The sequence below is a fragment of the Phocoena phocoena genome, chromosome 20 (genome assembly GCF_963924675.1).
Source record: "Phocoena phocoena chromosome 20, mPhoPho1.1, whole genome shotgun sequence".
Classification (NCBI taxonomy): Eukaryota; Metazoa; Chordata; class Mammalia; order Artiodactyla; family Phocoenidae; genus Phocoena; species Phocoena phocoena.
Genome location: NC_089238.1, coordinates 645710 through 706657, shown reverse-complemented (window position 1 = coordinate 706657; position 60948 = coordinate 645710). Strand labels below are relative to the sequence as shown.

General features: G+C 42.8%; 1 protein-coding gene across 1 annotated transcript; it reads right to left on the bottom strand.

The window, feature by feature from the left end:
- Nucleotides 1-3950: 3950 nt before the first annotated feature.
- On the bottom strand, nucleotides 3951-21171 carry ZNF606 (zinc finger protein 606). Its single transcript, XM_065899008.1, has 6 exons — nucleotides 21141-21171; nucleotides 20350-20406; nucleotides 19648-19736; nucleotides 11344-11470; nucleotides 11021-11119; nucleotides 3951-5938 (listed from the first exon to the last, which is right to left on the bottom strand). Exons 1-6 carry the CDS (start codon nucleotides 21169-21171, stop codon nucleotides 3951-3953), a joined length of 2391 nt encoding a protein of 796 aa, XP_065755080.1.
- Nucleotides 21172-60948: the final 39777 nt, after the last annotated feature.

Genomic DNA, 60948 nt, shown 5'->3' with positions numbered 1-60948 from the left:
ATACCAGTTGTGTTTACAGGGCTTCAAGACTGGATGAGATCAAGGCACTGTGAGCAGATGGGAAGTGGGCAGTCTGACAGTAAGAGGTAAAGGATGTGGAGAAGGAACAGCAAATGGGGCCTGAAATGAAGGCCAGAGAGGCGGGAGGCAAGTCCCAAAAGCCAGGTGAACATGTTTCAAGGAGGAAATGATCTATTATCTAAGAATCTAAGATGCTGCTGATAACGTCAAGGAAGAAAACAGAACTGACCACTGGATTTAGCAATGTGGAGGTCATCTGGCAGCAAGGCAGGTTTTGGAGTGGGTCCAAGAAAGAATGGAAAGGAGTCTTCCCTGGTGGTCCAGTGGTTAAGAATCCGCCTTCCGATGCAGGGGACGCAGGTTCGATCCCTGGCCGGGGAACTAAGATTCCATATGTTGCCAGGCAACTAAGCCTGTGTGCCACAACTAGAGAGAAGCCCATGTGCCACTACAAAAGATCCTGTGTGCCCCAACTAAGACCCGATGCAACCAAAAATAATAATTTTTTTTTTTAAAAAAGAAAGAAAGAATGGAAGGGAAGTGAAGACTGCAAGAACAGACAACTTTTGAGATTTTGCTTTCTGAAACAAAGCAGAGAATGATTCAGGAGCCAGAGGGTTTTTTGTTTCGTTTTAAGTATGTTTACATGTCCATGGGGATAATCCAGTATATATAGAAAACCTGAGGATACAAGAGATAAGGGAAACTTGCTGGAGCGATGTCTTGGAGTAGCGGACATGGGACAGGCTCTGGTGCCAACCCAGTCAGTTCATATACAGGCTCCAGTGGGAAGGCACGGAAATTATGGAAAGTGGGTAGAGAAGGTGGACAGATGTCATGCAAGGCCTCTGCTGGCTTCTATCACTCAGGGAAACAGGAAACAAAGTCTTCTGCTGGGAACAAGCATAAGGGAAGATTCAGTGAAGGGATTGTTGGAATCTTGGTACTAAACAGCCAACTAGCTTAAGAAAAGACACTTGAAACCGATGGTGGGGAGGTTCCAGTCACTGGTAATGGAATGGTCCTAGGGATGACAATGGGAGTGACTGTCTGTTGCAGGGTGGGTGACAAAACCGTGAGCAGACAGGTCAAAGAACTGTGAGGTCAGGACGCAGGAAGATCATCTACCTGGACAATAAAATCAGGAAGTATTACGATGGGGGTTGTTTTAGATGCAATACAGCAAGAGCTGAAATCTTTACGGATGGGAAGAGTGAACCATTCATAAGGTGACTGCAACAGAGGGAAGCAGGAGTGATATGACAGTTTGGTGTCCCAAGAGTCAGAACTCAGTTTTAGAGAGAAGGGAGGGGAAACAATCTAGAAGCAACAAATGAAGAAGAGTGGGAGACAAAGCAGCCACTCCCTGCAAGGATCGTAAGAAAAGGTACTGTGCAGAGGGGAGACCCAAGTTTCAGTCACAGCAGAAGATGGCTGAATGGAGCGTTCCAACTGGGCCCAGCAGGTTTCAGAGTTAGGGAAGAGTGGAGCGTGGGGATCAAAAGGGCAATGAACTGAGCTAGATGTGGGTTAGAATAGGGAGGTAAGAGGGGACCTGGGAGCCCTGGGCATACATAAAGTTGTGTAATGGGTGGTAGGGAGGTAGGGAATCCTTCTAGGAGGAAGCAGAAGTCTGGGACCCTTTTAGAAGGACACTTCAGAAGTCCAGGAGGCCCTTTTAGAAATATTTTTTAAAAGATACTAAGCTTGGTGGTACAGTTACAGAACTTGCCAGGATGCTTGTGGAATATTTGTGTATGACTTACAAAATCCTCTGTAGTCCCTAAATCAGAAAATCTGCGTTCAAAGTATATTACTTTGGGTATTAGAATACAATACCCGTATATTGGCAGTACACCTCTTGATGCATTAGGCTGCTGTCTCTTACAGAGGTTAACAGTGCTGCCTCTATTCTCTCCAAGGATCTCTGCACAAATCATACAAGAAATCCAATTAATTTACCCCTGCAACCTTTACTGGGCAACCCCTATACATTAAGGTAGGGTCAGTGTTACATACCTATGGAAGTGCCAGCTACGGGAGTCTGACAGTGAGCACAGAGTCCCACCATACCAGCAGGCCACTTTTTCTCAACCACTGGAGAGTCATGGACCCCTCGAGAACTAGATGAACCTCCTGTACCCTGGATTTCTAACCAATGCCCTTGAAACCCATCCAGGAAGGACTGCTGGCCCCTAATTATAGCCCTACCTTAGGGAAATACAGGAAATATTTGTGAACCGAAGAAACGCCACCCAAGTCCTATTCATCTTGCCCCCTTTCCACTCTGAGCACTCAGAGAAACTTCCTCATTTTATGACTGATTAGCTCCCTTTCCTTCTGAATCTTCCCTACTATCAAGTAATCTCTTCATCTGGAGAAGATAAAGAAAATATAAACTTTGAATTCTACGGAGACCTTGAGAAATGGTGCTCTCATGTGCAGATGTGTCTCTTGCCCTCTGCCTCATGAAGGGCATTCTAAACCTATCAAGGGGCATTTCCTCTGACTTGCCCAAACCTCCAGTGAGTCCTCCAGCCCCTGCTCTGCTGTAATCTTCAGGGTCATAGGTGGTGAAATTCTAGGGAACCCAGGGCCCAGAAAATGCACTGATTCTGAATGTCCAATCCAGACTTCATATTCCAAAGGGAGCTTTGCTCTCATGGTACCCGAAATCCCACAGGGCAGAAAGCCAGGTAACTTTACTTCTCATTGTTTAGGAATTTGATTTTTATTATCAAATATCTACTATAAGAACACTGGACAAAATTAAAAAAAAAACATTAGGGGAAAAAAAATCACTGCAGAGGCAGTGCAACACAGTGGTTAAAACAATCTCTGGAGCCAAACAATCTTTCTATTCCTAACTAGCTGTGTGTCCTTAGGTAGGTTTCTCATGATTTCTGCCTCAGTTTCTCCCTTTGTAAAACTGGGATAATAGTACCTATCTCATAGAATTAAGGAGACTGAACAAGTTAATATTTGAAAAGTATTTAAAACAAAGTTTAGCACGTGATAAGTGCTGTATGTGTTTGTAAAACTTAAAAAAAACCTTAACTGGGTTAATTTATCCATGGGTCTTTCCAGTCGTTATGCATATACACTTTTTAGATGTTATAGTAGATATGTATATACAATTTTGTGTCTTTTATTCCTTTTTTGTTATGTATATTGACTCAGTATCCATAATTATAACTTACAGTGACTGCCTAAAACAGATTACAAACTAATTGTCCAACAATGCAGTAATGAGTAAACCATGGTCACTGACACACTGGGTTATTAAGTATCACCTTTTGTTCCAACAACATCAGTCTCATACTTATGGGCAATACCTTTCCATCATTAGTAATCTCATTTACTAATCTTTTCTAAGGTTAATCTCGATCAACAGTAGATATCCCATTCAACACTTTTTTTCCCTTAAATTCAGGTTTAGTATTCCATATTCTATTCCTTAAAGGGCACCCAGACCCTCCCCTTATAATAGCACAATCTGTGTTTCCATAATGATGCACAAAATGTTATTGTAAAGCTTCCATCCAATATTCCAGCTTGATGCAAAACAGCGGATTTCTAGTTGAAACACTTTTCCTAGGATAAAGTTTTTCCCTTAACAATGCACTCTGATCCACAAATAGTTGAGATCTCTTACTAAAAGATGTCTCATTCCCTACGTTCACGTTGCTCAAGTAGGATTCCTGGTGTCCTCTTCACTGTAATTATTTGATGTTAAACAAAGGTTACACAACTGTGGAAGGCTTTTGCCTATTCTTTTCATTCATAGGTTTCTTCTACGAAGATAATTTCTACTGATTAATAAGGGGAGAAGTCTTACTGAACAAGTATTAAAAATTTCCCCTCTTGATTATACTTATAGGTTTTTTTTCAATGTGTTATCAAATGTACAATAAAAGAAAAATCTCTCATCAATTCAATTCACAGAGTTTCTCTTCACTATGATTTCTCTGGTGTTGAAGTAGGGCTGAGTGACCACTAAAGGCTTTTCCACAGTCAGTGCATATAAAGCGTTTCTCTCCACTATGCATTCTCTGATGAATAATAAGAGAAGAATTCTTACAGAAAGCTTTCTCACAATGATTACATTTGTAGGGTTTTTCTCCAGTATGGTTTCTCAGATGTACAATAAGGGAAGAACTCTCATTAAATGCTTTCCCACATTCATTACATCTATACGGTTTCTCTCCAGTGTGAGTTCTCCTGTGTGCAATAAGATGAGAGCTACAGTTAAAGGATCTTTCACATTGATTACATTTGTAGGGTTTCTCACCAGTGTGGATTCTCCGATGGGCAACAAGGTGGCAACTCTGGCTGAAGGATTTTCCACATTTATTGCACTCATAGGGCTTCTCTCCAGTATGAGTCCTTTGATGTCTAACAAGGTGAGCCATCTGGCTGCATGATTTTCCACATTTATTACATTCATAGGGCTTAATTCCAGAATGAATTATTTCATGTTTAGTGAGGGCTGAACGTTCTCTGAATGCTTTGCCACATTCCTGACAGTTATAGGGTTTCTCTCCTGTGTGAGTTCTCTGATGGGCAATAAGGTGGGAGCTCCAGCTGAAGGATTTTCCACATTCAGTACATTTATATGGTTTTGCTCCAGAGTGAGTTCTTTCATGTTTACTAAGGGCTGAGTAATCCCTAAAAGCTTTTTCACATTCATCACATTTAAAGGGCTTCTCTCCAGTATGCATTCTCATGTGGGCAATAAGATGGGAGCTCCAGCTGAAAGATTTCCCACATTCAGTACATTCAAAAGGTTTCTCTCCAGTATGAGTTCTCTGATGTCCAATAAGATGGGAGTTCCAGTTGAAAGACTTCCCACATTCATTACATACATAAGGTTTCTCTCCTGTATGAATTCTCTTGTGTACGATAAGATGAGAATTCCAGCTGAAGGCTTTTCCACATTTATTACATTCATAGGGTTTGATTCCAGTGTGAGTCCGTTCATGTTTAGTAAGGGCTGAACGATTCCTAAAAACTTTTCCACATTTATCACATTCATAGGGTTTCTCTCCAGTATGAGTTTTCTTATGTTGGATAAGGTAAGAGCTCCAGATAAAAGACGTCCCACATTCATTATATTCGTAGGGTTTCTCTGCAGTGTAAGTGCTTGTATGCTGTGTAAGGAATGAGTCATACCCAAAAACTTTCTCCCATTCATTGTATTTATATGCTTTCTCTACAGTACCAATTTTTTGATGTTCCATAAAGGATGAAAAGTAAAAGATATTCTCATATTCTTTGTAATCATACTGGTTTCCTCCAATATGAAGTCCTGGATGTTCACTAAATGATGGGCTCTGGTTAAAGATTTGATGGCATTCCTTATATTCATATAGTTTTTCTCCTGTATGCATTCCCATATGATCACCAAAATGCAGTATATGATTGAAAGATTTAACAGCATCAGTACATTTGAAAAGATTGTCTCCAGTTTGCACCCTTGCAGGGTGAACAGGTTGCATGGAGTGGTAGAAGGCTTTGTCATACTCATTATTTTCACAGGTAATCTTATCTGCATACATTATGGCTGAATTACATCTCCAACTTTCAGCATTTGTATCAGGCTTATAGAAATGTTCTATTTGAGAAACTTTCTGAGATGGAACAATGCTTAGTCTCTGGCTACACCCTGCCCCAAGTTCACAGAACTCAGCGCCTCTTTGAGACAGTACTTGCTTTTGCATGAAGACCATTTGCCTCATAGCTGTACTCTGGTTCATGTGATACATTTCTAATTGGTCTTTACATCCCAAAACTTCTAACCTGGAGAACCAAGGATCGTCCCATATGTATCTCTCCAACTTCATGCTATGGGACTGTTCCTCCTCAAGAATGCTCTGTGTTGGGATCAACGCTTTGCTTTCAAGATTTCTCACCCATTCTGAAATAAACAGAAAATATCCATGAGAGCATAGGGAAAGAACTTCTAAGAGTAGAGTGGAAAAGGTAAGATTTACTGTCCATATTATTGAAAAGGTAAGCATGAACTTGTTTCCAAATAGACTTGTAACCAGAGGAAGATCGTAATAGGAAAGAGAAGAATAGTAAAAAATGAACAGAAGTAGTTAACCAGAATACAAAGTGTGCACTGAATATGAATAAAACCCATTTAGGAGTATCTTCCCATGAAAAGGAGAACCAGTTATTATGTGTGTGCAGGAAAGAGTTAACTCTACACACTTGAGTTGGTCACACTTTGCACATTCCCAAGAAGGCCTGTTTCATGACTGGCCCTCGGCCAACTCCTAAGGACTGAGATCCTGGAATGTTCTAACTCATAAGAGTGTTCTGCATGCTTGAACCCTTGAAGTATACTGTACCAACTTCTCTAGATAGTTTGTACAATGTCATTTATGGTGAACACCTGCTTCCTTCTGGGGTTCTGGAGCTTCCATGATTACTCAGTCAGTCATGTGTGTCTAAATGACCAACCCCCAATAAACACCCTGGACTCACAGGCTTGGGCAAGCTTCCCTAGTAGATGACACTTCACACAACTCATTGCTGAAGGAATTAAGTGTGTTCTTTGCAACTCCACTGGGAAAGAACTACTGAAAGCTTGCATTTGGTTTCCTCCAGACCTCACTCCATGCACCGTTACCCTCTGCTGATGTTGCTTTGTGTCCTTGCACTGTAATAAACCATTACCCTGAATATAATGCCTTTTGAGTCCAGGGAGTCCTTCTAGTGAATCACTGAACCTGGGGGTTGTCTGGAGGATCCAGATGCATTTAATACTATTAAGGTGAAAAAATAATAACTGGCTTAACAAAAGACAGATGAACAACCAGCCCCTCAGAAACTAATGTTTAAATTATTAAAGTGTGCTAATTCATTTCTATGTTATAATGTCCTTACTGTTCCCCTACTTTGACACCTGCCAAAAAAAGAAGGGGATGGGGTTAAGAGAAAGTATCACCAACAAAGGCTTCAAGCTATCACATTATTTCCTATCTCACAGAGTTCAGTCAATAACACAAAATCATCCTCCTGAATGGCAAAAATCACATGGTTTCAGGATACTCCTAAAGTTCTTCTAACATGTGTAGAATAATGACAAAAGAGATAGACTGGAAAGACAGCACACTGCAATGAAGCAGATACAGGAGTTATAGTCTGATAATCTGTATTTAAGTACTGGCTCTGCCACTATCCTTACGTGACTTTTCTGAAGATTAAATGAGATTGTGAATCCAGCAAAATGTCTGGCAAATTCAATATGTGGAAGCTACCTATCATCACTGCTGAGGTATCAGTCCTCCAACAACAGGGGTCTGTATTAGTTTCCTATTGCTGCTGTAACAAATTACCACACATGTTGTGGCTTAAAATAACAAACTCACTGTCTCACAGTCTGAAAGTCAGAAGTTCTAAATGGCTTTCACTGGGCTAAAATCAAGATAGCTTTCCTTCAGAAGCTCTAGGGGAAAATCCACATCCTTGCCTTTTCCAGCTTTAAAAGCTGCCTGCATTCTTTGGCTTGTAGCTCCCCCCTCCATCTTCAAAGTTTATCATTCCAACCTTTGCTTCTGTCAGTCACATCTCTGTGTCTCTGACACTCCTGCCTCACTCTTAGAATGACCTCACAATAACATGGGCCCATCCAGACAATCCAAGATAATCTATCTCAAGATCCCTAGTTTAATTCACATCTGAAAAAGTCTCTTTTGCCATATAAGGCACCATATTCACAAGTTTCAGATGTGGACATTTTGCAGGGGTGGGTATCATTCATTATTCAGCATACCACAGGGTCTAATGCTGCAGGTACCCAACAGGGCATAGACCCTTGTCCTCTTTCTCCAGGTTTTTCTTCTTCTTCACTATACACCATTTTCCCTCTTTTACTACCCAAGTCCATTACAACAGGAGAGATCCTACTCTGCTCAAGAAATGGCACTTACTATCAATTTTAAGCTTAGCTTCTAGTAGTTAGGGAATGATCTTCAAACAACTTTTGAATTTTTCCAGTAGAAACTTTAAAAAATGGAAGCTGACCAAGTCACGGATTAGATAAATAATGTCCGTCCAGCTTCATACTCAGTACTTATGGCCTGAGTGTCTCTTCCACCTGTAAATTATTATCTATGTGATGAGGTGACGATCTAAACAGTTATGAATACACACATTACATCACTGAGAGTTTGTGGGGTTGTAGATGCTAAGCGGATGGGAGGTCAGAAAAGGAGACCACGACAGAAGCAATCAAGGAAGGTTTCACACAAGAGAAATAACATGAGCTCAGTCTTCGGGCATGGCTCAAATACAGACAGACTGCTGGTATGGCATGAGCAAAGGCATGCGTGATGTGACTGAAATGTAAGGAGGGCCTTAAGGATGCCAGCCGAGTAAACTGCAGGAACTAGTCAGGAAATGAGCAAAATAATAGAAAAAATTGGAAGGTCTTGAAATCCAGTCAGAGTTATTTAAAAGGCAACTCAAGTCACTGTAGGTTTACTGGCAGAGACCTCATAATGGAAGATTTCAGGGATATAAATCTAGAAACAACATCTGAGGGGGCTAATAACAAATAATAATTCACTCACCAACTTGAGCTGGAATTTTATGAGGGTGCCTACCTGAGGGTGATGTTGGTGGAAGCTGAATGACACAGCTGACATTTCAGAGGAAGAAAATCTCAGAAGTCAGACAAGAGATTACTTCTTAGAGAGGAAAGAGCAGGCAGTCAGGATGACTTCCCCATTTCCAGCTTAGCAGACTCACAGAAGGTTGGCATCAGGGATATAGATCAGGAAGACGGGGAAACAATCTAGAAGGGAGAGCTGAGATTCCTGGTTCTATCAAGATCAAGGAGACAGCTGAGATGATTTCCAAGAAGGCAGAAGTGTAAGGATGGAGGTGGTGGAACCACAGGGCTCAGGACAGTTACTTAGAATGGTCAGCACTGACCATTAAAGCTTCTGGAATTCATGACTCCTTGGTGGAAGGTTTCAGATCCAGATAGGGGGCAGCTGGTTAAGACTCCACAAAAGTTCACTTCGTTAGATGGGAAGATGTCCAACTTCAGGACTCAAGAGGGGGCCATGGTATATCGTTAAATTAAAAACAACAAGATACAGAACGATGTGTATTGTATTCTTCCTTTGGTAAGGTGAAAAGTAACTACATATGCCTATATTCTTATAATTGCATTAAAAAACTCAGGAAACAAACAATAGAAATTATTGCAAGCAATTAACCTTGGTAAGACGTCAGTGAAATTTCACCACTCCATAAAAGCAACCATAAAACTGGCAAAACCTGACAGAATAAGTTTCTTCTGAATTCTCTAAATTAACCAGACTTGCAGCAGCCCAGGGAGAGTTTATTCAAGGAAAACTGAGTTTCAATAATAACGGTGAGTTTTGTGGCATTTTAACTTACCCTAATCCCATCTGACTCCTCAACTCAGCAGTAGCCTTGGAAAATAACAGCTCACATTTCTGGTGATAGAAGGAACAGAACAAAGCTAGAGCTTTTTCAAAGCCTCATTCCCAAAGAACAGTCATTATCTGACCTGTTTGGTGGTTCCCAGGAAGACCCCACTTGAAAGGCTTGTGGGAACTTGCACAGCGCTAAAAACTTCTAGGAAGTAGGTATTTGTCAAACATTTAATGGCAATGTTTTAAAGCATTACTGTCTGAGGTGATGGAAAACAGACGGGGTACACAATACACAAACCAGAAAATGAAAGGAAAACCTGAGGAGTGAGATGTCCATAGATTTGAAAAGTCCTAACATATTCCTGGGAATCTAGAAGGCCCATGCATACACACTGTAATTAAACTTTCAAAAGCCAAAGCCAAAGAGAGAATCCTGAAAGCAACAAGAGGGAAGCAAGTCGTCATATACACGGGATCCTCAACAAGATAAACAGCTTATTTCTCATCAGAAACCACGGAGGCCAGAGAGAAAAAGAAATATGTCAACCATGAATTCTATACCTGGCAAAACTATCATTCAAAAGTGGAGAAATCAAGACATTCTCTGATAAAAAAAGGCTAAGAGTTTGCTGCTAGTAAACCTGCCCTACAAGAAATGCTAAAAGGAGTTCTTTAGGCTGAAATGAAAAGACACTAACTCGAAATACTGACTACCAGTAAAGGTAACTACATAGGTAAATACAAGAAGACTATACAAATGCATTTTTTGTTTGTTTCCTATCTGATTTAAAAGACAACTACATAAAGCAATAATTATAAATAAATTAAAAATCTGTTATGAATCTATGTTGAAACACAATTTACAGATGCAATTTGTGACAATAATAGCACAAAAGAGGGAGGACAGAGCTATACAGAAGCAAAGCTTTTGTATACTATCAAAATTAAACTGATAGTAACCCAAACTAAATTGTTATAAATTAAGATGTTAATTATAATTCCCAGGGCAACCACTAATAAAATAACCCCAAAATTTATAGTAAAAGGAAAGTGGTTACCTGTGTGTGCTTCTGTGTGTCTGTGTGTCTATCTGTGTGTCTCTCTGGAGAATAATAATAATGTGGATAAGAGAAGAGAGTATAAATGAGATTTTTTTCAGCTTACACATTTTATATAGCTTTGAGTTTTTTGAATCATGTAAATACATTATCTATATTAAAAAAACATTTTTTGTTGTTTTTTTTTGTAAGAAGAGTTTGTGACTACAGGCCACAAGTTTGGCAATAAAACATTAAAAAGCAGGTAACTGAATGAGAAGTCTTCTTAGACAAAGGGACAAAGCAAAGAACATGAGAGGTGAGGAGGGAAACTGTAGCATACAAGAACTGTTACTGTATTAATAAAGGTGGGCATCTTTGCTCTGAATCAACAGCAGAAAAAAGTCAATGTAAGGGATTAAGCTCCTTGGAAGGAACTGTGACCGTCTCTGAGGAAGTGAACTCCTCACGGCCTCAGCCCACTTCTCAAACAAGGATGGCTTGGAGGAAGGTTCCTCGCTCCCACCTGGGGTCTGCTCTCACCTGGACAAGTGCCTTGAGGAGGATATGCCTGCTCCACTGACCACGGCTCTTCTCCTTGCTCCAACAGGGAGATGACCTCGGGCTTGGCGATCTTATTCCCTACATGTGGAGGAAAAACACAGACTTGCAGAGCCATGTAACCCTCCCTTGCCTATTTCTCATGAATGACTTCACTTCATGCTTTATGAGCAATAGGGATTTCATCCTTGAACCTCAGGGCTCAAGATCATCTCAGCCCTTCTGAGGCCTCGTAAGCTTGTACAGAGTAGCACAGGGGATTGCAAGGGGGACAGCATCGTTTACTTGGGCAGTCCCCGCCTTACCCACAGAGAGCAGATGCCCATAGGTCTCCAGCATCACATCACGGTACAGGGTCCTCTGAACAGGGTCCAGCTGCCCCCATTCCTCTTGGGTGAAGTCCACAGCCACATCCTTGAAGGTCACTGGTTCCTAAAAGAGCACACATGTTCCTCCTCAGCCCGGAGCTACCCCCACTCCACTGTTTTCTGGGGCTGGAGTGAGTCTGACAGCCCTGGGGAGGAGACAGTACATAGAGGAATTGTCCTGGATGCGTTCAGTATTCTCACTGACGTGGGTCAGGTCTCACTGGGAGCCACCCAGGGCCCTGCATTTGGGATGTACTCTTAGCGAGTTAGATATCTGGGCCCACAATAACCACAATAGAGATGAGCAGGTCTCTCCTAAGATCTTGCCCAATTCTAGTTAACACTGGCTAGTATGGACAGGACTCCCAACTGGGCAATTCGTCCTGCTTCTCTGGAACTGCAGACACTTAATAAGACCGAGACCAGGACCAGGGTGGATGCAGACTCTGAGCCCTGGTCACAGACCAGAGAACCTGGGGCTCAAGTCTGCTCCACGTGTAGATCTAGGACCTGGAAGGGTGACCGCCTTCCTGGCCACAGCAGAGACACTTCCACTCCCAGACTGTCTCCGACCCAAGGACTGGAGGTAGGGGTGAGACAGGATTAAGCAGAGCAGCCCAAGCCAAAGAGAATCACTTACAGTTGCTGTCAAAGCACTTTGATTTTGAAAAAGTTCAAACTGATGTTTTTAGGAAAAAGAGAACCAGGAATACCCACTAGAAAGCTAAAGGGAAGTCTGATTTTTGCAATGAATGCATCCCTTACAGTCCTTTGAAGCCATCAACGTGAGCCTCAGGTATCTGGGCACTTGCAGGGTGTGGCAGGGGGACTGGGGAGCGAGCTGTGCTTCACGGGAGGTGAGCGAGCGACAAACCCCACAGCCCCTGCTCCTTCCTAGGGCCCCCTCTTGGGCTGTCTGTGCACTACGGTCCTCCCCTCCATGTCAGTGCAGAATCATCCCCAGGACAAACACCCACTGAATGGATACACGTGCAGTGTGCTTCCACTCCAAGCATCCTTCCACTTCCTCACAGCCTGCTAATCACTTCTCTTCCACCACATGTGGCCTTCCTTTCTGTCCTGAGAGTCATCCCTGACCAGGGTCAGCCCTCATGCTGGTCTTCAGTGTAGACTTTGCTCTGCTGGTCTGAACTGCTCCTCCTCCACCTTCACATGACTGGCTTGAAACACAGAACTGCTTCTGCTCCAGTGATTCTCTAACTCCAAAAAGCATTTACAACTGCTATTCACAACCTCCTTTAGTGAAACCCTCCTTAGCCTTGGACTCCTCCATTCCAATTTTTTGATTTTCCTCTTACAGACACGCCCAGGCCTCAGTTTCCTTACTGGCTGCTGCTTCTACATTTTTGGGGTAAACATTTTTTACTTAAATCTAACATTCGGGTAGAGAAGTGCACAAAACCGAAGTGTGCACCATACCTAAACTCAATGCACTTTCAGAGTGATCACACTTGGGATACCAGCTGGGAGGCCAGGCTTCCTGCCCAGGGCGCTCCTGGTGTGCCCGTCTCATGCTCCCTAATCTCAAGGGTGGCACCTACTTAGATGGCTTCAAAGGTCAATTGTTAACAAGGTCCAAGCCCACACCGTGGCAGCTGTCAAGCTGGTGGACTGAGCCACAAGTTCACCTCCCACCCTTCTCAAGACCCCAACAGATCCCCATACACATACTTAAAAAGGAACAAAACCACCACATCTAATTGACACAGAAGGAATGAAATCACTAGAGAGATTCTGCAACCCCTACTAAAATAGTGGACATTGGCAGTGATCATTGATGACTGCTATACCACAGGTGAAAGGCAGAAAGGGAAATGTCCGATGGAGGGGTCAGGCTGACAATACCTGCAGACACTAATCCATCACATCACCTGGAAATGGGCCAACCAGACCACCTGTGCCCACTGATGCAGGACAGTAAGAAGGACCCAGAACCACCTATCAAGTACTCTTGCCCAAAATACAAAGCCTGAATCTGCCCTATCCTCTAGCTCAACTACCAGTCTATGGGAGACAGGTGGATAGAGGAACTCATCCAAGGACATCACAAAGGCAAAATCAGGCAACCCAAGACAGGTGACCTGGTTTCTTCAGTACATGAAGAACATGCAACATGTGGTCCTTGCTTGGATCCTGATTTGAATAACAACTGCAAAAGACATTTTGGGGACAAGTGGGGAAAAGTGAATACGGGCTTGGTATTAGGTAATAGTAAGGAATTACTGTTGTTAATTTTGTTGGGTGTGTAAAGGTATTGTGTTTATCTTCTAAAAGGTATGAATGTCTCAGATACATACACAGAAGTGTGAAATGATACAGTATCTGTGCTTCGCTATAAAATACTCTAGTTTTTTTTTTAAAGGTTGTCCGAATAAATGAAAAGGCAGAAAGTTGGAAGGTGACATTTGCTAAGGCTGGTGAATGTGGGTGTCTGTCGTCAGCTGAATAATGGCACTGCCAAAGACGTCCATGTCCTAATGACTGTTACCTTAATATGACAAAAGATGTCATAGTTACAGAGATGTGATTACGTTAAGGATGTTGAGATGGGAAGACTATCTTGGATTATCCAGTGAGCTCAATGAAATCACAAGGGTCCTTACAAGTGAAAGAGGTAGGAGGGCATGCGTCAGAGAAAAGGAGACAATGCAAGCAGAGGTTGGAGTGATGCACACTGAAGATGGAGGAAGGGGCCATGAGCCAAGAAATGGCAGGTAGCCTCTAGAAGTGAGTGAAAGCAAGGAAGCAGCCTCTCCCCTGAGCCTCCAGAAGGAACACAACTCTGTAGACCCATTCTAGACTTCAGACTCCAGAACATGAGAATAAATTCATGTTGTTCTAAGCCATTAAGTTTGTGGTAATCTGTTATAGCGGCAACAGGAAACTCGTAGGGTTTTTTAATCTCCTTAAGTTTTTTTAAAGAAAGTAAACGACATAACGGACCAGCAAAGAGGCTGTCGGCATGTGGTGTTCTACACATTCCCGCAAGATGGGGAGATGAGTGTGGCTGACCAAGGAAACAGAGCAAAGGAGACCCCAGGCCTGCACGTTAGAAGGGGCTGCCAGGGGAAGCAGGACCCCAAGAGAGGCTCTGGGCTCTGAGCTTAAATGCCACTGAAGCCAGGAGAATCAGGCTGCAAGGTCCATACTCAGAACCTCTATATTCAGGACAACTTTGCCAGTTGCCCCACATCCCTGCCAGCCAGTTTGCCTTGTGGGAAAAACTCCCTGGACGCTCCTCACACTCAAGAGTGTGGGAGGTTCTCAGGCTGCCTGGATGAGTGACTACCCTGGAGTTGAGACCCCTTCAGCCCAACACAGGGAGAGGGGAGGGGTCTGTGGCCTAACAGCCAGCTGTGCACCCAGGAAACCGGAAGCAGGACCGACCTGGTGATCCTGGCCCACCGAGGCACACAGAGATTAGAGTGAGACTTGTCAGGGGAGGGAGGGAGAAAGAGGGAGACAGACAGAGACCTAGAGGCAGGTCAAGCAGGAACCAGACCTGCTCAGGTGCACAAAGCAGATCTGTCAGACACAGCCTCACAGCTCTTCTCTGGTAAACAAAGACAGACCAGAGGGCCCCTGCACACACGAGGAACATGTGCACAGCGGAAAGACCGAACTTAGCAGCTAAGAGGACAGAGAATCCAGGCAGCAGTCACATCCAACTTCCAATGACCTATACTTCTAATTCCCAGATTGGAAAGATTCAGTATAAAATAGGACAGGATAATACAAGAGGCTCAGAGAATATGAAGAAGAGATAAAAAAAACACAGCAGTCAGGGGGCCATCTAACAGACAACCTCAGAAAAATAATATAAAGGAAAACAGGAGGGAGTTTTTTAAAAACACAGGACTTCTTTAAAAAAGACACAAAACACTAGCCATAAACAAAGACAGATATATTTGACAAAAATATACCAAAAAACATTTCACTGATAAAAGACACCATAAAGACAAGCTACAGATTTGGAGAAGATAATCCACATGTGGCAAAGACTCAGGATCCAGAAAGCATGAAATGCCTACATATTAATGTGAGAATCTACAGAAATCTAGGGATGGGAGACACACAGAGAAAGAAGGAAATACAGATGGCCAATAACTCATTTAAAGATATTCAACCTCACTAGCAATCAAGAACATGCAAATTAAAATAATGCAATAAACTTTTGTGGTCTTGGGGTAAACAAAAATTAAAAGACCCGATATTAATATTGTCAAGTGGCAGCAAAGATGCAGGGAAATAGGCACCCTCTCTGAGTGGGGAGACTGAGAGGGGGCTTTGCCCTTTCAGAGCCACGTGGCAGCACTGGTCACGCGGAAAACACAAACACCCTAAAACTCAGCAAAGTGCTGCCTCCAAGGCATGCCCAGATAAACTTAAATGTGCGCACAAAGCAAAACTAAAAGAACTTCCACAGGGCTTCGTTTGGAATAGGAAAAATGGTGGAAGGAGGAAGGACTTATAAGCTTATTCTCAGAAGAGATGAGCAGAGTGCGCTTCTCTGATATGGCAAAAGGAATGTACTTGACCTTCATCTACCACATGGATATACCTCAAAATTGACCTTGAAAGGTGTAGAAAAGCTACATGTAGAAAAAGCAGTTAAAAAAACCAGATTATTACTTATAATGTCTGTATAGTTTATTACCTACATGAGTATGAAAATGGATTAACTATGTACGTATCTTAAGTGGTTGCTGTCAGGAAGGGTGCAAAAAGAATGTGATTGGGGACTAAAAAGAACGAAAAGCAAATATGGCAAAACATTAACGATGATTAATTTGGAGTTTGTTTAATCACCTGTCTGTTTAATCACTTTTTATACTTTTCTGCAGTTATGGAATTTGTCAAAATAAAAATTTAAATAAAAAGTATTTTCAGAGTTGAGAGATGTCATCAAAACTGGAAGGGCCCATGGACTGCCAATCAGGAAGAAAAAAGACCCCCAGCAGAATATGCCCCAATGTCAGGGCCCACAACTCGTGGAGGCCTTAGGGATGCAAAGAAAATGCAAAACTGAGGCTGGTGATGAAACAGAAGAGATAGCAGAAGATAGGCACCTAGTCTCACCAGCTGTGGAGACAAGAGGTGGGGCTGGGAGACGAAAGTCTCAGTTACCTAATGCTTAGGAGCAAGGAAGCAGAACAGAGGAGGGCCCCACCCCCTAGGTAGGAGTGAGCCCTTCCATTTCACAGGTAACCCTTACCTGAACTCCTACTTTCCAAATATCATCTGCCAGGATGACTTGCAAACACGTTTCACCCAAATTCTTGTAAACATTTTTGGACATGTTGCTTTGTACACAAGTATAATCGTTTATCTAGACATTCTAAGGCACTTTATGAAATCTGACACACCAGCCTCACGTTTAAACTACAGGAGGGTTTAAGGGAGGATGTAGAGGGTGCTGAGCTGGGTCTTAGCTGTTTACCTGACAGCTAAGGATCTCATCTGATTGCTCCTGCATTACCTGAATTCTCTGACAACTGGCCCCTTCATGGAACCTGGGGAAGTCCAGATATACTCTCTGGCATCTTCAGAATTTCATTGTTTATTATTTTAGGGCAAGCTCTTTGCAGAGAAGGAAAATATAACTGAACTGTGCTCAACCTTGAGACAACCAAAGACGGATGCAGAGTATTCCATTAATTGGTGTTTTATGTGAATGTTTACTGTGCAGAAATCTTTGGTGGACTGTTATAGTGGGGGTTCGAGTTTCCATATTTGGGGGGGGGCTGGCTGGGGTTTTTATATGGGCTGGGATATTATTATTATTTTCCCTATTCATCAAAATAATGGGCTCCCACTAGCTGAAACTTCACTAACCAACATGTTTGTAAGATCGGACTATTCAGATAACAAGGGATGACAGCATTTGATATTTTCACCAGGTGAATGCTTTATTTCAATAAATATTTAATTTGGAGGGAACAATAGAGGGATAAGGCGCTCTTGTTTGTGTTCCCAAGACCTCACTTAATACAAAACTCACACATTCAAGTCTTGAGTTTCCCACAGGGAAAGATCCAAAGTGGGTGTGGGAAGGGGCCAGGAGTACATGCTCACAAATCACAACTCTTCAGACATTAGAGGGTGGTGTTATTTTAATTCTCCATTTTATTTTCTCGGCATTAACTCTAATAACTCTCAGAAACCCTCATATAAATGGACAGCAGAGTGCAACACAGTGGTTATTTTCTTCACAGCACTTCACTACAGCTAACTTCTGTTCCCAAGCAACTGATCAGGGCCCATCTTTCAGCCTAGTCTAGCTTCACTATCGATTGTCTGCAAATGACCGCACATTGTAAGAGCAACGAACACCAGTCACCCAAGCTGTGATGCCCTCATTACGTGGCTCAGACCTGAGACGGCAGTGCTGTGACGTGGGGACAGCATACTCACGACGTGCTTCACCAGTCAGCCTTGAAACCGTGGGAGGTTAGTTTTTTTTTAACTTGGCAGGAGGCGTAAAGCTAAGCAAAGATGTTATTAACATTTTTATATCACAGTATCTCACATTTGCTTGATTCATTATTTTAACTTAGAAATGAAAACTCTAAATATAGTAATGAAACTATTTTTGTCTTTCACAGCAGACAATCATTAGAGTACATGTAAATGTGAAGAACTAGGATAAAAATCTCTCATTTAGAAAAAACCCTAAGAAACTGAAACGTAAGTTAAAAACGGCTACTTCCAAGTCATGAAAAGAAATAAAATACTGATAAACGATATGACATACAGGACCCTTGAAAGCCAGACACAAAGGCCATATATTATATGATTCCCTTTATGTGAAATGCCCATAATGTGCAAATACAGAGAAAGTAGATTAGTGGTTGCCAGGAGCTGAGAGTTGGGGAAACAGGGAGTAACTACTAATGGGTATAGGGTTTCTTTTTGGAATGATAAAATGTTCTAGAATTAGATACTGGTGATGGTTGTAGAGTTCTGTGAATATACTAAAACCCACTGAGCTACATACTTTAAAAAGTTGAATTTTATGGTACATTAATATTTTAATAAAGCTTTTATTAAAAAAATTTTTTTAAGTGGCTGCCTCAAGTAAGGGGGCTGAGCAAGAGGGGAGGAGGGAGATGACACCTGTCCAACATCATGAACTGTGCTGCCCTATTTCTCTCGGGAGCCACCCTTGTGCCCTTACAGTCACGAAGTCCTCCTGCTTCAACTCCCTTATACCTCTCAGATCTGGCTTCCGGGTGCTGGTCAGACTGAAGCCTGATACGCCAGCCTGCTTCCCACAGCCCCCCTTCTTTCCACTCCCCTGCCAGAGGCAACTTTCCAGCCACATTCTAGACCCTGGTTCCTCCTGCTCCCAACACTTCTGAGGCTTCTCATTACCACCAGGATGGAGACCCAGCTCGGTGGCGGGCATTCAGGATGCGGCTGGGTTTGTCCTGGCCTCTTTGGCCTAAAATCTAATTATGGTCAGCCTTCACCCAGATGCTGGTCATGCGGTGTGTCCCCATGGTGCTACAGGAGGCCAGATTCCTGCACAGCAGGCTATGCCCACCCGGCTGATGTGTTCCCTTTACCCCTTGGCTCAGGGGTGTTCTATCTCCCAGGCAGCCTCCTCTCCACAGCAAAAGGACCCCAGGTGCTCTGTGCCCCACGGCCTCTATGCAGACTCTCCCAAGGCATCAGTTGTGCTCAGCTGCTCCAGGGCTCAGGGCCTCCCTAAGCACCTCTGGCTTGTGTCCTGAACCCCATGTGCAGCACTAAGCAGATGGTGAGGTCTCAGCAGTTGACTGAACCACCCTGCAAAGTGGCATGGGAGCTCCTCAGGATGGGGGCTAGCACTTCACCTTGTTCTCCTCCCAGTAAGCACAGAGCCCAGCAGACATCATCAATCTGATCAGGCACTAAATACATGAGGGAAGGTGGGAGGGAAACAGAGGAGGGGGCTGCTAGCCAAAAGGGGGTTGCCCCTTATCCACCAAACAGCCCACAGCACAGCTGGGGCTCAGGACTCTGAACAGGCTGGTTGACAGTGAGGCTGCAAGTCGTGGAAAACAGAATTCTCCCGACCTGTGCTCAGGAATCAATAAACTTCTAGCTGATTCCTTCTCTACCCAAACCCTAGCTGTGGTAAACTGAGGAAGTACATCGACTGGGATGGCCGGGAACACCCTGAACACCTTAGGGAACAGGGCAACCCTTCACGAAAAAGCAGAAACCCCATCTCACCTGGGCCTGGGCTGTCGGAAGCCTGGGGGCCCTCCTTCTCTCCTCAGGGGTCTTCTCCACGCACCAGGTAGAGTCCTGAGGACACAGAGCTGGGGGAGGAAAGTGAAGTCACAGAGGCAGTTCTCCCTCCCAGAAGTGTGACCACATGAGGCCCACCTCCTGACCCTGTCCTTCCCCTTTGGGCAAGGGAAAAACCCTACCTCCTCATGTTACAGATGAAAGCAGTGGGGCCGAGAAATTAAAGAATGTGCCTAAACACATGAACCATCTCCCCTTGCTGAGGTACTGTCTTAGACAAAGTGTCTCTTCACAGACTTTCTAGGCCTGAGCCCTAAGTGGCCACACATTCATTCTCATGCATCCTGTCCTGGAGATATCATCACACTGTACCCCCCAGTGGAGTGTTCTGGTCCCTCTCTGTTCCAGCTCTGCCCAGAGACAGAGCTGGACCAGACCCCACGCCCCCGGCCCCCTCCTCCCCAGCTCTAATTCCCTGGCAATGGCAGGTTACTGCTGGGAGAGACCACAACATGTTAACCAATGTGGCTGATGGGGACACAAGTTGTTTTTTTGCCACACCATGAGGCATGTCGGATCATAGTTCCCCGACTAGGGATGGAACCCGCATCCCCAGCAATGGAAGTGTGGAGTCTTAACTGCTGGACCACCAGGGAAGTCCAGGGACAAAAGTTCTTGACTCACCCCAGGAGGCCCACGGGTCAACAGCCGCCATCCCCCAGGACTGGTCCGTAAAGATACCTGCATCAGAGGATCCGGTTAGGACAAGGAAAGGAAAGAACTGTGACACCAATCCTAGTGACAAAAGGCTACAAATGGAAAAGGAGAACTGTCTCACTAATGCGCAAAACAAAATTCCATAAGTAGAGACCAAGGATGTGTGAAACAAACCCAACATAAGCTAGACTTATAGCAGAAATGCACAGGTGGGTCACTTTCAGGAATTTTATTGATATGATACAGCAACAGAACAATTAAGGACAGAACTCCTTAAACAGGCTGGAGAGGTATTTGATAAAATTTAACATTACTTAATTTTTAAAAAATATTAGTTAAAAGATACTCCTTTGATATCTTTAATGACAGATACATGAAAGCTCACTTAAAGATAAAACACACCACTGACACTATTTTAACATTGTTCTTATATCATAAACCACTGCTATATAATAAGAAACAATAATAATAGTAAAAAAATACGGGAGTAGTAGAGAAATTTTGGTTGTACGTACGACTATCATAAAAATCACTAGAAAATCTCTTAAAACTAATGAGACTTCTCAGGAGATGACTATGAAATACACAAAAATTACATTGACTTTAATACAAAGAACCAACTTTTTAAAGAAATCTCACTCAGTTCTAATTCTATACCAAGACAGAGAGACACCCCCCTCCCCAATCCCAAAAGCCCTCAGCCCCTCTCCAGCAGATCATTGCTGGGGAGGCCCAGAAGAAACAAGATTTGTACTCACCCCAGGAAGCCCACGGGTTGATGGCTGCCATCCTGCAGGATTAATCCACCAGGAGCTTGCCCAGGAGCAGTGGATTTGGGTGATTACTGAAAGCAACTGCAATACCCACCTAGTGATAAAAGTGTAAAAAGACAAAAAATGGTCTCTCCTCACAGAAGATCCAGTGGGAATAAAGAGAACACATCCACAGAAACAACGAAAGACTCCTACAGAGCATTATAAGAATACAATTTACATGTCAAAAACACAACAGAATTTCTTAAGAGAAATGAAGGGTGACAAGAATTAGCTGAAAAGTGGGCACATTCCAGAATAAGAGAGCAGAAATTTGTCAGCAGTTCTCAAGAGACAGCTACTGACAAGGACAAGGTAGCTTTTCTGTTGATTTAACGAAAATTACTATAAAATCTACACACAGCCTTCACATGTAAGTGGCTGTCTAGAGCAGAAAGGAGGAACGGGGGAATGACTGCTTAATGGGTTCAGGGGTTTTTTCCTTGGGGGTTGTTATGAAAATGTTCTGGAATTATAGTGGTGATGACTGCACAACGTTCTGAAAGCACAACAAAATCACTGACTTGTACGATTAAATGGTTAATTTTACGTTACGTAAACTTTACCTTACAAAAAAAAAAATCCACCTGGAAGACCTACCAGGCCCAAGTCTGTCTGTCTCTGCTGGTGCAGAGGCCAAAAGAAAGCCGGGTTTGGAGCCCAGACCATCCCCAACTCCCTAAGTTCTAGGCTTATTTATGCAAGTCCCGCACCTCTCTGAGGGCCCGACGCCCACTGGCAGAGCTCTGCGGATTCCTGGGAGCGTGCATAAAGCACTGGGACGCCCACTGGGCACCAGGAGCACCGGGATCTGCGCCCGAACTCCAAGTCGGCACACTGAGTATTCTGCACTCTTGCCTGCAACTTGACAAAGTCCTCGGTCACTGCACGTTTAAAGGAGCCCTGGGCTGTTCCCAACCCCCTTTTGACCTGCCTCTGCGTCAGATGAGAACGGACTCGTACGAGAAACGCCCGCCAGGGAAGGAAAGGTGGACTCCCCGGAACGGCCTCGGAGGGGTCTTCGCCTCCTGCTTCCTGGCCTCCCACCCCGGATTTCCTCCGCAACCCTGCCGCGGGTGCGATGCTCTCAGCCCGTCCCGGGAACGGCCGGACTCACCTGGCTCGCAACCACCGGCCTCGCACCCCTGAGGGCCAGTGCCCGCCGCTCTTCGCGGGCGACTTAACAAGCTCGCGTTTGCTTCGCCGCGGACGTTCGGCCCGGCTCGCCCGTGCGTCTGGGGTTCCCGCCCGGAGGACAAAGGCCCGACGCGCAGGGCTCACCCAGGCCCGCCCAGTTGTTCCAGCGCGGCCGCGAGGCCGTAGGCGGGCCGAGGGACCTGCCCTGGCGTCGCGCCCGCCGCGAGTGTAGGCGTCGGCTCTCTCCACCCGTTCTCCCGACCTCCCGGCCAGCGGCAGCGGCAGCGGCAGCGGCAGCAGCAGCAGCAGCAACCCCACGGACTGGGCGACCGCCTCACCTCAGCAGCGGACAATGGCGGTCGCTCCCCCCACCCACCCCGGCCCGGCGTCGACCGGGACGCGCCGCGCAGGCTGCTGGGAGTGGTAGTTCTAGGCGGAGCGCTTCCGGTTAGACCATGGCAAGTTCCTGGAGGTGCTCGGCCTCCGAGTTCCTCCTTCTAGGGATTTACCCCGACCGCCGTGCCAGAGACCTCGGCGAGGCGGGCGGTGCTTTCCCAGCCGCGGACCGCGCTCCCCAGCCACCGCTGCCTGACGTTAGGGGGCCTCGGTAAATCGCCGGTCGGCGAGCCTCAGTTTGCCCGTCCGTAAAACGGCGGCTCGCTGTAGCCGCACTTAGCAGTGGGAACTTGGTTGAAGTCTGAGCACTTTCCTTTTCGTTCAGTAGTTAAAAGATTGTAAGGAAGTGGTTGTTAGGATACCCTTTTCGGACAAGGAACCTAATTTTGAGCTTCCCCTCACATATGAAGCCCTACTCCTTGTTACCGAGACGAATTTGAGTCCGCTGGACCGAGGCCTCCTTCCCAGCTGTGTTGGGGGTGACCCTTGCTCAGAGCTCCCTAGCCCCTTCCTCCTTGCTCCTTATTCGCCATGCCTGTTCATTTCTCCACCCTAGTTTAGACTGATTAGTTGGGGGGACAGCATGGTGGTCAGAGAGAGAGTGGCCAATTGCAGAGAGCCTTAGGGGCATCGGAATGGCTCTGGCTGTGAGCCAGGGCATGGTTCTGAGCAGAGCAGTCATGGGCTCTGGCCTCCTCAAAGGATCACTCACTCTGGCTTCCGTGTGGAGAGCAGAGTTAAAGAGGGTGAGGGAAGGACCAGAGTGACCTTTGTACCAATGCAGTAATCAACGTGGGTGGTGATCCGTGGTCAGACTGTGGAAATGTTAGCGTTCAAAAGGTAGCGCCAACAGGCAGTAGGTTAAAGGTTGTGCATCATGGGCTGCAGTCCAGTCTGTAATACCCAGAACAAGGAAGGGCATGGAGGAGGCCTCTCAACGCAGACCAGTTCACCAAGGCCCGGTGGGGAGTGGGTTACAGGTGTGTGATGATACTGCTTCCCTCATACCCAGGCCCTCTCCTACTTCAGGCACCCCAGCTTGTTGGATGCTACCTTGTTCTCTCTGTCATGAGGTGGCAAACGCTGGGGCGAACAGCCATCTTGGATGCCACATTATGGAAGTCTGGGCTACGTCTGAGCTGTTACTGAGGTTTCTGAGTGGGGAGAGACCAGAGCAGTAGGAGAATCTAGGTTGTCTGTGGACATGCCCTTCCTCTGAGAGGTGCCCAAAATGTGGTCACCCCATGCCACGTGAAGGGCTTCAGCTGGTTCCATTTCCTCATAACCAGATAAGAATAAAAGGTAAAGGGGGGGGGGGCTTCCCTGGTGGCTCAGTGGTTAAGAATCCACCTGCCAATGCAGGGGACACAGGTTCGAGCCCTGGTCTGGGAAGATCCCACATGCTGCAGAGCAACTAAGCCCGTGTGCCACAACTACTGAGCCTGCGCTCTAGAGCCCATGAGCCACAACTACTGAAGCCCGCGCACCTAGAGCCCATGCTCTGCAACAAGAGAAGCCACCGCAATGAGAAGTCTGCACGCCACAATGAAGAGTAGCCCGCACTGGCCACAACTAGAGAAAGCCGGCACGCAGCAAGGAAGACCCAATGCAGCCAAAAATAAATAAATAAAACTTAATTTTTTTCTTTTTTTTTAAGGTAAAGGGAGGAGGAGTCCAGGATACATTACTTGGAACAAGTAGGGTATTTTATGAACTGGGTTGTAGGGTCGCCAATAGTATCATAACTAGCACAAGTCAGGTAGACTTGAAGTTACCTTATGCTCTCAAATCCTAGGATTAACTCATCTTCTCCAGCTAAGAGTCCAAGAGTCACTAAGGTCAACACTATGGGATTCTGAGTCCCCGCAGAAGGACGTCAAGATGCTTCTCTACTGCTGGTGACCATGCAGAAGCTCCCCTTTCCACAGCTTTTCTTTGCCACCAGTTCACCATTCAGCATCCAAATTCTCACATCTCTGGAATTTAACGTTAGACGTCTGCTTGTTTTTCTTTTAAGAAAAACATGTAAAATACAGTAAACTCGTCAGAGATTCAATGAAACCCTGTGAACACACTCCTACGCTGAAAAAAAAAAAAAATCAACCTACAGGCTGAAACACCTGTGTTTCCCTCGCCAATAGAAACCCCCCTTCCTCCAGAGGCAGCCACTATCCTGAATGAGATGTGGATCACTCCATACATTTCCTGAAACTTTACATGCCTGTATTCGAAAGCAATACAAAGCACGTTTTGCATTCATATAAATGCATAAGATTTCATCTGCAACTTGCATTTTTTGCTCCATATATAAGGAAAGATTTATCCTTTCAGTGTTGTTTTTTTTTTTCCATGTGGCATGTGGCATCTTAGTTCCCCAACTAGGGAATCGAACCCGGCCCCCTGCAGTGGAAGCATGGAGTCCTAATGCATTATTTTAAAACTGCATTATTATTATTTTTGCATTATTTTTTTGACGTGGACCATTTTTTAAAAGTCTTTATTGAATTTGTTACAGTATTGCTTCTGTTTTATGTTTTGGTTTTTTGGCCATGAGGCATGTGGGATCTTAGCTCTGTAACCAGGGATCGAACCTGCACCCCCCTGCACTGCAATGCAAAGTCTTAACCACTTGGCAGCCAGGGGAGTCCCAACAATTGCATTTTTATATGCTTGTAATGAACAACTGGAAATTGAAAATAGTAAAAATACCATTTACCACAACATCAAAAACTATGAAATACTTAGGGATAAATGTGACAAAAGATGTGAAGAATTCATACATTGAAAACAAAATATTGCTGACATAAATTAAAGAAGACCTAAACAAATAGAGAAATATACTTGTTCATATGTTAGAGGACTCAATATTGTTAGGATGTCAATTATCTTCAAATATATAGATTCAATGCACTTCCAATCAAAATCCCAGCAGTTTTTGTAGACATGGAATCATATGAAAATGCAAAGACCTAGAATAATAAAAACAACTCAGAAATGAAGAAAATTGGAGAGTTAGCACTATCTGAGCTCAAAAATTATTATCAAGTACATAATCGAAACAGCATGGTATTGGTATAAACAGATACATCAATGAAACAGAATATATAGTTCAGAAATAAGCCCATACATCTATGGATAACTGATTTTTTACAATGGCACAGAAGGCAACACAGTGGGAAAAGGATAGCCTTTGCAACAATTTTTAAAAAAAGAACTTTGATCCTTAACTCACACCGTGTACAAAAATTAAAGTGGATCAACAATTAGAACCCAATTTTTGAAAAAAGGGTAAAATATTTTCATGAAAGAAGATGGGCAAATGACAAACAAGTACTTGAAAAGATGCTCAACATCAATAGTAATTAGAGAAATATAAATTAAAACCACAATCAGTGGCTTCCCTGGTGGCACAGTGGTTAAGAATGCAGGGGACACAGGTTCAATCCCTGGTCTGGGAAAATCCTACATGCCACAGAGCAACTAAGCCCATGCACCACAGCTACTGAGCCTGCGCTCTAGAGCCCGTGAGCCACAACTACTGAGCCTGCGTGCCACAACTACTTAAGCCCGCGCACCTAGAGCCCCTGCTCTGCAACAAGAGTAGCCACTGCAATGAGAAGCCCGCAATGAAGTACCGCAATGAAGAGTAGCCCTTGCTCACCAAAACTAGAGAAAGCCCACGCGCAGCAACAAAGACCCAACACAGCCAAAAATAAATAAATTAAATAAATAAATTTATTTAAAAAAAAACAGGGCTTCCCTGGTGGCGCAGTGGTTGAGAGTCCGCCTGCCAATGCAGGGGACATGGGTTCGTGCCCCGGTCCGGGAAGATCCCACATGCCGCGGAGCGGCTAGGCCCGTGAGCCATGGCCGCTGAGCCTGCGCGTCCAGAGCCTGTGCTCCATAAACGGGAGAGGCCACAACAGTGAGAGGCCCACGTACCGCAAAACAAAACAAAACAAAACAAAAACACAACGAGAATCCAATACACATCTACTGGAGTTGCAAAAATCAAAAAGACTGACTATACCAAATATTGATGGGGATGTGGAGGAACTGGAACTCTCATACTTTGCTGATGGGAATGTAAAATGGTATAACCACTTTGAAAAACAAAATGACAGTTTCTTCAAATGCTGAACTTATACCTACTGTATGATCCAGATGTTTTAATCCTATTTATCCAAAAGGAAATATATGTCCATACAAAGACTTGTACACTATACTAGTGTTCATAGCAGCTTTATTTGTAATAGCCCCAAACTGGAAACAACCCAAATGTCCACCAACAAATGACTGGATAAACAAATTGTGGTAGATCCATAAAATGGAATACTAGTCAGCAGTAAAATGGAATGACCTATTGATACATGCAACAACATGGATGGATATCAAAATAATTATGCTAAGTAAAAGAAGCCAGTTCCCCCTCCCAAAAAAAAAGAGTATGCAACATATCATTCCATTTATATACAAGTCTAGAAAATTCAAGCTAATCTATAGTAACCGAAAGCAGACCTGTGGTCATTTGGGAACAGAGGAATGGGGAAGGATGTGGAGAGGTAGGAGGAGGGACTTCAAGGGGCATGAAGAAACGTGCGGGGGTGATGGTCATATTCATTTTCTTGATTGTGGTGATGGTTTTACAGATTTAAACGTCAAAATTGGAACTTCCCTGGAGGTCCAGTGGTTAAGACTCAGCACTTCCATTGCAGGGGGCACGGGTTCAATCCCTGATAGGGGAACTAAGATCCCACAAGCCGCATGGCGTGGCCAAAAGAAAAATAATTTTTTAAAAAAAAGTCAAGGGGAAAAAAAAAGTCAAGTGGACTTCCCTGGTGGTCCAGTGGTAAAGAATCTGCCTTCCAATGCAGGGGACGCAGGTTCGACCCCTGGTCAGGGAACTAAGATCCCACGTGCTGCAGGGCAACTAAGCCTGTGTGCCTCAACTAGAGAGAGAAGCCCGCGCACCCCAGCGAAGGATCCTGCATGCCGCAGTGAAGATCCCGCGTGCTGCAACTAAGACACGATGCAGCCACGAATAAAATATTTTTTAAAAAGGTCAAAATTTATGAAATTGTACACTTTACGTGCAGTTTATTTTTATTTATTTATTTTTTTGGCTGCGTTGCGTCTTCGTTGCTGCGCTCGGGCTTCCTCTAGTTGCCGTGAGCAGGGGATAGTCTTCATTGCGGTGCGCGGGTTTCTCATTGTGGTGGCTTCTCTTGTTGCGGAGCACAGGCTCTAGGCACAAGGGCTTCAGTAGTTGTGGCACGCAGGCTCAGTATTTGCGGCACACACGCCCCAGAGCGCATGAGCTCAGTAGTTGTGGCTCACAGGCTCTCGAGCACAGGCTCAGTAGTTGTGGCGCATGGGCTTAGTTGCTCCACAGCATGTGGGATCTTCTAGGACCAGGGATTGAGCCCGTGTCCCCTGAATTGGCAGGTAGATTCTTAACCACTGCACCACCAGGGAAGTCCATGTGCAGTTTTATTATGTGTCAATTACATTGCAATTAAGCTGATTAGAAAGTCTTTTAGGAGAAAATACAAGATACTATTTTTAGGACCCAAACGTAGTTGGGATTTTGAACTGAAGACATAAAACACAAACAATGAAAGAAAAAAGACACTTTTTAAAATCCTTCTTTTCTTCAAAAGACACCATAAACAAAGTAAAAGATAGGACTCCATGCTTCCACTGCATGCACAGCTTGAGGAATCCCAGTTCCCCCACCAGGGATTTGAACCCAGGCCACGGCAGTGAAAGCACAAAATCCTAACCACTAGACCACAAGGGAACTCTCTGCAATTAATTTTTTTGAGTACTTAGGATTTTTGTTATTTCAACTGTCTAAAAAACAACAAAAACAAAATGGAAAAAGATCTTTCCAAAATAACTGGATATTTACCTAAGGAAATTATTCTCACATAAAATCTCTAGAAGAACATCATTAACAACAACAACAAGAAGAAGTTACTGTGGCCAATAACACTGAAAATGTTCCTCTTTTTATAGCAAAACACAGGCCATGGCAGTGACAGTGCTGAACCTTAACCACTAGACCACCAGGGAGCTCCCTGCAATTTAAAAAAAAAAAAAATTTATTTATTTACTTATTTGGCTGCACTGGGTCTTAGTTGTGGCATGCGGGATCTTCGTTGCCACGTGCCAGATCTCTAGTTGCGGCATGCGGGCTATGTTAGTTGCAGCATGCAGGATCTACTTCCCTGACCAGGGATCGAACCTGGGCCCCCTGCATTGGGGGCGCAGAGTCTTAACCACTGGACCACCAGGGATTTTTGAATATTGATCTTGTATTGTGCAATCCTGCTATACTCACTTGCTAGTCCTAATAGTTTTTCTTTTTTGATTCCATCAGATTTTTTACATTGAAGATCATTTAATCTGTAAATAACAGATTTTACTTCTTCCATTCCAATACGGATTCCTTTTATTCCATTTTCTTGCCAATTGCCTTAGCTAGAACCTCCATTACAATGTTGAATAGAAGTGGTGAGATCAGACATCCTTGTCTTGTTCTCATCTTAGGGGTAAAGCATTCCGTTTTTTACTATTGAGTGTGATATTACCTATAGGTTTTTGTAGATGCCTTTTATCAGGTTGAGGCAAGGGACATGAAAGAACTTGCTAGCGTAATGGAAATGTTGTGTCTTGATATGCATTTGTCAAAAATGATTCAATGGTGCATCTAAGATATGAGCACTTCACTGTTCTGGGTACACAGCAAAATTCTAGGCTAAGGGGATTCTCAGGATGAGAAAATTACTTTTGCACTTGGAGTTCTTCCTGCCCCAAGTTTGGGGCTCTGTTCCACCCGCTCACAGTTGTCCAGGGCTCTGCTGCTCTCTCCTTCTTTGTTCAGAGTTGCTCTAGCCAATTTTGAGGCCTACCTGCACCCAGACCAGGTGCTTGTCCCCAGCGTGCTCACCTGTGAAGGGGCCACCTCCTTGAAATGCATCAAGGCTTCCTTGCTCCCAGCCCCTCTTTGGTAGTGTACCGTAGGAGAGTATAATTTTTAAACTTTGTTTTACTCATTGTTACATTGGGAGCTAAGATTGTTCATGCACTCCTACATCTTCACTGGAAACAAGTTTGGTGTTGTCATTTTCTTTAAAGCTACCTCTGTGATTAAAATGTCGTCAGGGGGAGAATCACAGGTGAGGGCCCCAGTAAGCTGTTAAGGATCTGCGTCTTAAATTCTGGATAAAATGGGAACTTTCTCCACAGAGGCTGGCATGACAGGAGTTAACGTTTCAGCAGGAATTCTACCTGCTGTTTGAAGAATAAACGGGTAAACAAATCTTCGCAAACTCTGATAAATGGTGTGACGAAGGGTCAGCTAGGTCTGGTTGGTCATGAATGTCCTTTCTAAAGTGATGTTTAAGCCCAGACCAAGAAGGATGGGTCTCAGCTTCCCAAAGGTTATGCTGGGTGGACTGTGGTTCCAGATGGAGGGAAAAACATTTGCAGGCACCTTGCCAAGATTCCAGGAACCAGAACAGGGCCAGTGCAAGCCAAGCAGGGTGAACACCTGGGACAGTGCTACGGTGGGAGCATTCAGAGGCGGGCAGAAACCAGACACAGGCTGAGAAGTTACTTATTCTGGGAACTGTGCTGAATAAGTAAGCCGCATGTGTATCAAATGGTACACATTCACTGTAAACAAAATCGCTTAGGAAAAGGTAGAGCAAACATTGCTTAGAAGTCCCATTACCCATAGATAATCAGTGTCAGCATGTGGGTGACGTTCTCCCACAGAGTTCCCCTGAGATTTGTGGTTTCATAGAGTTGGGATCATCCAGGTTGTTATGAACCTAATTTTGTCTCCCAACAATATGCCATTTAATTTCTGCACGATAGTTACTTAAACATTCTCCTATTGGTGAGCATTTCTTATTTTGCTGTTACAAACGGTGCTATAACAAAGGTCCCAGGCCCGTGTGCGTTCGTAACTGGGCAGTTATTTCCACGGGTGAGACTGCTGAATCAACTTTACATATGAACACTTCTAACCTGACCACCCTATAAAGAGGGTGCACCCATATAACCATCCATGGGTGCTGAATAATAGGGTCCATTTCCCTACTAGTTTTGCCTACGTCCAACACAGTCTTTTAAAATCCTTGCCAGTCTTTACCTGTCAGTTAGCCTCCTGGGACTGAATTTTCTGCAGTCTAAACAGAACTTCCTTACTAGGATTTTTGAATTAAATGAGGTTACTTAGACTGAATGCTTGGGATACTGCCTCCCTCATAACAGGTCCCCAAGTATATACTTTTATCACTTTTATTTATCTCTCTTTGATGATTGATGAGCGCATACACTTTTCCATGTATTTATTGTCCATATGTACTCCTTTTGCGAACTGCCTGCTCATACATAAGGACTGGTGAGCAACCTTGCCTTGGTCCTTCCTGAATGGAACAGGAACGGCTCTAGATCAGGGATTGGCAAAGCTTTTCTGGCGTTTTGGCTTTTCAGGCCACGCGACCTCTTTCACAGCTACTCTACCTCATAAAGCAGCTACCGACAACATGGAAATGAGTGGGTACATGCTATGTTCCAACAAAACTTTACTTACAAAAACACATGGGCCAGATTTGGCCTGTGGGCCCTAGTTTGCCAACCTCAGCTCTAGTGCCACCATTAAGCCTGATATCATCATATTATAAAAATACTTTTTCCGGGCTTCCCTGGTGGCGCAGTGGTTGGGAGTCCGTCTGCCGATGCAGGGGACGCGGGTTCGTGCCCCGGTCCGGGAAGATCCCACATGCCGCGGAGCAGCTGGGCCCGTGAGCCATGGCCGCTGAGCCTGCGTGTCCGGAGCCTGTGCTCCGCAACAGGGAGAGGCCACAACAGTGAGAGGTCCGCGTACCGTAAAAACAAACAAACAAACAAAAAATACTTTTTCCTTTACCAGGGTTTTTTTCTCCCCTGAAATAATAAATATTAAATTTTATCAGCTTCTTTTTCATTAATCATTGAGATGACTTGTTTTTCTCCACTGCTTGATTCAAATGGAGCATGGTAGTTGTATATTTCCTAATACAAAGTACCCGTTTACTGGAGTGATTGTTCCTAAATCCAGGTGTACTCGCTGTAATGTCTGATCTGGAACTTTTGCGTTAATATTCCTGAGAGATATTGGCCTTTTTCTTTCTTTGAGCTTTGACAGACTGGTATCACAAAAGAGGTAGCATTCAACTCTCTATATGTTCTGGAATAGTTGTATATCAAAGAGTTTTCTATTTCTTGAAGGTGGAAATAATTCAGTGGTAAAATAGCTTGGGCTTGAAATTTTGTGGAGTCATTCCCTGAGAACTTTTTCAATTTATTCTGAAATGTTTAGTCTATTAGGTTTTCCGTGTCTTCTTCAGTCAGTATTATGTTTTCCTAGAAAACTGTCTTTTTCACCTAAGTTTTTCAGGTGTGTTAACACAAAAATGTACAAATCTTATGATATAATTTTCTCTATGTTTATTTCCCTTTTCATTCCCAATGGTGCAAATCTGTGTGTTATTTTTCTTGATCGTGTTAGTTTGGAATTTATAGTTTGTTTTTCTCAGAATCATCTTTTACCATGTATTTTCTCCTTTTATCACTATTACATCCTTGTTTCTGCCTTGATTAGAAATATTTTTTTTCTAATTTCTTGTGTTTAGCGCTAAATTTATTTCCATTTCTTCTTGTTTTTGCTACTTTAGTGCACCCATTTCTAATGATTCAGACTGACATTTGAGCTTCTTTCTCCTCCTTGGTTTTTTTTTTTTTTTTTTTTTTTTTTTTTTTTTGCGGTACGCGGGCCTCTCACTGCTATGGCCTCTCCCGCTGCGGAGCACAGGCTCCGGACGCGCAGGCTCAGCGGCCATGGCTCATGGGCCCACCGGCTCCGCGGCATGCGGGATCCTCCCAGACCGGGGCACAAACCTGTGTCCCCTGCATCGGCAGGCGGACTCTCAACCACTGCGCCACCAGGGAAGCCCCTCCTCCTTGTATTTTTATTTGTTGTAAAACTGTACCAATTTTTAGAGAAACATAAAAAGGCCCAGTATTCCCAGACTCTTATTAAATTAGCTATGTTCATTTCTGTTTTCTTCTAAGCCCTTGTCCAGATGCACACATAGGATAACACAGCCACAACAATTCTGCACTTCTCAGTACACATTACAGGTGCTTTCCGTATTTCTACACAGTGTTCATAATAACAGTTTATGGTGACTTCCTGAAACAAATTAGAAGTACCCTAACTTTCTATCATTGGAGAACAAAGAAGTAAATCATAGCACTCTGGCTCTTTGAAATAGTACATTCAGTCTTTGAGTCAAATATCATCAACCTATTCTGACTTCTCAGCAACGGCCTTTCCCACACTGGTTGATTGAATTAACTAGTATTATCGAAGGGAGTCTTGATTTTACTAATTATTTTTCATTGGCAATTTACCCAGGTATCAAATACCACCCAGTCTCAGCCCTTCTCTGGAAATGGTTAAAAAAGACAAAATCTACATATACTTGTATAGCTTTTGTGAATTAAAATGAAATGTGTAATTTCCTCCCCCTGGTATGAGTTCTTTGGTGCCCAGTGAAGTGAGAACCTTGACTGAAAGCTTTCCTACACTGATGACATTCATACGGTTTCTCTCCAGTGTGTGTTCTCTTACGTTGAGTGAAGGATAAATGAAAACTGTAAGTTTTCCCACATTCATTACATTTGTAGGGTTTCTCTCCAGTATGTGTTCTCTTGTGCACATTAAGATTACACCGTCCACTGAAGGATTTTCTACATTCGTCACATTTATAGGGATTCTCTCTAGTATGAGTTCTCTGATGTACATTAAGGTGAGAATTTTGGCTAAAAGATTTTCCACATTTATTACATTTATAAGGTTTCTCAACAGTGTGAATTCTCTGGTGCAAAATGAGGTGAACACTCTGCCAGAAAGATTTCCCACATTCATTACATTCATAGGCTTTTTCTCTACTGAGATTTCTTAGATGGTGAGAAAGAGATGAAAGCTTCTTAAAGGCTTTCCCACATTCATTACATTCATAGGACTTCTCCCTACCATGAGTTCTCATGAACTGAGAGAGGTGTGACCTATGGGCAAAAAAATTCCCACTTTCCTTATATCCGTAACATTTTTCTCCAGTATTAATTATCTCATGTGTAGAAAAGTATATGCTCTGGTTGGTATATTTACCGGGCTCATTCAACTTACACAATTTTTCCAGGACTTTTCCACATGGATTGCCTTTACAAGATTTCTTTTCTACCAAGATTTCCTGATGATTCTGAAAAACAAAATTATGCTGTAAACTGTGAACTCCTGAGTCAGTTTATTAAAATGTTCTTTGATAAGAAATCTCTGTGAAGAAACAAAGTCGGAATAGAAGCTGCATTTCCCCACAACTTCAGCATTTTCCCAATCCCCATCCGGGGTCACTAGTTGCCCTTGTTCATATTCCACTGGCCCCACACTAACACTGTACATCTTCTGCTTTTCGGATTCATCCTCAGATTTCCAGTCATCCGATATGGTAGAACACCAGGAATCACCCATTGTGTATCTTTCCAGGTTCATGCTGCTGGGTAATCTGTCACCAGAAATGGCCTCTGTTGATGGCGACTCTTGGCTTTTAGGTCTGTTCTTCCATGCTGGAAGGAAATGAAAAACAGGTGCTTGGGAAAAAAAGCTCCTAGAGTGAGAATGATGAGATAAAAGCAACAAGATGTGCACGATACAAGTAGATGTTTTTAAATATCAACTAAGGGAACAGATGGAACTTTGAGAAGAGAAGCCACAAAATGTACACACAGAACAAGAGGAATCCACAGGAAGACTGATCAGCTAAAAAAGTCATCAGCAAAACAGGGGGAGAAGACATATTAGGGGAAACATCATGGAATAAGCAGACATCCCAAACATAAAATATTCTGAACAGCCACCTCTCTTTAATCCTTAGATATCTCCAAATTCTGATCCATCTCCCTAGTTAGGTCCATTCCTCCTGTAACTGACATCATATTAACCTTCCTAACAAACAAGTTCCACAATGTCAAGAGGATACCTCTTGATCCAGTCCTCCCGAGCACTCAGAATCAGGGTCAAACTACCACAGCTCTCCTTGTTCCATTTTCTGCTGGGTTTCTTTAGTTCTCCCTGTAAGTGACCATTTCCCTCATTAACACACAATTCCTGTCTGTTTGAGGCCTGTCTGTTTTGATCCCCAAGGTCTCAGGTGACAGCAACCCTTCCCTTTCTTCTCATCATTCAGGTCACAACTCCCAGGTCACCTCCTCTAAAAGACCCTCTCTGACCTCGCCTCCTATATGGGTTACTCCTCATTTTCCAGCTCACTGTCCTGTTTTATCTGCTGCTCGGCACTGGTTAGCGCTATTTAACATCACCTTGTTCGTTTGGTCCTTTATTGTCTGCTCTTCCCCAGACACCAGCATAGCACTGGTAGCTCTGTGGGTGCCTGAGACATGTCTGTGAGGTGGACAGAGGGTACACAATTGTGCTCCTGCCAGGTGGGGAGGCCTTACATTCCTGTCCACAGGGAGGAGGCTATGGAATTGTCTGTGAGGAGGGCTTTGCAAAGTCAAGCAGAGCAAAGGAGGGGACCCAGAAACCTGCAGTGGGTTTCTCCATGAGTCCTTAGCTGGACCCTAACTGCAAATGTATCGGAAAAGGCTCTCAAAGACCTGGCAAAGAACAGCTGCTAGGTTTCTGAGCAGAGGTTTCAGGAGTTACACAGTGTTGGGAGGCATTAGAGTTCTGACCCAGCTTGGGCAAAAGAACATCAGTAAGCACCCAAGGCATTCAGCTGAAACCCTAGAAAGCTACATCCCAGAGGGAAAGACCATGCCCAAGAATAAGGGCTACACCCAAGGATTAAGCAAAATCAAAGTAACTCTACCTTAATCAATCCTAAACCAAGCCTCATCAGGATTAGGGTGATTTGTAATTATTTAACCGCCTACCAAAACAAAATTCACACTCTTTAGTAGAAGATAACAATCTATAGTCCCTACAAGGTGTCATCCACAGTGTCCAGTACACAAAAAAATGACTAGAATCAGGAAATGTAAGAATCAGGAAAATGTGACACATAATCAAGAAAAGAAAAGTCAACAAAAACAGATATCCCAAACATCAGAAGTAGCAGGAAAAGATTTTAAAATTATTATAAACATGATAAATAATTTCATGAAAAAAAAAGAAGAAAAGAACCAAAAAAATTCTACAACTAAATAAAAATATAATATCTGATGTAAACCATGAATGCACCTAACTGCAGTCTGGACACAGTAGAAGAAAGGATTGTGAATTAAGGCAGGTAGGTGGAAACTTTATGATGATACAAAGGAAGTGAAAAGAATGTAAAAACAGAGCATCTGACATAGGATTAATGTGTAACGTGTAATGTTAAAGCAGAGAGACAGAAAGCAGCAGAAGGCATATTTGAAGAGATGTGGGAGAGTTTTCCTAGATTGATTAAAGGCACCATCCTATAGATCCTACAAGCTCAGCAAACTCCAAACAGAATCATTTCCAAGAAGACCTCACCTAAAACATCACAATCTGTTGATAACCAAATAAAAAGTAAAAATCTTAAAAGTAATCAGAAGAAAACAACTGATTATATTCATGGAACAACAAGAAGGAAAACAGCTGACTTCCCACAAGAAACAATGGAAACAAGGAAACAAAAGACAAACTTTTTTTTTTTTTTTGGTACGAGGGCCTCTCACTGTTGTGGCCTCTCCCTTTGTGGAGCACAGGCTCCGGACGCTCAGGCTCAGTGGCCATGGCTCACGGGCCTAGCCGCTCCGTGACATGTGGGATCTTCCCAGACCAAGGCACAAACCCGTGTCCCCTGCATCGGCAGGCAGACTCTCAACCACTGCGCCACCAGGGAAGCCCCAAGACAAACATCTTTATTATTTTTTTTCCCACAACTTTATTGGAGTATAATTGCTTTACAATGGTGTGTTAGTTTCTGCTTTACAACAAAATGAATCAGTTATACATATACATATGTTCCCACATCTCTTCCCTCTTGCGTCTCCCTCCCTCCCACCCTCCAGATCCCACCCCTCCAGGCCATCACAAAGCACCGAGCTGATCTCACTGTGCTATGCGGCTGCTTCCCACTAGCTATCTACCTTACATTTAAAGCTGAAAGAAAAAACCTAAAATTTTATATCCAAGAAAAAAATCCTTCCAAAATGAAGGCTTAATAAAGACATTTTTAGGCACGCATGCGCATACACACACACACACACACACACACACACAAAGTGGAGAGAATTTTTCATCATCTGAGCATATCACAAGAAATACTACAGCACGTTTTGTTGTTGTTTTTACATAGAGTAGTTTATTCCCTATCATTCTACAGTCATAAGAAATGATATAACAATAAAACTGAAAGGTAACTAACATAATCCTGATGATGAAACTCAATAACAAAGCAGGTACCTGAAACTGAACATCGTTTAACAAAATGGAGGAAAAGCCACGAGCTGATGTTGTCTTTTAACCCTTGACCCTCTATCTTTTCACTACTGCATTCAGCCAATATTCCTTACTAGTACTGGCTTCTATCAACTGCCTGCATAACCTGGGTTTTAGAAGATTACATGTCTAACTAGAAGCCTCTCCCCTTCCACCATTATCCTTCATAACAGCAGGAGTATAGGGATGTACATTTATTTCCTGGCAAATGTTCTATCCCTAAGGTCTGATATTTATAACATTAGCATTTAAATTTTATTATTATCTTTCAAAAACTATTCTTCTGTTTGTTAAATCAATTATCATCGACGTTAATTTTTTATCTACAGGTAATTTCTGTTGCTAATACTCTGTGGTGATAGTAAAGCAACCTCAAAACTCTAGCGTAAGGTTACCCTCTGAGAGTTAATCTAGTAAAATTAACAAATAATGACTGAGACTCATCATCTGTATAAATAAGCAAAGTGTCAATTATTGTAAATGTCTGCCTCAATCTCAACTAGGGTAACGGCAGTCTGATCTTGGGGAGAAATTACTGATACGTGATGTTAAGTAAGAAAGCTAGAACCGAATCAGTACAAGAAAGATCATAATAATAGAAGTAACTTGGATGGTGGTATTTGCAAAGCACTGAAATCTGGCATGTTACATCTGTTAGATATATAACCTGATATATAACAAATATTTACTGAGTTAAGTAATCTGAACTGAGAATAAAGAAGCCAGATATGGTGATAATGTAGTCCTTACCCTAATAGATGTTTACTGTTCAAGGGCAACAACCTGCAGAGAAAATCTTATGATTCTGACGTTTGACATCATATTTTTTAGCATGTCATCGCACACTTCAATGTATGATAAATACAGCTAGTAACGTCATTCTAAATGACAGTCTCTGGGGGAAAGCTATACATGAAAACCAGATTTCCATTTTACCCCCTCCCCACTTAATTTCCATTTTTTAATGTAACTTTTTTGTTGAGCCCGTATTAAACACTTACCAAAACAGAATCAAAAAAGTGAAAGGTCACGGGCAGTGTGGGTTTAAACTTTAAAGCACCAAACCCAGAGAACAGGAACTGAACCATCAGTTCTAATCTCATTAATTTGTCCCCTGTAGATGCTCTCTGCTCCCTTAAAAACAGTTCATGAACTGCACCTCCCTCCCAGGGAGAAGTGAGACACGTGGGAGCCTCATCCAGGCTGGAATGACAGAAGCAGCAGCCAAGACTTGAGAATGATGACAGACTCATCTGAAGTCTCCTCCGGGTACAGTAAGTTTTTTAGCCTGAAAGGAAACCATCAAAGACAGAAGCCTGGGTCTGCAGAGAGGAATGAAGAGCAACCCCAAAACTAATTAACTAGGAAAAAAATATTGTACAAAATTACTTTTAAATTTCTTTAAAATGCTGGTGACCGTATAAAGCAAGAATAATAACAATGCATAGGTCTTCCCTGGTGGCGCAGTGGTTGAGAGTCCGCCTGCCGATGCAGGGGACACGGGTTCGTGCCCCGGTCCAGGAAGATCCCACATGCCGTGGAGCAGCTGGGCCCGTGAGCCATGGCCACTGAGCCTGCGCGTCTGGAGCCTGTGCTCCGCAATGGGAGAGGCCACAACAGTGAGAGGCCCGCGTACCGCAAAAAAAAAGAAAAGAAAAAAACAATGCACAATGGACTTATATAATATGTAAAAAGTGATATATACGACAACAGGGAAAACTGCAATTATACTAATATATAAGTTCTTACATTAAGTGGCATAATATTAATTCCAGGAAGATTATTATAAGATAAAATTTGTATTGTTAACCTTAGAGCAAATAAAACATAAGATTATACCATATTACAAAGACACAAAGCTAAGAAGAAATAAAAGGAGATGAAATGGAATAAATACCCAGTTAATCCAAAAGAAGGCAGAATGGAAAAACAAAGGTACAAAGACCAGATGAGACAAACAGAATAACAAGGTGGCAGACATAAACCCAAACATATCAGTAATTATATAATAAATACAAATTTACTGAACAAATTAAGAAATAAGACTGCCAAAATGGATTACAAACAAAACCCAATTAAATGCTGTTTACAAGAGACTCACTTTAACATTTCAACAGGTGAGTTGAAAGTAAAAATAAAGAAAAAGACATGTGGGACTTCCCTAGTGGTCCAGTGGCTAAGGTTCTGCGCTCCCAATGCAGGGGGTCTGGGTTCGATCCCCGGTCAGGGAACTAGATCCCACATGCAATCTTTGCATGTGGCACTGAAGATCCTGCGTGTGGCAACTTAGACCCGGCGCAGCCAAATAAATAAATATTTTTTTTAAAAAGTGTATGTTCAATAGGAAGACTGAACAATCTGCCATGTCATTAAGCCCAGTAACATAGCTTCAAAATACATGAAGCAAAAATTGATAAAAAATATTCAGAGATTCAAACTACTATGTATAAAATAGATAAGCAACAGGATATACTGCACAGCACAGGGAAATACAGTCATTGTTTTGTAATAATTTTAAATGGAATATAATCTATAATACTGAATCACTATTTTGTACACCTGAAACTAATATAACATTGTAAGTCAACAATACTTCAATAAAAAAATTAAGTTATGCTAGCTTCATAAAAACTTTAAGTTTTCATCACAAGAAATAAAAAATTATAGCTATGTGGTGATAGATTTTTAACTAAACTTATTGTGGTAAGTATTTCAAAAAATATATATATATCAAGTCATAATGTTGTACAGCTTAATGTAATACAATTTTACATGTCAATTATATCTCAATAAAACTAGAAAAAGAAAAGAGAACTGATTTAAAAAAATAAAGAAATCCAGTAATGGTTGGAGATTTTAACACTCTTCTGTCAGTGGCTGACAGAACAAGCAAACAAGAAAATCCATGAGAATAAAGTGTGCAACACAACTAAGCAACTCGACTTAATTGACATTTATCACGCACTATGCCTAACAAGAGCAGAATACACATTCACTAAAATAGATCATATGCTGTCTCATAAAGACATTTCTCAATAAATGTAAAAGAACTGGATACATACAGAATATGTTATTTGACCACAATGGAATTAATCTGGCCATCAATAATAAAAATCTCCTCATATTTAGAAATTAAACAGTGTATTTTACAAATCAAAGAAGAAATCGGTTTCATATATTCAAAGAACTGACCGCTAATGAAAATATAACATACGAAAATGTGCAGGATGCAGTTAAAATAAGCTTAAGGGAAAATATGTAGCTATAAATGCAAGCATCAGAAAGGAAGGATTAAAATTAATGACCCAGGCCGCCGGCGGGGGCGGGGAAAAAAAAAAAAAAAAAAAAATTAATGACCCAGAGACTTCCTGGGTCCAGTGGTAAAAAATCCGCCTTGCAATGCAGGGGACACGGGTTCGATCCCCAGTCAGGGAACTAAGATCCCACATGCCACAAGGCTGCTAAGCCCACATGCCCCAACTACTGAGCTCACGCGTCTCAACTAGAGCCCACATGCCTCCAACTACAGAGCCCTGGAACACGTGCGCCACAACTAGAGAAGAGAAAACCCTCACGCCACAACTAGAGAGAAGCCCGAGTACCACAACGAAGAGCCCGGGCCACAAGGAAAGATCCCGCATGCCTCAACAAAGATCCCGCGTGCTACAACTAAGACCCTATGCAGCCAAAAATAGATAAAATAGATAAATAATAAATAAATCTTAAAAAAAAATTAATGACCTAAGCTTCTACCTCAAGAAGCCAGGGAAAAGGAAAGCAAATTAAACCAAGAAAAAGGAACAAAATAGTCAAGTGGGGAAACCAACAGAACAAAGGCAAAAAAAATACCATCATGACAATACATGCATGTAGAGTATTTGATAAAATATAATGCCCACTCATGATAAAAACTCAGCAAGCTAGGAACAGAGTGCCCTCAATCAGATTGCCCTCAATCAAATAAAGGGGATCAGATCACATTTAACGGTGAAATATTGAATGCTATTTCTTGGTATCATGGGCAAGGCAAGTATGTCCATCCTCACTTTTATTCAGGATTGTACTGGATAATCTAAAGTGACAGATATCACATAACAATGGCTGTCACCTCTGGGGGTACTAACTGGAGAGGGACATAAAGGAAATATATGGGGAGGTGAAAATATTCTATGTGTGGATTAGAGTATGGGTTACATAAATATACAGTTCTAAAACTTTACTGGACTGTACTCCTAAGGACAGCATGTCTCACTGTTAAGTACTAGAGATCCTAGTCAGTATAGTTAACATTAAATAAGGAAAACATAAAGGCTGGAAAGGAAGAAGTAAAGCAATTTCTTTTTTTGTATATGACATGATTGTGTAAGAAATTCAAGGAAACTAACAAATTCTAGAACATGTAAGTGATTTTAGCAAGTTCACAGTGATGAAATAAAATTTATATTTTAAGGCAGGACAAGAAAAAATTAAACATAAAATTCTCTGTGTTTGTTTGGGCCTTCTCCCTCCCTCCCTAATGTACAGCGTGAATCTGCATTACACATTAACCAGAGCTCCTCAAAGATGGGAGTGCCTGCTTGACGGTAAAGATCAATTTTTCCCCTTTCTTCTGACTCTAGAAACGTAAAAGAACAGCATTCTTGGGACTTCCCTGGCGGTCCGGTGGTTACGACTCCACACTTCAAATGCAGGAGGCGCACGTTCGATCTCTGGTTGGGGAACTAGGGTCTCACGTGTCGCGCAGCGCGGCAAGGAAAAAAAAAGAACAGCTTTCTTTCCCAACTCTGTAGGGGTCACAGTGACTTGCTGCTCGCTTTGTACGTGCTTACCTGGACTATCTTTGGAGAACTTTATATAAAATGTAAGCATTTTGATGTACCGCCCTCCTACTCTCAATAGGAGGGCTCCCACCACTATCAGGATTCGTGCCTAAATGAATGATTATTCAAGAAATAACAAAAAACAATACTATTATCCTACCCACACTCATAACTACCACAGCACTGCTCAACCTGTACTTCTACATACAACTCACGTACTCCACAGCACTGACCTTATTCCCCTCTACAAACAACATGAAGATAAAATGACAATTCAACTCTACGAAACAAATAATCCTTTTACCAACCATAATCGCAGTATCCACAATACTTCTACCTCTCACACCAATACCGTCAATCCTAGAGTAGGAATTTAGGTTAAACCAGACCAGGAGCCTTCAAAGCCCTAAGCAAGTACGATTTACTTAATTCCTGCCTAATAAGGATTGTAAGACTGTATCTTACGTCAATTGAATGCAAAGCAAACACTTTAATTAAGCTAAATCCTCACTAGATGGGAGGGATACAGCTCCCATGAACCTTTAGTTAACAGCTAAATACCCTAATCAACTGGCTTCAACCTACTTCTCCAGCCACGAGAAAAAAAAAGGTGGGAGAAGTCCCGGCAGGGTTGAAGCTGCTTCCTTTAATTTGCAATTCAAAATGATCAATTCACCACGGGACTTAGCAAAAAGAGGACTTAACCTCTGTCTTTAGATTTACAGTCTAATGCCTGCTCGGCCATTTTACCGAGCAGGTTAATAATTGCTGGTTATTCTCAACCAACCACAAAGACACTGGTACTTTATACTTACTATTTGACTCTTGAGCCGGAATGGTGGGCACTGGCCTAAGCTTATTAATTCGCACTGAACTAGGCCAACCCAGAACCCTGTTCGGAGATGACCAAATTTACAACGTGGTAGTAAAGGCCCACGCATTTGTAATAATTTTCTTTACAGTTATACCCATTATAATTGGCGGGTTTGGAAACTGGCTAGTACCCCTAATAATTGGGGCGACCAATATGGCTTTTCCCCGTATAAACAATATGAGTTTCTGATTACTCCCTCCTTCTTTCCTATTGTTACTAGCATCATTAATAGTTGAAGCCGGTGCGGGTACAGGCTGAATTGTATATCCACCCTTAGCTGGAAACCTAGCATACGCAGGAGCTTCAGTTGACCTTACTATTTTTTCTCTACATTTAGCTGGTATATTCTCAATTCTTAGGGCTATTAATTTTGTTTGTTTGTTTTTTGCAGTACGCGGGCCTCTCACCGCCGCGGCCTCTCCCGTTGCGGAGCACAGGCTCCGGACGCGCAGGCCCAGTGGCCATGGCCCACGGGCCCAGCCACTCCGCGGCATGTGGGATCTTCCCGGACTGGGGCACGAACCCGTGTCCCCTGCATCGGCAGGCGGACTCTCAACCACTGCGCCACCTGGGAAGCCCGGGGTTATTAATCTTATCACTACTATCATCAACATAAAACCATCCGCTATAACCCAGTACCAAACACCACTATTCGTATGATCAGTACTGATCACAGCAGTATTGCTTCTACTATCCTTACCTGTCCTAGCGGCCAGAATCACCATGCTATTAACTGATTGAAACCTGAACACAACTTTCTTCGATCCTGCGGGAAGAGGAGACGCAACCTTATATCAACATCTATTTTGATTCTTTGGACACCCTGAAGTATACATTTTAATCCCACCTGGATTTGGAATGATTTCACACATTGTAACCTACTACTCAGGTAAAAAAGAGCCTTTCGGGTATATGAGTATGGTATGAGCTATAATATCAATCGGGTTCTTAGGGTTTATCATATGGGCCCATCAAATATTCACATTAGGTATAGACGTTGATACGCGAGCATACTTTACATCAGCCACTATAATTATTGCTATTCCTACAGGGGTGAAAGTATTTAGCTGACTGGCAACACTCCATGGAGGCACTATTAAATGGTCCCCGGACATGAGGTGAGCCTTAGGTTTCATCTTCCTTTTCACAGTCGGCGGACTAACAGGTACTGTTCCTAGATAATTCATCATTAGACATTGTCCTTCATGATACCTACTATGTAGTCACACACTTTCACTATGTGCTCTCAATGGGAGCTGTTTCTGCTATCATAGGAGGATTTGTACACTGATTTCCACTACTCTCAGGATATACACTCAACATGAGCAAAAATTCACTTCGTGATCATATTCGTGGGTGTAACATAACCTTCTTCCCGCAACATTTTCTAGGCTTATCTGGCATGCCTCGATGATACACCGACTATCCAGACGCCTGTACAACATGAAATACTATTTCATCAATAGGCTCGTTCATCTCATTAACAGCGGTCGTACTGATAGTCTTCATTATCTGAGAAGTATTCACATCCAAAGGAGAAGTATTAACAGTAGAACTTACTACTACAAATTTAGAGTGGTTAAATGGATGCCCTCCACCATACCACACATTTGAATAGCCAACCTACGTTATCTAAAGTAGCCAAGAAAGGAAGGAATCGAACCCTCTTTTATTGGTTTCAGGCCAACATAATAGCCGCTATGTCTTTCTTCATGAACGAGGTATTAGTAAAATTTTACATAACTTTGTCGAAGTTAAGTCACAAGTGAAAATCTTGTATACTCTATGGCATATCCCTTCCAACTAGGTTTTCAAGACGTAACATCACGCAGGATAGAAGAATTGCTACATTTTCAAGACCACACACTGATAACTGTTTTCCTAATTAGCTCCTTGGTTCTCTATATTATTACGCTAATACTTACAACTAAGCTAACACATACTAGCACAATAGGTGCACAAGAAGTAGAAGCTATCTGGACTATCCTACCGGCTATTATCTTAATCTTAATTGCCTTGCCATCATTACGAATCCTTTATATAATAGATGAAATCAACAATCCATCTCTTACTGTAAAACCTATAGGCCACCAATGATACCGAAGCTATGAATATACAGACCACGAAGACCTAAATTTTGATTCCTATATAATCCCAACACTAGACCTAAAACCAGGAGAGCTACGACTGCTAGAAGTAGATAACTGAGTAGTTTTACCTATAGAGATAACAATCCAAATACTAATCTCCTTCGAAGACGTATTACACTCATGCGGTACCCTCCTTAGGCCTGAAGACAGACGCAATCCCAGGGGACCTAAACCAAACAACCCTAATATCAACACGACCAGGCTTGTATTACGGACAGTGTTCAGAGATCTGTGGGTCAAACCATAGCTTCATGCCAACTGTCCTTGAGCTAGTGCCCCTAAAATACTTTGAAAAATGATCCACGTCTATGCTATAAACTCATTAAGAAGCTAGATTTGTGTTAACCTTTTAAATTAAAGACTGAAAGCTAAAGTTCTCCTTGATAGCATGCCACAACTAGATATATCAACACGATTTACTACTATTTCACCTATATTTCTAACATTATTTATTATATTTCAACTAAAAATCTCAAAACACATCTACTACCCCAACCCAAAATCAGCACTCACTAAAGTGCAAAAACAACCTGCCCCTTGAGAAACAGTATGAACGAAAATCTATTTGCCCCTTTCGTAACCCCAATAATAGGCCTCCCTGTAGTCGTTCTAAACATTATATTCCCAAGTATTTTATTTCCAACATCAAAAGGACTAATTAATAATTGCATAATTTCCCTTCAACAATGACTAATTCAACTCACATCAAAACAAATAATAGGTATCCATGATCATAAAGGACAAACCTGATCACTAATACTAATATCACTCATTCTAGTTATTGGCTCAACCAATCTCCTTGGACTATTACCCCACTAATTTACCCCCACCACACAGCTCTCAATGAATGTGGGAATGGCCATCCCCCATGAGCCAGTGCCATCATTACCGGTTTCCGTAATAAAACAAAAGCATCCCTAGCCCACTTCTTATCACAAGGTACACCCACCCTCCTTATCCCTCTGCTAGAATTTATCGAAACTATCAGCCTGTTGTTCATCCAACCGGTAGCACTGGCTGTATGACTAACAGCCAATATCACAGCAGGCCACTTACTAATACATCTAATCGGAGAGGCAACCCTAGTGCTAACGAGCGCCAGCACATTCACGGCTCTCATTACATTTATCATCCTCGCCCTACTCCCCATCCTCAGATTCGCCGTTGCTATAATTCAAGCCTATGTATTCACCCTCTTAGTAAGCTTATACCTACATAGCAACACACAGTGACCCACCAAACCCACACGTATCACATAGTAAATCCTAGTCCTTGACCTCTCACAGGAGCTCTTTCAGCACTTCTCATAACATATGATTCCACTTCAACTCAATAGTTCTACTAATACTGGGCCTACTAACTAATATTCTAACAATATATCAACGATGACGAGACGTCATTCGAGAAAGCACTTTCCAAGGCCACCACACACCAACCATCCAAAAGGGACTCTGAGACGGAATAATCTTATTTATCGTATCAGAAGTCCTATTTTTTACCAGCTTTTTTTGAGCCTTCTACCACTCAAGCCCCACCCCTATCCCTGAATTAGGCAGGTGCTGGCCACCCCTTAGGCATTCACCCCTTAAACCCCCTAGAAGTACCACTCCTCAACACTTCTGTGCTATTGGCCTCTGGCGTATCCATTACCTGAGCCCATCACAGCCTTATAGAAGGAAATCGTAAGCACACACTTCAAGCCCTTCTTATTACAATCGCCCTCGGTGTTTATTTTACACTCCTACAAGCATCAGAGTATTACGAAGCCCCATTTACGATCTCAGATGGAGTCTACAGATCAACTTTCTTCATAGCCACAGGATTCCACGGACTGCATGTAATTATTGGGTCTACTTTCCTTATCGTTTGTTTCCTACACCAATTAAAATTCCACTTCACGTCCAACCACCACTTCGGCTTCGAAGCTGCTGATTGATACTGACATTCTGTAGACGTTATATGACTCTTTATGTATCTGTCTACTGATGAGGCTCATAGTCCTTTCAGCATTAATTAGTACAACTGACTTCCAATCAGCTAGTTTCGGTACACCCCGAAAAAGAACAATAAACCCAATACTGACCCTATTAACAAACGCAATACTAGCCTCATTACTCGTACTTATCGCCTTCTGACTTCCTCAACTAAACACACAGAAGAAACAAGCCCCTAGGAATGCAGATTTGACCCTATAGGATCCGCCCGCCTACCCTTTTCCATAAAATTTTTCCTAGTAGCGATCACCTTCCTCCTTTTCGACCTAGACAACCTAAAAACAATACTTACTATAGCCCTACTTTTAATCTCATTATTAGCAGTTAGCCTGGCCTATGAATGAACTCAAAGGTGATTGGAACGAGCTGGATATGGTATTTAGTTTAAAATAAAACAAGTGATTTCGACTCATTAGATTATGGTTAAACTCATAATTACCAAGTGTCCTTAGTACATATAAATATTATCATAACTTTCACTACGTCCCTCATAGGGTCACTAATATATCTGTCCCACCTAATATTCTCACTACTATGCCTAGAGAGCATGATACTGTCACTGTTTATCCTAGCAGCCCTGACAACCTTAAACTCACATGTCACCTTAGCCAGCGTAATACCAATCACCTTACTGGTATTCGCGGCCGGCGAAGCAGCCCTCGTATTAGCCTTATCGGTAATGGTATCAAACAAATATGGAACCGATTACATACAAAACCTCAATCTTCTCCAATGCTGAAATTTATCATCCCCACAATCATATTAATACCCCTAGCTTGGCTATCAAAAAGTAGTATAGGGCTTCCCTGGTGGCGCAGTGGTTGAGAGTCCGCCTGCCGATGCAGGGGACACGAGTTCGTGCCCCGGTCTGGGAAGATCCCACGTGCCATGGAGCGGCTGGGCCGGTGAGCCATGGCCGCTGAGCCTGCGCGTCCGGAGCCTGTGCTCCGCAACGGGAGAGACCACAACAGTGAGAGGCCCGCGTACCGGGGCGGGGCGGTGGGGGGAGGTAGCATAATCTGAATTAACTCCACAACCCGCAGTCTACTAATTAGTCTCACAAGCCTACTTCTTAACCAATTCAACGACAACAGCCTCAACATCTCATTAACATTCTTCTCTGACTCCCTCTCCCCACCATTACTAACCCTAACAATGTGACCCCTTCCCCTAACGCTAATGGCCAGCCAATCTCACCTACCCGAAGAGCCACTAATCCAAGAAAGGCCGTACATCACGATACTAATCACGTTACTGACACCAGTCATCCCTAATCACGACATTCACCGCCACAGAACCATTTTACATTATATTTGAAGCCACACTAGTTCCTACCCTCATTATCATTACCTGTTGGGGTAACCAAACAGAGCAACTTAACGCCGGACTCTATTTTTTATTCTACACACTAGTTGGGTCACTCCCATTACTAGTGGCACTAACATATATACAAAACATCATCGGCTCTCTAAATCTCCTAGTATTTCAGTATTGAGCTCAACTACTATTCAACTCCTGACCCAACGTCTTTATGTGATTGGCCTGCATGATAGACTTTATAGTAAAAATACCCCTCTACGGCCTCCACCTCTGACTACCCAAATCACATGTAGAAGCTCCTATCGAAGGCTCTATAGTCCCTGCAGCCATACTACTGAAACTCAGGGGCTATGGCATGCCACGGATCACATCGATACTCAACCCCCTAACGGAGTTCAGAGCATACCCTTTCCTTATGCTTTCCTTATGGGGAATAGTCATAACCAGTTCTGTCTGTCTACGTCAAACAGACCTAAAATCACTCATGGCCTACTCCTCAGTCAGCCACATGGCACTTGTTATTGCAGCTGTCCTCATTCAAGCCCCTTGAAGCTACACAGGGGCTACCGCCCTAATAATTGCCCACAGCCTCACATCGTCTATATTATTTTGCCTGGCAAACTCAAATTACGAATGAATCCATAGCCGAACTATAATCCTAGCCCGAGGCCTACAAATTATCCTCCCACTAATAATCACTTGATGATTACTAGCAAGCCTAACAAACCTGGCCCTACCTCCTACTATTAATCTAATTGGAGAACTGTTCGTAGTTATATCAACTTTCTCATGATCAAACCTCACTATTATCCTAATAGGAACCAATGTTGTAATTACAACCCTATACTCTATGTATATACTAATCAACAACACAACGCGGCCAGTGTACGCACCACATCAGTAATATCACACCCTCCTCCACACGAGAAAACGCCCTTATAGCTCTCCATATCCTGCCACTTCTACTCCTGTCACTAAATCCTAAAATCATCTTGGGCCCCCTATACTGTAAATATAGTTTAAAAAAACACTAGATTGTGAATCTAGCAACAGAAGACTGAAACTTCTTATTTACCGAGAAAGTACTGCAAGAACTGCTAATTCATGCCCCCATGACTAATAGTTTGGCTTTTTCAAACTTTTAAAGGATGGTAGTTATCCATTGGTCTTAGGAACCAAAAAACTGGTGCAACTCCAAATAAAAGTAATAAACCTGTTCTCTTCTCTTGCCCTAATCACATTACTAGTACTAATTATTCCAATCATGATAACTAGTACAAACTCCTACAAAAGTGATAAATACCCATCATATGTAAAAAATACCGTCTCATGTGCTTTCATTACCCGTCTAATCCCAACAATAATATTCCTTCATACACGCCAAGAAATAATCACTTCAAACTGACACTGAATCACTGTCCAAACCCTTAAATCGACACTCAGCTTCAAAATAGATTATTTCTCAATTATGTTTGTACCAGTGGCATTGTCTATCACATGATCCATCACAGAGTTCTCAATATGGTACATCCATTCAGATCCTTATGTCAACCAATTCTTCAAATACCTACTCTTCTTCCTCATTACTATACTAATCCTTGTTACAGCCAACAACCTCTTCCAACTTTTTATTGGGTGAGAGGGGGTAGGAATCATATCTTTCCTACTCACCGGGTGATGATATGGAAGAGCAGACGCAAACACAGCTGCTCTCCAAGCAATCTTCCATGACCACATCAGAGATATCGGACTCATTATATCAACAGCATGATTTCTGTCCAACTCAAAGGCATGAGACCTACAGCAAATTTTTATACTCGACCTAAATTCTCTAAACCTCCCCCTCACAGGACTCGTACTAGCCGCAGCCGGAAAATCAGCCCAGTTTGGACTTCACCCTTGACTCCCTTCAGCAATAGATGCTCCTACCCCAGTATCAGCCCTACTCCACTCAAGCACAATGGCCATAGCAGGAATTTTCCTACTTATCCGATTTTACCCTTTAACAGAAAACAACAGACTCATTCAAACAATAACATTATGCCTAGGAGCTCTTACCACCCTATTCACAGCTATATGCGCTCTCACCCAAAACGACATTAAAAAAATTATCGCTTTCTCTACCTCAAGCCAATTAGGTCTGATGATGGTAACAATCGGTATCAACCAACCCCATCGAGCATTCTTACATATTTGCACACATGCTTTCTTTAAAGCCATACTATTCACGTGCTCTGGATCCATTATCCACAACCTAAACAACGAGCAAGACATTCGAAAAATAGGAGGCCTATTCAAAACCCCGCCCTTCATTGCAACAGCCCTTATCACTGGGTGCCTGGCACTGACAGGAATGCCTTTTCTCACTGGTTTTTACTCTAAAGACCTAATCGTCGAAACCGCCACCACGTCTCATACCAACGCCTGAGCCCTATTAATAACTAACCGCTACCTCCCTCATAGCCGTCTACAGCACCCACATCTTCTTCACACTACTGGGACAGCCCGCTTCTCCACCTCAGCTCCTGTCAACGGAAACAATCCCCCCTAGTTAATTCTACCAAACACCTACTAACCGGAAGTATCTCTGCTGGATTCATCATCTCCAACAACATCCCCCCAACAGCCATCCCCCTAATAACCACACCTTTGCACTTACAACTAACTGCCCTCATAGTAACAGCTCGGGTTTTGTACTAGCATTCGAAACCAACCTTAACACACAAAACTCAAAATATACTTACCCTCAAACTGCTTTAAATTCTCTACTCTCCTAGGATATTTCCCTACCATCATACACGGCCTTCCTCCCCATCTAAACCTATTAATGAACCAAAATTAGCAACCTCCCTCCTAGACTTAATCTGACTAGAAACCATCTTACCAAAGACCACAGCCTTCATTCAACTGAAATCCTCCACACTAATCTCAAGCCAGAAAGACCTTACTAAACTATACTTTCTATCATTTCTCATCACCATCACCCTTAGTATACTCTTATTAATTACCCCGAGTAATCTCCATAATAACCACAACACCAATAAATAATGACCAACCAGTAACAATCACCAACCAAGTACCATAACTATATAATGCCACAATCCCCATAGCCTCCTCACTAAAACACCTACAGTCACCAGTATCATAAATAACCTAATCCCCCAACGCATTAAACTTAAACACGATTTCCACATCCTCATCCTTCAAAATACAAAACACCAGTAAAAACTCTACTATTAACCCTAAAAGAAACGCCCCCAATACAACCTTATCAGAAACCCAGACCTCAGGATATTGTTCAGCGGCTATAGCCGTTGTATAACCAAACACAACTAATGTGGGGAATATTAGTATGTAATGTAATCATTGATATTACATAATACATATTATTGATCGAACATAGTACATTAAGTTAAATCAGTTTAAATCAACATGCTTGGAATCCCGTCCATTAGACCACGAGCTTAATCACCAGGCTGCGTGAAACCATCAACCCGCTCGGCAGGCATCCCTCTTCTCGCGCCGGGCTCATAACTTGTGGGGGTTTCTACTGAACTTTATCAGACACCTGGTTCTTACTTCAGGGCCATCTCACCTAAAATCGCCCACTCTTTCCCCTTAAGTAAGACATCTCGATGGGTTAATGACTAATCAGCCCATGCTCACATATAACTGCGATTTCATATATTTGGTATTTTTTATTTTGGGGGGGAGGGGGAAGTGCTTAGACTCGGCTATGACCTTAAGAGGTCTTAACACAGTCAAGCAAATTGTAGCTGGACCCGGATGTATTTATTAATTGGCAAGAACAACCTGTGTTGTACAATCACTTAACGGTCACAGGACATAGCACTTTACTATTCCCCACCCCGGCTTAAAATATTTATCCATCACGATAAATCAACCTCAAGCCCCTCCCTCTCATACCAATGAGCTACTTAGATATTCACCACCCATACAGCCAGACATCCCCCTAGATTCGCCAGCCATCTTATCAAAAATTTAATACTAAATCTAACATAAGCCACAACCATACAAACACCACCTATGTGCAACAAGTTAAGGTAGCTTAAATATTTCCTAAAGCAAGACACTGAAAATGTCTAGATGAGCTTACTAGCCCCATAAACATAACGGTTTGGTCCCAGCCTTTCTATTAGTTTTTAATAGAATTACACATGCAAGTATCCGCACTCCAGTGAGAATGCCCTCTAAATCACTAAGATTAAAAGGAGCAGGTATCAAGCATGCTACACCAGCAGCTCACAACACCTTGCTTAACCACACCCCCACGGGAGACAGCAGTGATAAAAATTAAGCCGTAAACGGAAGCTTGACTAAGCCATATTAATCAGGTTTGGTAAATTTCGTGCCAGCCACCGCGGTCATACGATTGACCCAAATTAATAGAACTATGGCGTAAAGCGTGTTAAAGAACCATACAATATAAAGTTAAACCTTAATTAAGCTGTAAAAAAACATAATTAAAATAAAAATAAACTACTAAAGTGACTTTGACATATTCTGATCACACGATAGCTAAGATCCAAACTGGGATTAGATACCCCGCTATGTTTAGCCCTAAACCCAAATAATCGTAAGAACTAGACTTCGCCAGAGCACTACTGGCAACAGCTTAAAACTCAAAGGACTTGGCGGTGCTTCACACCCCTGTAGAGGAGCCTGTTCTATAATCCATAAACCCCGGTAAACCTCACCAGCCCTTGCTACTCCAGTCTATACGCCTCCATCTTCAGCAAACCCTAAAAAGGAGCAAAAGCACAGTTAGAACACCTAAGAACGTTAGGTCAGGGTGTAACCTACGGGGTGGGAAGAAATAGGCTACATTTTCTACACCAATAGCACCCTTTACCCACACGAAAGTTTTTATGAAACCTAAAAACTAAAGGAGGATTTAGTAGAAAATTAAGAATAGAGCGCTTAATTGAATAAGGCCGTGAAGCATGCACACACCGCCCGTCACCCTCCTCAAGTGCCATGACAAAGCCACAATTCATTAACACATGCTAAACAATTATATGAGAGGAGATAAGTTGTAACAAGGTAAGCATATTGCAAAGTGTGCTTGGATAAAATAAGGCATAGCTTAAATAAAGCACCTAGTTTACACCTAGAAGATTTCATAAGCTATGTATGTCTTGAACTAAACCTAGCTCACAACTTTCCCACCATACTAACACAAGCTAGTCAAATAAAACATTCACTAGACATCTAAAGTATAGGAGATAGAAATTTAGACACTGATGGCGCTATAGAAAAAGCACTGTAAGGGAATGATGAAAGAAATATTAAAAGTAATAAAAAGCAAAGCTTACCCCTTGTACCTTTTGCTTAATGACTTAACTAGCAACAACTTAACAAAGAGAACTTAAGCTAAACTACCCGAAACCAGACGAGCTACTTATGAACAGTTACTAGAACAAACTCATCTATGTGGCAAAATAGTGAGAAGATTTATAAGTAGAGGTGACAAGCCTAACAAGCCTGGTGTTTGCTGGTTGTCCAGGAAAAGAATTTCAGTTCAACGTTAAGTAATACTAAAAACCACAATCAGCTTCCACGTGTATTTAAACGTTAGTCTAAAAAGGTACGGCTTTTTAGAAATGGATACAACCTTAACTAGAGAGTAGAAACAGACAACACCATAGTTGGCCTAGAAGCGGCCATCAATTAAGAAAGCGTTCAAGCTCAACAACAAAACACATCCCAATTCCAATATTAAGTAAATCAACTTCTAGTCTTATTACTGGACTAATCTGTACGACTAGAGAAGCAATACTGTTAACATGAGTAACAAGAAATATTTCTCCTTGCACAAGCTTACATCAGCAACTAATAATATACTGATAATTAACAGTAAATAAATACAATCCAACACTAATCTATTAAATGCACTGTTAACTCAACACAGGCGTGCACTCAAGGAAAGACTAAAAAAAGTAAAAGCAACTCGGCAAATGCAAACCCCACCTGTTTACCAAAAACATCACTTCTAGCACCACCAGTATTAGAGGCACCGCCTGCCCAGTGACAACCATTAAACGGCCATGGTATCCTGACTGTGCAAAGGTAGCATAATCATTTGTTCTCTAAATAAGGACTTGTATGAATGGCCACACGAGGGTTTTACTGTCTCTTACTTTCAGTCAGTGAAATTGACCCACCGATGAAGAGGCGGGAATAACAAGACAAGAAGACCCTATGGAGCTTCAATTAATCAACCCAAAAAACCAGAATCTCAAACCGCCAAGGAATAACAAAATTTCACATGGGTTGACAATTTCAGTTGGGGTGACCTCGGAGCACAAAAAACCCTCCAAGTGATTAAAGCCTAGACCCACTAGCCAAACCATAATATCACTTATTGATCCGAAAAATTGATCAACGGAACAAGTTACCCTAGGGATAACAGCGCAATCCTATTCTAGAGTTCATATCGACAATAGGGTTTACGACCTCGATATTGGATCAGGACATCCCAGTGGTGTAACTGCTATTAAGGGTTCGTTTGTTCGAGGATTAAAGTCCTAGTGATCTGAGTTCGGACAGGAATAATCCAGGTCGGTTTCTATCTATTACACATCTCTCCCAGTATGAAAAGACAAGAGGAAAAAGGCCCACTTTAAAAAGCGCCTTCAAAACAATTAATGATCTAATCTCAACTTAATAAGCAAGCACAAACCAACCACCCAAGACCAGGGTTTTGTTAGGGTGGCAGAGCCCGGTAATTGCATAAAACTTAAACCTTTATGCCCGGAGGTTCAAATCCTCTCTCTAACAAAACGTTTATAATTAACATTTTAACGCTCATCATTCTTATTCTCCTAGCCGTGGCATTCTTGACATTAGTAGAACGTAAAATCCTAGGCTATATACAACTCCGAAAAGGACCAAACATTGTAGGAACTCACGGCCTACTCCAACCCATTGCCAATGCAATTAAACTATTCACTAAGGAACCCCTACGACCAGCTACAGCCTCCACCTCCGTATTTATCATCGCACCCATCTTAGCCCTAACCCTAGCCCTCACAATATGAATCTCCCTACCCATGCCATACCCCCTCATCAACATAAAACTAGGAGTATATTCATACTAGCAATATCAAGTCTAGCCGCACACTCTATTCTATGATCTGGCTGGGCCTCCAACTCAAAATACGCATTAATTGGAGCCCGACGAGCAGTAACACAAACAATCTCATACAAAGTAACACTAGCAATCATCCTCTTATCAGTACTCTTAATAACTGGATCCTTCACCCTATCAACCCTAACCACAACGCAAGAACAGTTTTGCCTAATCTTCCCATCATGATCACTAGCCGTAACCTGATTTATTTCCACCCTAGCAGAAACCAACCGAGCCCCTTCTGACGTAACACAAGGAGAATCCGAACTCGTGTCTGGCTTCAATGCAGAGTACGCAGCAGGCCCCTTCGCCATGTTCTTCCTAGCAGAATTCTATTTCTAGGAGCATTCCACAACCCCTACACCCAGAACTATATACGATTAACTTCATCATTAAAACACTACTACTAACAGTATCTTTCCTATGGATTCGAGCATCCTACCCTCGATTTCGGCACGACCAAGCAGCACACTTACTCTGCAAAAGCTTCCTACCTCTAACACTAGCCCTATGCGTATGACATGTATCACTGCGCGTCATAACAGCAAGCATCCCTCCACAAACATAAGAAATATGTCTGACAAAAGACTTACTTTGATAGAGTAAATAACAAGAGGTTCAAACCCTCTTATTTCTAGAATCATAGGAATTGAACCTACCCTTAAGAATTCAACGTTCTCCGTGCTACCATATTACACTACATTCTACAGTAAGGTAAAAGAGCTATCGGGCCCATACCGCGAAAATGTTGGTTTATATCCTTCCCATACTAATAGATCCCATTATCTTTACCATTATCCTGACAACTGTCATTTTAGGACCTATAATAGTAATTACCAGCTCTCACTGGCTACTAGCCTGAATTGGATTCAAAATAAATATAATAGCCATCATCTCTATTACAATAAAAAACTTTAATCCACGAGCCATAGAAGCCTCCACTAAATATTTTCTAACGCAGGCCACCGAATCCCTACTACTTATAATAGCAGGCATCGTTAACCTACTACACTCCGGCCAATGAACCATCACAAAGCTATTCAACCCAACAGCATCAACAATGACAACACCGATAAGATCAGTGCCCGGATACATGCCTTTACGTGATGACCTCGTGGAAGTGAAACCCAAGATGGTCGTGACGGTGTTTGCATGCTTAATGAGGAAAGGACTGAACAAAATAAAATAACGAAACATTTATTATGATTTTCTGCCACATTAAACACATTGAACGCCTCACAGTTTACAGAATTCTTAAATGTAGTGGGTATAAAACCAGAGATTATTTGCATGCTCCAAACAGTTGTATGAATCATGAATGAATTTAACATCCTGTTCATACTAGCTAGGATTTGTTGGCCTTTTTGGATGACACAATTAATTTACCAGTCGATACTGATAAGAGTGTGTTCATTTTCAAGATGATATTTTACGATTAAATTATTGTTTCCTGAAAGTCTCACTAAAACAAGACTAATTCGTTCTTTTTCATGGCTATGAAAAAGCTAATTCATTCTATTTCATTGCTATAAAACTAGGACTATCCCCTTTTTACTTTTGAGTGCCCGAAGTAACACAAGGCATCCCTTTAAGAGCAGGCCTAATCCTACTAACATGACAAAAACTTGCACCCCTATCAATCCTATATCAAATCTCACCATCAATCAATCTAAACCTAATACTAGCTTTATCCATACTTTCCGTTCTAATCGGAGGTTGAGGTGGTACATAAATAAAAAATAGATCTACTGAAACGTGGGGCAAAATATGAATATAAAAAAAGGACATATCATGTTGGCACAAGGCAAGCAAAATAGATCAATGGAAGAGATGAGAGCAACAAAATAGATCCACACATATACATTCAATAGATTTTCAATACTGTGAAGGAAAATTTTTTCATTAAACGGTGCTGAAACAACTGGACAACCATAAGAAAAATAAATGCCTTGTCTACTACCTCACACTTACATAAAAATTAATTAAAGGTGGATATTAAGTCTTGATATACAAGCAAAAACTATAAAACTACCAGAAGAAAACAGGAGAATATGTTTGGAGTTTTGGCAAAGCTTCATTAGGACATTTAAAACACACACACACACACACACACACACACACACACAAAAACCTAACCATAAAACAAAAAGTTGATAAAATCAGACCTTGTTAATTCATGACCCAGCAATTCCACCCCTAGATATTTTCCCGAGAGAAATAAAAACATGGTTCTACTAAAAGCACTGTACAGAAATGTTCATAGTAGCATTACTCATAAAAGCCCAAAACGAGAGACAACTCAAATGTTCATCAACAAGACAATGGATAAATAAATTGTGGTTCATTCAAAAAATGGAATATTGCTCAACAGTAAAAAGAAACAAGCTAACAATGCACACAATGTCATGGATGAATCTCAAAAATCTTAGGGGTAAGCCTTACACAAAAGAAATAATGTATGATTCTCTTTATAGGAAGTTCTAGAAAAGGCAAAAGTTCTATGCTGGAAAAAATCTGAACAGTGGTTGCCTTTGTTAAATGCAAAGACGTGGGCTTCCCTCGTGGCGCAGTGGTTAAGAATCCGCCTGCCGGGCTTCCCTGGTGGCACAGTGGTTGAGAGTCCACCTGCCGATGCAGGGGACACGGGTTCGTGCCCCGGTCCGGGAAGATCCCACATGCTGCAGAGCGGCTGGGCCCGTGAGCCATGGCCGCTGAGCCTGCGCTTCTGGAGCCTGTGCTCTGCTACAGGAGAGGCCACAACAGTGAGGCCCGCGTACCGCAAAAAAAAAAAAAAAAAAAAAAGAATCCGCCGACCAACGCAGGGGACACGGGTTCGAGCCCTGGTCCGGGAAGATCCCACATGCTGCAGAGCAACTAAGCCCGTGCACCACAACTACTGAGCCCACACACCACAACTACTGAGACAGTGCTCTAGGGCCGCGAGCCACAACTACTGAGCCCAAGTGCCACAACTACTGAAGCCAGCGTGCCTAGAGCCTGTGCTCCACAACAAGAGAAGCCACCACAGTGAGAAGCCCGCGCACCGCAACCAAGAGTAGCCCCCGCTCACTGCAACTACAGAAAGCCCATGTGCAGCGACAAAGACCCAACACAGCCAAAAATAAATAAATTAATTAATTAATTAAAATTTTTTAAATGGAAAGAGGTAACAAAAGGAATTTGTGAGGTAATGTAAATGTCCTCAAGCTCAATTTGAATGATTACGTATAGGTACACGTTTGTCAAAATTTTTCAATTGTACGCTTAAAATTTGTGTATTTAACAAAGCACTGTTAGCAAAAATACATACAAAAAGGCCCACTGTCTTCAAAGTAACAATAATAAGACAGAGAGTTGACTTCTCAACAGAAACCATGGAATACAGAAAACAATAGCATGGTGTCTTTAAAGGGCTGAAAAAAAAAAAAAAGAACTGCCAACTTAAAATTCTCTGCTTAAAGTATCTTTCCAAAATGAAGATGAAATAAAGACATTTTCAGGCAAACACCAAGTGGGGGAATTCTGTCACTCTAAAAGAAATGATAAAGGGAGCTCTTCAGACAAAAGGAAAATGATCCTAGGAGGAATTATGGAAATACCAAAGGGAGTGAAGAGTATACGAAAGGGTAGATATGAAGGAAAATATAAACATTGACTGTAAAGATCCTTTCTCACCTGGGCAGGAATCCTGGGAGAGTCCTCTGTCCATTATCCATGGCTCTACTCCGAGTTCTAGCTGGACCACGATAGCTGGTTTGGAGATCCAAGACACTGTCCAAGTGAGAGATCAGGCCTTGAGGGCTTGGAAGAAGAGAAACCCTTCTAGGGTTCACTGACCCCACACTCCCAGCCAGGTCACACCCACTCTGCCAAGACCCCAGGCAGATGCAAGTCAACACAAGGCACAGCCTCACCCACAATGACCAAGTGCCTAAAGGTCTCCAGCATCACGTTGTGGTACAGGGCCTTCTTGGCCAGGGTCCAGCAGCCCCTACTCCTCCTGAGTGAAGCCCACAGCCACATCATCTAAGGTTAACTGCCCCTGAAATGTCACCGTCGTGTCTGCTTAGCTAAGACCCTGATCTCTGCAAAGCTCCCCCGAGGGCTGGGAGCAGCATACATGAGAACGTGAGGATGGACTCAGGCGTACTGAGAGATGTCCTGAGAAGGTTCTGGCTTCTGAGGGATACTCAAGGCTCCCCGGGGGATCTGGGGGCCTCCATCAGCCATTTCAGAGGAGTGCCCCCATAATACTGAAATGTTTACCCCCCAAGAATCTCACGCATTTCTTGATAAACTAGGGATCCTCCACAAGATCAAAATGTACAGTCATCCTTCAGGATTCCTCTTCCTTTTTATACATCAGGCATAAAAAGATGATGTTATTAACTGCCGATAATAATGTTAATATTTGCCAAGAGTTCTCCAGGCTGAGCGCAATGCTGAGTCAGCACTTTCTCTAACGGAAATTCACTTACCCCTGGCAACAGTCTGAGAAAGTAGTTGCCACTTCCTGGAGTCTGTTCTTTTGTCCTTTCAAAGGAGGAGCCTGAGCTGAGAGAAGTGCGCGACTTTTGGAACACAGGTTACGCGGGCTTCGTAAGAATTCACAGAGACATGCTCCCTCTTTTAGACAAGTCATTCCAGATGATGGAAATACCAGAATCGTTTGTTCATTAAACGGGTGGTAGCTGAAGCCATTCGGGTCAGGAAGTTTCTTGCCGGGGGGGGCTTTGTGACTAGATCTTCACTGGCTCTAGGGCTTTACTGATACACTTAAGGACTGCAGGCCAAGGCAGTTTTCTGCCTCTTCTGTTCATCCCTCCTCGGCCAGAACGACGGGCTGAGGGTCCGAAGTCGGGGGAGTTATGCCCCCTAGCCTGGGGTCCAGGCCCAGCCCATCAGGAGGGAGAGGAGAGGCCACTCACCGGGAGGCAGGCAGCCAAGAGCCCCGTGGCCGTCATCTCTTCCGACTCCGAGCTCTCGACCGAGTCAGAGCTGGGAAAAGCGAGTAACAAACCTCGACGGCGGTCAGGTCCGACCCGCAACGCCCACCCCGGAGTCTCTGCACACAGGGAGGGCCCAGGGCCACGGTTCTCGAGTCCCGTCAGCTCCCGACACCGCCCGCCCCAGGCCCCGGTCGGCCGGACCCCGCAGCTCTCCCGACGGTTACTCCGTCCCCAGACCGCGGACTCCGGAGACCTCGGCCCAGAGCGCCCTCCGGGGAAACTACCAAGACCAGGAGACCCGCGGCGCGGCCTGCCGACCAACACGTGTGCGCCGCTGCCGGGGCCCTGCTCCTGAGCGCACAGAGAGTCAGACTACATTTACCAGAAGACCCTATGGCGCGACCTACCGACCA

Coding starts and splice junctions, on each gene's coding strand:
- ZNF606 (XM_065899008.1), bottom strand. CDS start 21,171: ATGGCAGCCATCAACCCGTGGGCTTCCTGGG. Junction 19,737..20,349: donor TGACCCGTGGGCCTCCTGGG/GTGAGTCAAGAA, acceptor TTCCTCCCCCAG/CTCTGTGTCCTCAGGACTCT. Junction 5,939..11,020: donor TCCTCAAGGCACTTGTCCAG/GTGAGAGCAGAC, acceptor TGTTTATTTCAG/AATGGGTGAGAAATCTTGAA.